Source organism: Bidens hawaiensis, unplaced genomic scaffold (assembly GCF_021521415.1).
Source record: "Bidens hawaiensis isolate Kalapana, Puna unplaced genomic scaffold, B.hawaiensis_p1.1 tig00001576_1, whole genome shotgun sequence".
Lineage (NCBI taxonomy): Eukaryota > Viridiplantae > Streptophyta > Magnoliopsida > Asterales > Asteraceae > Bidens > Bidens hawaiensis.
In genome coordinates this window covers 234,921-307,009 of record NW_027491089.1, presented here as the reverse complement: position 1 = coordinate 307,009, position 72,089 = coordinate 234,921, and the positions used below count along the sequence as shown (strand labels likewise).

The following is a 72,089-nucleotide window of genomic DNA, read 5'->3' as shown; positions in this document are numbered from 1 at the left end:
AGTCTGAAGGGTTTTCCCGAGTGTTACTTTGCTACAGAAGAATGCAAGTGTATGCTTCTTAACCCCAGAAGTCTGTTATATGATCACTGCAGAAAGCTTAAACTGAAATTAGACGACACAGAGCCTTCGAAATACTAAATGTGTGAGATGTGGCAGCTTGATTACTTCTGAATCTGTGTACTTGGGTTTCAATGGTCTTCCGTTTCAAGAAAATGTTTGTGGTAGTGATGGTTTGTTTGTTTCTGATATTGCAACTTATATTGTCACTGACGATCTTTGCGTGACGCCTTATTCTTCTGCAATCTGCATTCGGTTGCTGACAGATCATGGAATTACTGACAAGAGCTGTTTGGGGACATAAAGTTAGATTTGGGTTGTGAACAGGTAAATGTTGGCTGCTCATATGTCATATATCTGTATTCATATTATATGTTTTTTGCTTCAAGTGATACAAATTAATAAATGTTTAAAGAAAGTAAAAAGATTGTTGTATGTAGAGGGGATGTTAGAGCATCTCAAATGCTACACTCCACAAACCTGCATCCGACATATTACATTAGATTTCAAACTTATATAAAAAATATCCGTTTTTATATAACACCAAAACTCCACAAACGAAATAAAAAATTATTAAAATTATATACATGTAAATATTCTTGTGAACGGGAGGGAGCCGCCTCCAAGTCTAAAACAAGCTAGGTATGCAGAAGTGAACTTAGGTTTGGCAGACTTGCTCCACAATGTTGGAGTCTGGATTGGGTTTTTTTTTGCTTGGCACACTTCCGGACGTGGCTCACAAACCTCCCATTGGCGCACTATTTTGTGTCATAACTATGCATACGTAAGAAGTAGTAGATTTGAATATTTTTTTTGAACTAATTTGTGTCATCCATGTCTTATGTGAGACGGTAACCTACAACCATTTGGCTGTAAGTTGTAAGTCATGCACATTTGCCTAATGATACCAAGCTAATGATTGTAGTAGATTTGGATCAAGCTACATGACACTTTTTTTATTTAGCTTGCACAATTTTAACATTTTTTTAAATGAAGTATTACTATAAATACTAATTATTCTTAGGGTTTTCTTAAAAAAAGTTACTAAATGGCAGGGGAAGGTTCATGTGCATTTTAATCTTAACATGAAAACGTAAGAAATAATAATAATTTATAAAAAAATGAGAACGTAAGATTCAATACCAACTACAATACCAATCTACATAAACAATAATTTATAATAACAAATAAAAAAACCTAAAAAATACAACAAAATAATCAAAATCAAAAACAAAATAATAACAGCAACTACCAACAAATACTTATAACAGCAACAGAAAAAATCTAATAACAACAACGAATAATAAATCAGCAAATACTTATAACGTCTCATAATCGAAAACTAGCAAATACAAACAAAAAATAACAACAAACACCTATAAAAATAAACCTAACAACAACAAATTGGTTCTCACTGTTTTCATGTTAAGAATAAAATATATTTGATCATGTTTCCTAAATGACATTAACTTTCTATTGAACATAGTCTATTTGCTTCTTTCAGATGCTTTATTTTTTAAAGGTGGCGTTATCACTCGATTCTGTGTTCACTTATTTGGTTTTCCATAGGACCGGTTCGGTCCAAAGTTTAGTTGTTCCCGACCAAAACAGTACTCTTGATCAAACTGATACAATAAGGATAAAGGATGAATCTCCAGGTTCAAAGATTCTTCTGGAAGTATCTTTGCAGAAGTCAACTGGAAAGGTCCTATTTGCAGAAGCTATTTAGGAACAATGTTAGGAATGATGAAAGGGATTTCTTCTGTGACTTGTATGGATAATGTTTTTAAAAGCATTTCAAACATGAGTGTAGGAAGGTACCTTAAGTCACAAGATATCAAGGATATGTTACTTAAACCTCATATTGGTCAGTGGTGTTCTTCAAGACACCAACTATTTTTATTGGAATGCACCCCGTTAATATGTTATTCTTTTATGAAAGATCCAAGGATAGATGGGGGTCTACTAAAACAATCCGGGTTGTTTCTTGTGACAGATGACTTGCGCATAACCCCTTCATCATCAAGTTCGACTATAATTGCTCTTGATAGTTCGAAAGTTCCGTTTGATGATGTTCAGAAACATGAGATTAGCATTGGCTTCAATGAGGTATTCAAGTGCCATACCTCTGATTTTATTCTTTATTTTCTTTTATTGGTGTTAATTTTTGTTAACATTTTTCTTATAGGGCTTAAGAATACTGAAAGCCTCGCTAAAATCTTGCTCGACTTTGAAGGATAGCCTAACTTGACCATCAACTAAAAATGTGATGTTGGAAATTTTATGTGTTTTTAGTTAAAATGTGATCTTCGTTTTCAAGTAATGTTATTGGTTATCGAAAACTGGCTGTTAAATGTATCTTATGCATGTTATATTTTTTTGTATCGAAAATGTTTGGATACTCTTGTTGTAAATATTTAAAAAATTTGTCAATATTAGAAGCATTTCAATGTTATCTTGGCGAGGTTTTGATACTCTCTTCATCCAATTGCCAAATAAAACTTGTTAGAATATAACATTAAAATATTTTGGTACTTTTATTAGTACTTACACATAAATAATACTAGAAACAATATAAAATATAAGTAAAATAAATTAACAATAAAAAATAACAACACAATTTTAGTCATGCCCATAATGAAATTTTGGCCTTAAAGCTATAGATGATAAGTTTCTTTTGTTTTTTTTTTATTTTTGGCCTTTAGTCAACCTATAATGAAATTTTGGCCTTTAAAGCTATAGATGATAAGTATCTGAATTTGAAGACGTTTAAGGGTATATTATTTCCTGGATGTATGAACCGGAAATTAAAGTTTGCATTGTGAAGTGGAAGAAAGGTATTCAATACTTTCAGAAATTTATTGATATTTTGACGATGTCAAGATGGGATGTGATAACTTTGACGTATCGGCCTTTCATGAACCGAAACAACGTTGAGTTGCTAAGATCGTTCATAGCCATTTGGTTTATGAGGTTGAACACGAGTTTATATTTTTTCAGCCCCAGGTTCCTACCACACATACCAATTTGAGAGAAACTAATCCGCAAACTGGATTTTTGATAATCTTTTTAAAAGTTAAACCGCCACGACCGATGATGAAAGTTCCCATGAAGCCAATGCCTCAAGATTTTTATTTAAAAAGGTTTACAAACCATTTATTGCTATGGCTAATTATTTTAAGAAAAATTCTTTTCGGATTAGATTCCATCGGAGTGTGGACCCTAGAAGGAGATGAAATGATTCAGCAACTGATTATTATCAATCATTCTGCTCGTATAACGGCTTGTTTGCCTGCAAAAGATAAATCACTCCTCAATTAAAGATGGAATTATGTGTATATATATCTATGATTGTATATATACGGGTAAATATGAAAGAATAAGAGGCTTAGAGTCGAATTATTCTACAATGGGAAACAAAAATGAAAAGTGTGAGAAGTCATAAATAATTGAAATTTGTCAAGTGGGGATCAAAAGAAAAAGGGTATAGAGGTAATTGTACGCAGTGGCGGATCTAGGAATCTTTTCTAGTGGGTTCACTGTTCGGGTTAGCTCGATGGTTCGGATCGGTTCGACAGTTCAGGTTGGGTCGGTTAAGAGTTACCACATAAAAAAAATACACAATAACAAAAAACAAGCATCCTTATTATAAATTTAAAAAAACACAAAATATCTCTTAGTATTCATAACTACTTGGCTTTGCGGGGCATTTCATCGGATACTTTTAGAGGTTAAAATGTTGATATGGTACTGATTATTAATTAAAAAATGTAAAGGGTCATAATTTACTTTAGCATGGTATATATTGCCTATGATGAAAACATTCAACTATACTATGAAATTCAATGATTTAAGTTGCATTAATATATAAAGGGCTGCATCTAATTAAGTAACCAGTGGCTGGAAAAAAGAACCAAAAAACAAAAAATGCCTGCTGCAGTAGGGAATCGAACTCAAGTAGTCACCCTAGGAATGTAAGGGGTTTACCACTACACCATAGTAACACTTTGTTTATGGGTTCACTCACAATTAACATATAGGTTCACTCTCATATTTTATACAGGCATTCTATATAAAATCCGAAACTCAATGGGTTCCTGTGAACCCGCAATCGAATACGTAGATTCGCCCCTGATTGTACGCATATTCTCTCTCCACATGCAAGGCACATGTTAATACCTCCAACATTTTAGAACGTTTATAACTTTTTCGTATGATATTTAAAAAAAATTATCATAATAACAAACGTTTTTTATCTTTAATATGAGTATGATTTTTGTTATATAAAATTTAAAACAAAAATCACGTCATTGTGTCTTTTCGCACACCATTGTGTCTTTTATCGTCATTGTGTCTTTTCGCACACCATTGTATCTTTTCGCTTATCATTGTGTCTTTTTTCGTCATTGTGTTTATTCGTTATTGTGTCTTTCAACTCATCATTATGTTTTTTTAAATACTAATAACACCGTTGTGTAATAATAATATGCAAAAATAATGAAAAAATAACAACAAATTATCTAATACATAAAACACAATGATTAATACATGTTACACAATAACTTGAAACGTAAAACACAATGGTGAATACGTATAACACAATGACCTAAAACGTAAGAAACAATGGTGAATATGTATAACATAATGACCTAAAACGTAAGACGCAATGGTGAATACGTATAACACAATGACTTTAAACGTAAAACACAATGGAAACAACATATTACACAATTACTTGAATGTAATATACAATGAACGCAATACTATTTTTCTCAAATTAAATGAATTTATCATATGTCAATCCGAATAAAAGACAATGAACGTATTACACAATGACTAAAAGTTAATGACGAACAAAACGACACAATGACGTAATCTTTGTTTTAATTTTTGTCTTTAATATGAGTACCAATTGAAAAATATAATGATCAAAATCTATAATACAATTCATATGAAAACTCAACTAAAAGACACAATGAACAACATAAAAATACAATTAAAAAAACCTATTAATTTTTTTTATTTTTATATAACAATATGATTCTGATATTAAAGATAAAAAACGCTTATTATTATGGTGAATTTTTTTTAAAAATAATGTCGTATGAAAAAGTTATGGAAATTTTAAAATGATGGGGAATTGACATATGCCTTGTATGTGGAGATAGAAAATCAACAAAGGTGGGTTATTGCGTTCATGCCCTTTCCATCAATTTTTATTTATTAAATTAATCTCAGACATTCAAATGTAAGATCAATGGACTGGATTCCTTCTCACCCTTCTCATTTTTGTTGGTTCTTTGTATTTTAACTTTACCCTATTAAACTAATAGTGAGTCATGAAAAACAACTAAAACCCAAATTAAACCTATAGTTTTATCATTTATGATGTTGATACAAAGACTTCCTTTTTTTTAATGATCAACTAAGTAACGTCGGGTACTCCGTATGCGGCCTCCATTGGCTAAAGGTAGCCCGAGCCGGCCACGAGTCCAGACGGACGGAGCCCCTAGCGGTCCACCTATTGAGGGATTCCCCGGATAAAATCCGACTCTCACGCCCGCCAAACGGCACAACAGCGAGAGGCGGGTAAAACCGGGTGAGATCAGACTCGAACCCTCATCCCTCATATCTCCCATATAAATTGATGATAGTGAGGTTTGAACCTCCTGCCTCTCACTAGTAAAATGAATGCTCTACCATTGAGCCACGTCCAATTTATATATAACTGGACTTCCTAATTGTGTGTCTCAATGTGATACTCAACTTTATCCATATTTATAAATAAAAAAAATTGCAAGTGTAATGGGAGTATAAGACCTAACGCTATGGGGCACCCTTAGATGGATTTTTTGGGCGCCGTGGGCGCCGAACACCACCATGGGGCGCGGTCCAACCAAGGGCGCGGAAGATTTGACAGTTGCTATGGCCGGCGCGGTTAAGGAAATTTGGTGGGTCCCCCCACCCCCTCCAACGTTCATATAACGATTACATTTAAAAAAAAACTAATTATTTTATTTATAAATACCAACCCATTTTATCAAATTTTAATCAAACTAATACCAAATTTCACTCAAATAAACTCTCAAATTTCACTACAAAAATCTCTCAACTCTCTACCATGGATCCTTTCTCAAATTTCACAAGCTCGAGCTCATACCCGAACGCAAACCCGAACACGAGCTCGAGCTCAAACCGTAACCAAAACCTGAACACCAACACAAACCCATGGGATCAGACTCAAAAGTGGTAGGCTAGTATGCTCGCAAACAACAATGACCCTACCAACCCTTTCTATGCCAACCAGCATCTACCCGCCATGCCTCCAAACGTACAATCGTTTCCCAATGATATGTTTTATCGAATGTAAATGTCGTTTATGCCTTCGCCATCCCAAACCCAAACACCCCAAACCCCAATACCTGAAACTCAAGTTCTCGAAACCCAAGTTCCCGAAACCCAAGTTCGTCGCAAACGAAGCCATAAAAAGAAAGTTGTTGCCGATCAAACACCAACCGAAATGCACAACAGGAAAAAGTGGGGAGACGGTGAGGAAGCGGCGTTGGCGCAAGCGTGGATCGACTCATCCGAAGACTCAGTCTTCGGTGACGGTAAATGCACCGCGATATTTTGGGCAGAAATACGTGATAAGTTCTTTGAGATAATGGGTCGAGGTCGCTACCGCGGGGATGATTCTGTCTCCAACAAATGGAAGGCAATGGTTTTAAAAATGAACCACTTCTCCACAATTCACACTTGCCTTATAAACAACAAACCAAGCGACACGAACGACGCCGACCTTCTTAAGGCTATGCTGAAACAATACAAGGGCCTTCATGGTTACCACGTCGACATGGAGATGTTTGAAATTTGGAAGAAATGCACGAGCTTGCCAAAGTGGCATCCGATCCCGATATCTTCACCGCGACCGTCCAAACGGTCAAAAACAACGCCTACTTCGGCCAATCAATTGCCGTCTCAAGCGAGGTCGGATGCTCGTTCTCAATTTGACTTAAACGAGATTGATCCCGATTTTGTTTTTGATGAACCGGATGAGTTGCCACGTCCGGTAGGAAGAGAAAGGGCCAAGGCGGCGGCCAGAGGTGAGGGATCTTCGTCTAGAACGACATCCACTATGAGTTCCGACGTGAGCGCACGGTTTGACAATATGGAGCTTGCACTTAAAGAGTTTCGTGAGGACAAAAAACAATCGAAAGAGGAACTCAAGATAATACACGAAGAAAGAAAAGCGATGCATGCGGAATACAAAGCCATGCATTCGGAATACAAAGCTATGCATGAAGAAAGAAAGAAGGCTACCTCGGAGTGGCAACGAGACAATGACTTCAAGCTCCTCGCAAAGGATCTCTCGCATCTAGATTCAGCCACGCAGGCGTTTTTGGAGAAAAAAAAGCAAAGATAATGGCAAAATACGCAAACGAGGACGAGGACGTCGAATATTAGTTCTATTTTTTTATTTGTACGTTTTTTTATGTTTTTAGTTTAATTTAGTTTGTATTTTATTATTTAGTTTAATTTAGTTTGTATTTTATTATTATTAAGTTTGTTGGTTTATTAAATTTATAAAAATTAAGGGGCTTCGAAGCCCCCTCACCATAGAGGATTAGAGGAGCATCTTTGGGGTGGGGCTTTGAAGCCCCCAGTGCCCACGTGGCGCTGACGTTGCACTGCCGCACTGGAGAGGGACTTTGAAGCCCCTTACCATAGAGGATGATCTAAGAAGACGTAGAAATGATCCTTGTTTTTATCGTTTACAACTATAGATATTGTAAAAAGTTATATGGAATGTGGGTAATACAAAATATATTTGATGTAGATATCATACCAAAAAATAATAGCAAGATAAAACATTAGCATGAAGGCTAAACTTATTGATAAGTAAATAAGTGAATTAGAGATTTACTTTTTATGAACAATCTTATTTTCCGAGGTCACCAATTCCAACAAATGATTCTTATCTAAATAAAACTTGAGGAGGAAAGATCTGTACACAATAATAAAACAAAGTTTCAAGTTCCTAACTAAAATAATTCACTTTGAACAACAATAACAAGCTCCAAATAAAAAAAAATAAAGCTCTACAACAATTTACATATTTTATTAATTTATTTTATGAGCTATAGAAAATAAACACAAAGTAGTAAAAAAGATATATATATATATATATATATATATATATAAAGATTAAAATAAAAAGACATAGTTTTGTAGGAAAAGTAAGAATGACATAAAATTTAGAGTTAGAAAACAATGTAGCCTAAATCCTAGATTCTAGGAAACTATTTGATAGTTTAAAAACTACCAATCTCAACAACTAGATCATGGATCCAAGGGCTTAGATTTATTCTTACTCTTTCTAGAAAACTATCTCTTTTCATTATAACCCACCCATATATATATATATATGTGTATGTGTGTGTGTGTGTGTTTAAGTTCAAGATAGAAATCAAATTATTGCAAGAAATGAAAGAAATGAATATGAGCCACTAGTTTTCTTTTAGGTTTTAAATATTTAAAAATAAATAAAAAAGATGTAAATGCAACAATAAATGTACTCTCTCTCCAATTAATACAACTAATATAACCATAATAAATCTCTCTCTAATTAATATATCTAACTAATTTAATTATAATAATTAAAAAGATAAAAACAATACTTTAGTTTTATTTTTTATTTACACATTCTTCATTTTATTCAACATAAATACAATTTATTCATATAATACTATTCTTTATATTAAAAAATAATAATTTCCACTCAATTTATTAGCATATATCAACGTATTTTTTTAACACTAAATATCAAAACATAATATATATTTTCTTCAATTTGTATGCCTATAAAAAATATTGTCATAAATAATAATAAAAAATATCATACAAATGTGTCCATTAAATGTAAACAGTAAATATACAACCTACACAAAGTTATATACCACACTTGTTTTGAGCAATAAAAACGTACAACATACAAAAAACATATAACTTGCATATGTAGTTCGACAACAACAATTATACAAACTACACAAAGATACACATACCCTACATATGCATAGGTCATATGTTTTTCGTATGTAAGCTATGTGTTTTCTTATTCTTAGAACAAGTGTAGGTTATATGTTTTTGTGTAGGTTGTATATTTTTTTTTGATATTTAATGCAAACATGAGTAAGGTAATTTTTTGTATTATTCGTCACAATTTAACTACGTGTTGATGGATATTGATATGTTGAGTTTGAAGAAATTGGTTTTGAAAAGAAATTAATGTATGAATAAATTGTATTTGTGTAAGATAAAATTTTCGTGTGTAGGTTATATGTTTTTTGTGTGTAGGTTATATGTTTTCATGTGCATGTGTATTTTATTGATGATGAATTTTGTGTGTAGGTTAAATGTATTTTTGTATGTAGGTTATATGCTGTCTTATTCTTAGAACAAGTGTAGATTATACGTTTTTGTGTAGGTTGTATGTTTTTTGTTGATATCTAATGCAAACACATGTAAAATAGTTTTTTGGTATTATTTATCATAATGTAAGTATGTGTTGATGGATATTAATATATTGAGTTGGATGAAATTAGTTTTTGATAGAAAGAAATTTTAATGTATGAATAAATTATATACTTGTGTAGGATAAAAATTCAAGAAACAAAAAGTAAGTTATAAAAATAAATGAGTTCTTAATATTTTCTAATTATAATAATTTAATTAGTTATATTAATTGAAGAAAGAGAATAATTAATATTTTCTTTATTTAGATTTAAGCATTTAAAACTTAAAACAAAACTAGTGGTCTATAGTCATTTCTTACATTTCTTGCAATAATATCATTTTTCTCTTGAACCATCCCCTATATATATATATATATATATATATATATATAAAAGTTAAATGTGTACCTGTTTTTACAAAATAAATGATGCATCCAACGATAATAACAGTGAGGTGTTTTTATTGCTTTTATCATAAAATAAGAAATAGATATTCAACAAGACACAAAATAGAATCAAGAGTTAATGTATTTAAACTCAACAATTTTCTATGTATTGTAATCCTAGTTTTGCCCTTAATTATCAATTAACTTCTACACTAACAAGAAAACTCTAAAAACTTAAATTAAATAAAAACATATAAGAAACAGAAAAATTGTGCTAAACAATCAAATCTACAAATATATTAATTTTCAAAATTAGTAAATTTTTCATCATGTAAAAGACTAAATTTCGAACGTGAGCCACATCAATCAATTACAAATTAAATACATAGAGATTTATATTTATATAAGCAATCAAATACCTTGTTTAGCAGCATTGGGGATATATGTGCAAAGAATGATATAACAAACACATGCATGACTAGCAAACTCTGCAATAACAATATAAGATGTTGAGTTAGTGGACCGAGTTAGAAATGAAGGAATGCTTCGAGCTTGTACTTATAGGGAGCAAGGTTAATGGGTGAGGGAAGGAGATGGTAAAGTGGCAAGTTGTGGGCTTGACAACTGTCACAGTTGCATCCACGGGTCAGTTGCTCCGGTAATCATGTTGACTTTAATATTATAATTTTATTTCACTATGAAAACGAATATACAAATTCCATATAGAATATTCTTCATAAGAGTTATATTTATTTGTTTTAGATTTAAATTTTCATATAGGTACTAATGGAAAGATTGGGTTATAATGGGTTATTTTATGTCCGGTGAGTTTTAATGGTGTACTAAGTTATTAACCCGTGTACGACACGGGTGGAAATATAGAAATCGTTAACTAAATACAAATTTAAGATGATAAAAGTTTGTTTCATATGTTTATTGGAAGAATTATTTGATATAATTGCAATATATATTCCTATGTAAACAAAGTATTTCAAAACATAAACTCACTAAAAAAGAAAATTCATAGTAAATAATTTAAAACTTTAAAAATCACAAATTCATAAACTGCTAAATATTTCCTTATAAACCATATTTGTTGTCTTGTTTGTAACTTTACCTTGCTTATCCAATAAATGCATTTTAATACAATCTCTACTCTTCACTCTTGTAAAAGCAACACATAGTTGACCATAAGTAAAAACGGGTCCCTCACATATATTCCAACTCTTGCTAGAGATCTGATTTGAGTTGTTACAATTACATACACTTATCTATTGTGTCACCAATATCACCAACGATTAACGCTGCAACTTTAGATGTTTTTGGCAGGTTGTAAGTCCTTGCATCCTTTTGTCTTGTTCCGATAATGCACATCTTTAAATCCATATCAAGATCGTTTTTAAAAGAATCACTTACCATCCGGTATCCTTGAACCAAAAGATTTTGAGAATCCAACATTGTCTTCAAGTAATTCATTATTTCTTTATCTAACTTTTTTGAACTTGATTCTGAATCGTTGCGTAAGAAAATTGTTATGTGATAAAAATAATTTAATTAAATTACTCATCATTTAGAGTGTTCATAAAAATATTAAAAATAATAAATGACGTTTTAAAGACCACCTTGAGTCTGACAATTATAATATAATATGTAAATTCAGTTATTTCATATAATAATCTTTATTGATGATTTTTTTAATAAGTTTTTGATATATTTATGCACTATTAATTTAAAGTGGCAAACCAAAATTTGGTGTGATTTATTTTAAAAATAAAAACATTCATAACGATATTATTATATTACATTTTGTGTGTATAAAAATGATGTTTAAAAAAATGTTGTCATAGATTTAAAATATAAATTTACAAAGACTAAGTTTTGCTTGTAAAAAAAATTATTTTAAAATAACAAGAGAAATGTTCAACACGAGTTAGTAAATCAAATAACTGTTTACCACAAATATGTCAAATATATAATATGTCATATATATGTATATGTTATACTTTGCATAATGAATTGTAAAATGCTGTATTTCTAAAAGAAAAATATTTTTATATGAATTATAAGGTATTTATAAGAGTAAAATTACAAGTTCATTCATCTTTATAACTTAAAACATGAACCAAAAAATACATTAAGAAAAACATGAAAAATTTATTTAATTCATATGTTATATGCCCAAAAACTTTGTCACATTAAGAAAAATGTTCGAAAATATATGCTTTAATAGGTAATAGGTTAGTGACCTGTGTACCAGACTGGAGAAAATTATATAAAAATATGTCAGTTATGTTTGATCCTTTGTTTACACTCGTTCTAATCAATATCTTAGATCTGATCCAGATCTATATGTTAATATTAATTATATGGATCTAACTCGTTAATACCTTAGCTCGATTGTTATTAGTTTGTAGTATGTATATATATTATCGTGAAGCTTGAGAGAGAGAGAGAATACTTTAAATCTTTCTAAATAACATTAATTCTCTCAAAACTTCAACTTCTTACAAGTGAACAGTGGTTCACTATTTATAGAAGACGATCTGGTTCGCTAACATCCCCTAGCGAACCAGCATCCCCTTCGTTAACTGAATTAACTTAACGAATCACCCCCTGATTCGTTAACATCCCCTAACGAATCAGGAGGGAATACATTATAAAGTCCTAGTTCGCTAACATTCCTAGCGAACTAGACTTAACCTTAACGAACTAGTCTTAGTTCGCTAACATTCCTAGAGAACTAGACTCAAACATAACGAATTAGTCTAAATAACATTAAATATTACATTAAAATAATCAAATAAACATTAATGTTAATTACAAAGACTCTAGACGCAAAACCGTGCACTAACAGACACCCCCTCGTCTTGAGCTCTTTGTCTTTAACTTATTTGAAACGCTTTGTCTGCCAATCTCTGCAACTATGAATCCCATGTTCATGGCATACACGAACAACACGTTGGAATTGCATAGCCAGGTCGTAATCTTCTTGGCGTTCAAACAAAATTTGCTTCCTGTGTAGCACGTCATTGTCTGTCTCTGATAAATTAACCAACCACATCGGATCGATTATCTTGATGAGCTCAGTCTGTAGTCCTCGACCACGAACAATAACGGCCTCGCCAGTACGATTGTCATAGTACCAACGGTTGAAAGACAGATAAATATCTTGCGGCATTGTCTTCACAGGAACTCTTTTCATTGTCTTTGGTGGCTTCACTTTCAAAACAAGTTTCTTCCAGCCGGTCCTTGGATCAATCTCATCAGTACGTTTACGTCTTGGGACTTGGGGCTTAAAGAATTTGAAGCCATGATTGATCTCGAACAGTAAGTGTTGATGAAACCACTCAGCAGTTCGGTTGCCCCCACGATTGATAAATGGACGTCTCGCGAGGGTGCGTACATCCCAACGCGGTAGTTTTAGAACATCCATTATCCTCTCGTAATATTGCTCACCTTTTTCCCATTTAACAATACATACCTTAAGGTCTGAATCATAGAGCCAGGAGACAATATCACCATGTACCTTAGAAACAGTCTTGAAGGTAGTCATCTGATTTGTCTCAATCCAAGCAGCAGCAGTATCCTTTCTTTCTTTATCTACATACCGAAAAGCACTGATGATCTTTCCCACTTTCTGGCGTTTGAACCATCTTTCAATGTCATCATCAGTCACTTCTTTGAGTGAAGGAACCGTTCGCTGCACAATCTTCTCCAAATCATCCTCAGTTTCTTTAATTACGTCTTCATGAAATACCGGAGCACCTTGATCAACATTTGCGTGTTGATACAAGTCCGGGTACTCATCAGCGATCACATCCTCCATTTCAATCTCCTCGTTCTCATAAATAAAATCTGTATTCATAAATAACGGATCATCTTCCATTTCATTCTCATTGATCATTTCGACATCGGGCTCAGTCTCTAATGCAGTCAGCTGATCGTCATTTAGCCCAAGTAGAATCGAGATCTGCTCCCTTATCAAAGATCTAACCACAAACTCACCGATCTGTATCTCATCTCTGTTCACCACACTTCTAACCATCCCCAATTCATCAATAATATCACCGTGTTAGCCTCAATCATTTCTATTGGCTTGGCCGATGTTGGATCTTGAAATGAAATTATTTGTTTGTTTGAATCATCAGCGCCACTCACGCCAGCACCAGAGGATGAACCATGTGATTGTTTAGGCTCACCTCCTGCATCAGACTCGTCAGGATCATCATCATCATTTTTGAGTTTCTTGAGGGCATCTTCTTTACAAGTTAATTGTAAAATTAACTCATCTTGTTCTTTTAATTTCACCCCCTGAGACTCAACAATCGCACGCAACGACTTGGTCTCCTTCTGACAGAACGAAATGTAACTCATCATTTTTCGTTGATTCTCCATGAGTCGTTCTTGATTGAGTCGGTCAGCTGCCATTTGATTTTCATATAAGTGTAACAGATTAAGCAGCATTTCCGTTTGACGTCCAGGTGACAAATTGTATACAGATGGATGAACTGGTTGAATAGGTCCCTGAGGTCGAGTGATTCTCATGAAAGAGACATCACTAGGCAGAGGCGGAGGAAAAGTAGTTGTTGGCAGAGGAGGAGGTCCCATTGTAGTGGTGGAAGAAACAGTTGACAGCACAGCAGGAGGCCTCGGCATCTCGGTCAACGCCATTTAAGGAATCAAGCCGAGCCTCTCATGTGACACCATCGTCGTTGTCAAGGTGAGCATCGGAGTGCTAGTAGTTAGTGGCACCGCCGAGCTTTGAGTAGTTGATTGACGAGGTGGTGGTGCACCAATAATTACACCAGCCCCAGAGGACACACGGGGCTTCTTTGGTGGCTCATCAGTAGCTACAGCCTTACCCTTTCGTTTTCTTTCTTGCTGAGCTTTCATGGTGGCAGCTAGAGCAGCATCGACTGTATCTTGTTGTTCTTTCAGAGCTCGCTCACCAGCTCCATCATCACCATCACCATTGTTATCATCATCATCCCCACCATCATTGTTCCCACCTACCCCCCTTTCACGCTCGGAATCCGAGTCATCATGGATCCAACGCTCATTAGGAGGACATACATAATCTGAATTGATTATATGACCAATCATCCTTTTGTCTTGTGGCTTATCCTTTCGATAAATCAACATCCGATGCACCGTTTCAGCTTTCATATGTTCCATATCAAGAACATCGTTCACCAACGATCGATCAATCACCAAATCCGGTATCAAATCTTGAATAATTAATTGTAGAAAGCGTGGATACATCAAGAACTTCTTTGACGGTAGAGTTTGCTGAACTTGCTCTTTCAAATGATCAAAGATGAGTTCTGAATAGTTAAATGGCTTGTTCAGGAGTAAAGCAACAAATGTCGATTGTAAGCTCAGTCTACATTCATCGAAACCACCGCGACGTCCACTCAAGCAATGAAGCAAGACATGCAGCAAATACTTGTAAGGTGGACACAACCCATTCTTGTTCAACATTGATCGACGAATATCACCCCCATAATTTAATCTTGTGGATAACCCCCTAACCAGCGTCCTGTCAAATTCACTCGGGTAATCGTCACTATCGTCAAATCGAAGTATCCGACGAATGACCTCAACATCGATCGTGATCGGAAGCTAATTAATTGTAGCTTGAACCCAATTACTTTCCTCAACATACATTTCCGTGTTCCAGAACTGCCTGATTATACTAAGATACACCTTAGGTTTAGCAGTGATTGCATAATGTATCTTCGAACGGCGTAAGAAATTCAACATAGCTCCGAACGTCCTTAAATCAGCCACGTCGTGATCAACATAAGCACATATATTGTGCTTCTTATCAAATGGTAATAAAACCATTTCAGCCTGTTGAGCTTGTTGTGGTGGTTGTCCTTGTGGTTGTTCTTGACGAGGTTGTTCCTGTGGTTGTTCTTGTTCAGCCATGATTTACTGTATAAATAAAATGTATATGAGAATAGATATCACCATATATATTCAAAAGATATATGTATTTAATCTAGTTACGCGTATTAGACAATTTAAATCCTTTAATTAAATTAATTGAATATTCAATTTAGTCAATTAATTAAACATTTTTTTTAATGTCATTCGTTAAGAATCACACTGATTCGTTATACAAAGATAACGAATCAGGCGATTCGCTATCAAGTAAATAACTTAACGAACTGGACCTAGCGAATCACTAATTAAGTTAACGAACTAAACTCTAGTTCGTTATATTTTAAGCGAATCAAACTCTGATTCGTGTGACGTCTTATTCGCTAAGCTAGTTCGTGTGAAATCTTAACGAATTGGACACGAAACGGTTCCAATTCGCTAAGACTAACGAATGGTCAAAATTAAGACTTTTTCTTTGACTTCACAAAGTCAAGGTCAAAATTATCAAGAACAATAATAGTCAACATTTTAAACCCATATTCAATTAGACCATAACTGTCGTCGAATCAACAAGATAATCAGCTCGTTGAGCTCGGAAACAAACTAGTGAATGTAGGTGAATGAGATTGAGACTCATTACCTATATGTACTAAGGATCAACGAACCAACAGTAACCATCAAGAACACACAACATTAATTAACCCGGCAAACAATAATCAAAAGATGATTAGAGTCCACCAAGGGTATCGGAAAGTTATTCCGATCAAAATTATATCAAAATCAGACAATTAATAACATAAATTATACACAAAACGGTTTCAAAGGTTCAAAACCCTTAAACCTCTAAAATTACATAATTCAACAGTTAAATCAATGTCATTTTTGACGAAAATGATATCGCCAAACACATGTATACCTTAGACACTCAAATTGATCTTTGAAATGTTCAAACTTAAAAATCGAAAATATCAGAGAGAATTTGAACAGTTTGTTAAAAATGAAGAGAGAAGACGAACAGTGGAATCCTATTCGTTATCTTGTCTTATATAGCGATACACGAAGCCCTAGGCACAACTTGCACGAATCAGACGATTCGTTTAACTTAAAGTTAGCGAATTAGCCCATTTGCTAACTCAATTCGTTACCTTATGTTAGCGAATCACAATGTGATTCGTTAAATTAAAGATAGCGAATCAAGACATGATTCGTGTCATGATTCGTTAAATATGTATAACTAAGGGATGATTCGTTACAGAGTGCGGAAGCGAATTAGGTTAGCGAACCAGAAGCTAGTTCGCTAGAGAATCATCTAGTTTGTTAACCATACATAACGAATTGGATTTTAGCGAATTAAACCCTTTTATTTAATTTTAAATTAAATAAATAAATGAATAAATTAATGAAATAAATCAATAAGTTAAATTATCGAGAAACCTTTATATCCCGACAACCTAATACGTTAAAATTGTTTCAGATTTCCGAAACTTAACTTAAAAATTATTTAAGAATTTTTGTATAAAGAAGACGAAAATATTTTTGGTATTTTGTAAAAATTAAAGAATTAAAGATTGTATTTACAGAAAAATATCCGAACTATTAAAAAAAATAGACAATCTTTTTGTATTTTTCAAAGAATTTATCAAAACCAGTACACATTTTTGTAATTTTGTCGAGTTTGAGCAGAGAATCATATTGACCAAAATGCCCTTCCATCACAGTTTTATATTTCAGCGATATTATGACTGGCGATAAGTCGGTCATTGGTATTGTTGTCCACATAAATCTAATAACACGCATTCAAGTATTTTTGTGATATGATTAAATAGTTCAATTAGAGCACAGAATATCAGAGATTATCAGCCTCTAGTCTCGGTTCAAGCTTAATTTGATTTTTGCCAAATCGCCCCAACTTGACTTAAACCATTATATTGTTGATCAAAATTTTTGATACCAATTGTAGAAATTTTGAGCAATGCATCAAGTCCTTTACCGTGAGTGAGTATGCACGAGTCCATCTGTAGGCTTACATACATTGTATCCCCTGGGGTCCGTTTCTTAATGGTATTAAGACGCACGCAAGGGAGGAACAATTGTATGACTAACAGCGGATTTTGATCAAGTCAGTAATGTAAATTGTACGAGGTACAGCTGTGATCAAGTTTAATGACTTTGGGTTTTCTCTAGAAAGCGAGTGAAATATTCATGCATATGAATACCCAGATGGTTAAGCCGCATAAAGACTCACAATGTCCAGAATCTTAACGCATGTTATTTGCTTTATTTGATTTTTGGGTGATCAACAAATATAAGGCTTGAGTATGACTGGTTATTATATTTCTGCCATCCTCACCAAGACTTTTGCTAGAGATTAACACCCGTTTCAATTTGGCGTTTCTTTATGTTTATATCACATACTTTACTCTACTGGGTTGTTTTAAGACCTACCAATGCACCAATGCAATTAAGCACACAGTCTTTTAAGCTTACTTTTTGCTGAACTTGGGGTCAAGATAATCAATGTACTATCATGTTCCCTTTTTGCTTCAACAACTCAAAATTTTGAGGAGCATAAAAACAAAATAAAGATAAATTTAATCGCCCCAGTTAACTTAAGAGAATAAATTAATGGCTAACCTTCAATTCACAAGTGAATCATAGGACCAAGACATGCAAGCATGCTTCACAAACTTAAATAACCGACATAATTTTCAGCGAGAAAATAATCTAAAAATCTTTTTGGTTTTTCTCTGTACAAACTTTAAAAGCACAATATTTTTGTCTTTTTCAAATTTCTTACAAACGAAATAAACTTCACAATATTTTTAGATTTTCGGATTTTTCTGTACAAACCATAAATCACATTCTTTTTGGATTTTCAAAATTTTTAAAATGTTTTTGATTTTTAAGGAAAAGACAATTTAAGAACAGAAATCACAATATTTTTTGAATTTTGAAAATTGTTTTTAATGTTTTTGGATTTTATCTATACAAACAAAAACACATTCTTTTTGTATTTTCTATACTTTTCACCCCCTAAAATCTAAAACATAAAAAAAATTAAATCTGTAAAGCAAGTAAAAGATAATTATCCTAATTGTAGGATCTCAGCAAGGGTCTTCAATCCATTTAAACCAAGCAAAAAAGTAAAACGTGTTTTATCAAACGCTTTGGTAAATAGATCGGCTTTTTGAAAATCTGTGTGCACTTTCTCAAGATCAATTAATTTCTTTTCATAGCAATCCCGTATAAAATGATATCGAATCTCGATATGTTTCGTTTTAGAATGTTGTACAGGATTCTTGGTGATACTTATAGCAGCAGAATTATCAATCAAGATGGGAGTAGTAAGAAACTTCAAACCGTAGTCGCGAAGATGTTGTTGTATCCACAGAACCTGGGAATAGCAACTCGAGGCTGCAACATATTCAGCTTCGGCGGTTGAAGTAGAGACCGTTGTCTGCTTCTTACACTGCCAGGAAACAAGCCGGTTTCCTAAGAATTGACATCCTGCAGTCGTTGATTTGAAGTTGATCTTGCATCCTCCATAATCTGAGTCTGAGTAGGCGGTAAAATCGAAAGTATTATCTTTGGGGTACCATAACCCGATGTCAGGATTTCCCTGTAGATATTGCAAAATACGCTTGACCGCTGCCAGGTGAGTCACTCGGGGACTAGCTTGGTACCTAGCACACACACAAACAGCAAACATTATGTCGGGTCGAGAAGCAGTTAAATACATTAGAGAACCAATCATAGCACGATAAAGGGTCGGATCAACGGTATCCTCCAATTCATCCGGTGATAAATTGTGACCCACTGAAAGAGGAGTTGAAGGGATTTTTCCGGCAGATATCTTGAATCGGCTCAAGACGTCGTTCACATATTTAGTCTGATGAATGAAGATTCCCTTATCAGACTGATGAACCTGCAGCCCTAAAAAGAAATTCATCTCTCCCATCGAGCTCATTTCGAATTTTGTTTGCATGGACTTCTCGAACTCCTTACATAAAGTGTCGTTTGTAGACCCAAATATAATATCATCAACATAAATCTGGACTAGAAGAAGATCATCACCAACAGTTTTATGAAATAAAGTGCAGTCAACAGTTCCTCGTTTGAAGCCATTATCAGTCAGATGGTCGGCGAGTGTGCCATACCAAGCTCTCGGGGCTTGATGTAGACCATACAGGGCCTTGTTTAAACGGTAAACACGGTCTGGATAATCAGGATCTTCAAAACCAGGTGGTTGTTGAACAAACACTTCCTCATGTAGTTCACCATTGAGAAAAGCACTTTTAACATCCATTTGATAGACCTTGATATTCTTGTAAGTAGCATAAGCCAGGAAGATCCGAATCGACTCTAATCTTGCAACTGGAGCATATACCTCAGTATAATCAATACCCTCTTGCTGATGAAAACCTTGCACCACTAAACGTGCTTTGTTTCTGACAATCACCCTCAATCGTCCTTTTTACATTTAAATACCCACTTAGTCGGAATAGCTTTCTTGACTCTAGCAGGTTTGTCTATTAAATCCCAAACACCCAATCGTGCAAACTGCTGTAATTCCTCTTGCATAGCTTCTACCCAAGAAGGATCTTCAAGTGCCTTACGAGCTGTCGTTGGCTCAACTTGAGATAGAAAGCAATTGAATTTAGCAATATTCACAATTCCCGAAGAGTGTAAATTAGTGTAAGCACACAATACGTTATTGTCGCTTGTCGAAGCAACTTGATGACGTGTATGAACGCCCACATCAAGTTCTCCAATGATATTGTCCTGTGAATGATATCCATGAATCCGAAGAGTAGGATTTTCAGGAACAGCAACATTATCAAATAAATTAGTGTAATGTTCACCCAACTCGGGAGATGAAGCATTATCACTATCAAGATCAATAACTTGAATCTCAGCTTGATCATCATCGGAAGAAGTAGAAGCACTATCAATAACAACTGGAGGAACAACTTGAGATTCTTCAGTCGTAGCATCGGGTTGAACTTCATCTGCATTAGAATTTGAAGAGCTTGGAATGTTCAAGTGTTCTTCAAAGTAAGCTCTAACCAGATCTTCATCGATGTGATCAGTCGAAGGAGTAAAAGAATTAAATAAACTATCGTAATCAAACATCCAGTCTGGACCTTTCCCTTGAGGAAGAGTTGTGTACATTTGACAGTCCACATGGTACCATTCTTCAACACAGCCAGATGTAAAATTAAATACTCTTTTCTTTGGAGACGCATATCCCAAGAAATATCCTTCGATAGCCTTTTCATCAAATTTACCCGAATCCTTCTTCAACATTGTACACGGACACCCAAATGGTTCCAGGTACTTTAAATTAGGTTTTCTGTTATTCAATATTTCATAGCTTGTCTTCTTGAGTCGCTTTACTGTTAGAACCCGATTAAGTGTATAACAAGCTGTGTTCACTGCTTCATTCCAAAATTGAATAGGAAGCTTTGAATCAGCAAGCATTGTACGTGCAGCTTCAATCAGAGTTCTATTTTTCCTTTCAGCAACACCGTTTTGTTGTGGTACATAAGGTGCACTATATTCTCGGTGAATTCCCTTTTGAATACAAAAGAAATCCAAAATAGTGTTTTTGAATTCAGTACCATTATCACTTAGGATTCTCCTCACCTTTTGTTTGTACAGTGATTCGATCTTAGTAATAAGGTTTTGTACCAACACAGGTGTTTGATCTTTTGAACTCATAAATAACACCCATGAATATCTTGAATAATCATCAGTCACGACAAGACAATACCAGTCTCCAGAAATACTCGCACGGTTCACTGGACCAAACAAATCCATATGAAGTCGTTCAAGAGGAGTATTAATGGAATTCAATAACTTAGAAGGATGTGTCTTCTTCTTCTGTTTACCCTTCTTGCATGCAACACAGTGATCAGATAACTTAAAGTTCTTTAACGAGACACCCACAACTAAATTATTTGCCATTAAATAATTCATCTTTCTAACATGAATGTGACCCATTCTTCGATGCCATAGAATTGAGTCTTTCTCGGTTGCTTTCGAGACAAAACATGTTTCGATCAATGTTGATATCTTAGAACTCATGTTTAAGACATAAATATCATTTGATCGTGGTGATCGCATGACAACCATGTCCTCGGGAATAATAAAACCCGGTTTCAAGATAAGACACTCTTTGTCAGTAAATATTGTAGTGTACTTTTTATCACAAATCTGCGATACATTCAATAAGTTATGATCAACCTTGTCACAATAATTTACTTTTTCAAATGTAATATGACCATTTGAAACGTCACATTCTTGTGTGATCATGCCCCCAAAATTCCCTGCAAACGCTACATAACCCCCTTGAAATTTCTTACATTGGTCAATAGGTCGAGATTTCCGGTGATATGACGAGAACATCCGCTATCCATGATCCAGTTTTCACCAGAAATGGTCTTGGATGAACCCTACACATAAACAAAAGTGATTAGTTCAAAAAGGCAGCCCAGGCCTCAGTCTTGGGCACCTTTTGGTTTTCTCTTTGATCATTAGCTTTAACAGTTTTCAATTGTTGTTCAGCCACTTGTGAATAAGTTACTGGCTTCCTAGACTTTCGTCTTAAATAAGCTGCCTGAACAATGTTTGAATTCCTGTTTTGACAAATAGGTTCAGTTGGAATGAATTTAGGTTTCACTTGACCATGTGTCTCATTGATATGAAACACCTTCCGAGGATTCACATCAGAGAATAAAATATGAGTATCATCAACAAACGACATTGGTCGTTTCAGAATCTCCTTAACCACTGGAATTGGCTTAGTTTTGTCCTTGATAAAAGGATGAAGATTCTGATAGTTCCGTTGATTACAATTTCTCACAACATGACCTTGTTGACAGCATAAAAAACAAGTTCGCATGTCTACATGATGATGTTTAGAAGAAATTGGAATAAATGATGCATATGATTGATGATGACTCACATTTTTAGTCATGCTCTTAGCAAACTCATCAGATAATTCAGATTTCTTCTTTAAATAAAAATCTAAATTAGAACTGTTTGAAAAACTTTTTAGTGTATCTGTTCCAGTTGACTTAACAAAGTTAATCTTCTTAGCTTGTTTTAAAAATTGTTTTGCCTTAGTCAATGGATCAGACTGTACTGATGTTTTCATTTGAGCATACACACGTTCAAGTTCTTGAATTTTTGAAGTTTCATTGACAAAAACACTCTCAATAAGTTCAGGTTTAATAATACTTATTGGAATGTCTTTTTCAGTGAACATCGTGTCCATTCCTTTTAACTTAAAAACTCTAGTAGCAGATGGCTTAGAACTAGAAGGATTAATGAAATGCATTAATTCCTCATCAGAATTTTCGGTTTAACTGACTTCTTTGCCTTCAGAGAGTTCACTTTCTTTGAATTTTCCTTTTTCTCTTGAGGTTTGTGTGAACCATACACTGCTTCCTCAAATTCGTGAGGTTCGCACAGAATATGATTAGAACTGGGAATGTTCTTATTCTTGTGTATAATCTCTGGTTCAAACACATCCTCAATAATGACCTCGTCATTGTGTTCAACAAACACCTTTTTGCTTTGGATATGAGATTTTTGAGGAGCAACTTGGGGTTTAACAATTTCAGGTTTAATCATTTTAGGTTTCTCAGAAATTACAGATTCCTTTTGAATCAAATCTTCTTCTTTTCTTGCAAAAGGATTAATTTTATAATCATTATGAAAAGGTGGTGGGATTTCAACAAAACCAATACCTTTCTTAGAATCTTTTTGTTTTCCAGAGACTTCAATAATTTCATTCAATAAAAATGAAGAATTTCGAAATTTACCCAACTTGTTCTTCAACTCAAGAACCTCATTCTCAAGCTCAGTTATCTTAGAACGATGTTTCAAGATTTCCTGAAACTTTTGGTCATTAATGGTCATTTTCACAGATAACTCGGCTTTGAGATCGTGATTACTTGTCGACAATGCTTCAATCTTTTCTCGAGATATCATTTGAGACTCAAGAGATTGTCGATAAGTGTCCTTAAGAGAAGCAATTTCTCTTATAAGATTATCATTTTGATTTTTCAAAGCTTCTAACTTAGAGTTGTTAGATTCACAGTCAACACATGATGCTTTAACAAATGAAGTAGAAGAAATAGAATTACTAACCTCATTGATCTTAGCCATGCAAGCAAACATTGATTCAGAAGACTTGTCGCAAGAATCGTCAGAATCAGATCCAGAATCATTATCTGAAGACATAACACTAGCAGTAGCATCTTGACAATCTTCATGTAACCCAAACATAGCTAAATTTGCTTGAACATCATTGCATAGTAGCCGTTGTGACCAATCAGTTCGGTCTGCTAACATTGCTTGTGTTGTTGAAGAGGATGGTTTCTTTTCAGCATCACTTCCTCGTGGTGAAGAAGCATTTTGACTTTGACCACGAGGTCCAGTGTATTCTTTTCTTGGTTTGTCACATTCCTTCGCAAAATGCCCGAATTCTTGACAATTATAACACTTCACCTTTAATTTGTCAAAACCCAACTTCTTGTTTAACGCTGGAAGATCTTTTCCAGTTCTTTGCATGAATCTTTTAACTTTACGAACGATCATGGCCATATTCCATTTCAAATCCATAATCTCTAGATCATCCGGATCTATCTGATCATAATCCTCATCAGTTAACTCACTCGTGGCAATTTTACTACTCACCAAGTTTTCATATGAAGACATAAATGCCGTCAGAAAAGCAAAGTTTTGCTCAGCTTCCTTCATACTCACACTATGTGGTGTAGCAAATGGATTGGTACTAGTAGAACTTCCAGAACCACCTGAATTACCAGCAGAGTAGAAACAAACTTTTGGATCATTAAATATAGCAGATTCTTTTTCACTTGCGGCATGAGTAAGAAAAGCAGTGATAGGTGAAATTGTTGAACTCAGAGGCATACTTCCACCATAGAAAGCCGGATCTTGATTTTCTTTGGAAGATTTTTGACACTTAAGATCATATTCTCTAGTTTTGATCTTTTGTAGAAATTCAAGTGCTGTCAAATCTTCATTCCGAAAATAATCATTCTCTTTCAAAACCATGAGAAATGTTGAATAGGAACTAGGAAGCACGCTCTTGATAGTATCAATTTTATCTCTTTCAGAAATTTCCATTTTCATCTTGTCCATTCAGCAATTAAATGACTAAATCTTGTAGTCATCTCTTCAACTGTTTCTCCTTTCAATAAATTAAAGTTTTGAAATTGAAACTTGAGCAACACTTTCTTACTCTCTGCTGTGTTTCCCATGCTTCTCATCCGCAGATGTTGAAACAAAGATGCACATCTCTTGATACTTCCAACTTGATGAAAAATATTCTCTGGTAAAGCCATAGTCAATGTAGAATATGCTTTTATCTCGATTTCTAAAGCTTTCTTCTCTTCTTGTGAGTATTGAGAAACAGCTTTAGGAGTATACCCAATAGTATCATCACCAATCATTGGTGCAACATAAACCTCATCAAGACAATATGAACAGTCAGGATGAACAGATCCCAAATGTGCACGAAACCGAGGTTCCCATTTGGCAAAGTCACTGAACTTCATCAATCTTGGACATTTAGAATGTGAACCTATCTCGGTATCAAGTTGCAAGATCTGTTGCATCAACATATTTTGAGACGCCAATGTATACATACCAGCCATATTTGAAAATAAACAAGTAATAAAATATCTTAACGAATCAGTGAACAGTAGTAGCGAATTGTGAACAGTTGTAACGAACTGTGAACAGTTGTAGCGAATTGAGTCTTAACGAATTAAATCTTGACGAATGAGGTGAGTGTGTTAGCGAATCAAAAGTCAACCTAGCGAGTCAACTTAACGAATCACAAATAAAGTTAACGAATCACCCAAATGGCGAAAGAGATAACGAATGTGATGAAGGTTTAACGAATCACAAGTCAACTTAACGAATTGACCAAACAAATTGACCAAGTCAACTTAACGAATTGATCACACGAATTAGATAAACTTAGCGAATTAAGCTTAGCGAATTAAGCTTAACGAATCAGCTACAGTTGATAACGAATCAATCACTATAGCGAATCAGGTTGTTACAACCGTTTGTAACAAACTTGATTCCTTTCTGCCACGTGGCAAAAAGTTGTTAGAGCACAAATTCCAAGACAAACACGTGTCAAACGAATCAGTTATCTAGTTAACGAACTAGATAACACGAATTGATTAACTCACACGAATCAGTTAGCGAACTGATTAGCGAATGGCAAGAACTGATAGCGAATCAAATTAAAGACATAGCGAATCGCTTGAAACTTTATAGCGAATTGCATTCATCTTCAAATCTTCAAACATTCAAGAACAATTTTCCAGAAATATGAAGATCAAACCCAGAAACTTATCAATTCCAGATCCGTAATACTCACTCAATTCTTAACCAATCTTAACAAATAATATACCAAACTCTTCGTAATCACAACACGATTTCAACTCAACACATTTCGTAACCGATTATCACCATACACGAACCAATTTCAACCAAAATGAAACCCCTGTTTACGGACTTAAACCGAAAACCCAATACACATCACAAATCCAATTCACAATCCAATTCCACACAATTGAACATCAATAATACTTTAACTAAACCAGATTCACTCTAATCCATCCAGAATCAATCCAAATCAACTCGAATTGATTCAAACTCAACCTAAACAGAAAATAAACACAAACACTATAACAATAACAATCAAACCAAGTGAATTGAGCCCCGAAAGCTCTGATACCACTTGTTTGATCCCTTGTTTACACTCGTTCTAATCAATATCTTAGATCCGATCCAGATCTATATGTTAATATTAATTATATGGATCTAACTCGTTAATACCTTAGCTCGATTGTTATTAGTTTGTAGTATGTATATATATTATCGTGAAGCTTGAGAGAGAGAGAGAATACTTTAAATCTTTCTAAACAACATTAATTCTCTCAAAACTTCAACTTCTTACAAGTGAACAGTGGTTCACTATTTATAAAAGACGATCTGGTTCGCTAACATCCCCTAGCGAACCAGCATCCCCTTCGTTAACTGAATTAACTTAACGAACCACCCCCTGATTCGTTAACATCCCCTAACGAATCAGGAGGGAATACATTATAAAGTCCTAGTTCGCTAACATTCCTAGCGAACTAGACTTAACCTTAACGAACTACTCTTAGTTCGCTAACATTCCTAGCGAACTAGACTCAAACATAACGAATTAGTCTAAATAACATTAAATATTACATTAAAATAATCAAATAAACATTAATGTTAATTACAAAGACTCTAGACGCAAAACCGTGCACTAACAAGTTACAAATATATATTTTAATATATTGTGAATTTTGTATTAATATGAACGAATAATTTTATATAAATGTTATGTTTTTTGAAATGTATCCAAAATAGAATGCGTGGAAAGTCATGCCTAATAACTATAATATTATAAAACTATTTCATTTACTGAACTACTCACTAATTTGTTATTTTTGAAATGTATCCAAAATGAAATGCGTAGAAAGTCACTAATTAGCCTTTTTCCAGCAAATACTCCTTCCAGATAATTAGTTATTTTACAAGTTGGGCTGTTATAAGCGGAAATGATTAAAATTAAATTAATGTTACATAATATATTATTCCGGCTAAATTAAAAATAGAATCATATATTTTGGTTTAGTAAGAATTACCAATGGCGGATAGATGCATTAGAGAAATTTTAATCACAACCTAAATAAACCATTCATTGTATGGAAGATAAAACAGTTAGAGAAACTTCAGTATGTCCATTGAATCTTGGAGTTTGATGTAAAACCTAAATAGATTATAGGAAATTCATATTTCAATTAAAAACAATACATATAACAAAGTGCAAAGAAACTGAAATGACAATGACAATAACGAATAATACATGAGAATCGACCATTAGCGTAGAATAAATACTTTATCAGAAATAGGGAAAAGAAAGTCAGCAGAAACTGCTAAACCGCAAGAGAGAGAGATAAAAATAAATTTTAGGGTATGTAATGTTAAGCTTTATATAGTATGAATGAGGTGATTTGACATTAATAAGAAAGGAAATGTGTGACATGACATGTAGGTGGACACCCTAAAATGATGCCATGTATTATTATATTGCTTTAATATGGTAGTAAATAAGAAAAACAATGAGTGACAACATAAATATAAAAAAAATATCAATATATACAACCATATAAATGAGCGGCAACATAAATCTAAAAATTATCAATATACACAACCATATTTAATAATAGTAGAAAAGCAATGCACTCTTGTAATTTTGGTTTTGTTAATTGAATGAATGATAATAATCCACAATATATAGAATGTATCAAACATCTTCTGTTGAGAGTAATAACTTTAGTTATAGGTCTATGGTATATTGTTTTAGGGTTCCATAAATATTTAAAATAGATGAACATTACAAATATTAAAAGGAAAACATAAACAACATATCCTGGAGTATCAAATAAGAAAAATATCAATCAACTTGAGAGGTCATAAATAATAGAAAATTAGCATTGGAAGAATATATACAAAAACTTCAATATTGTGTATGAGTGAATAATAATCCTTCATTTTATAAGAAATACAATTCCATAATGATTAATTTAATAAATCATAGTTTTTTTAATCGGTATATGTAAGGAAGTGCAATAAATAATGATATTATGATATATCATAATTTATTTTCGTACATGGTAAGAATGATAATGTGTTTAAAACAGTATCATTAATTTAGCTGGACAAGAAAATTAATTGATTGACTTCTCATGTTTGGAATATATTATTTTGTAATTAAAAATAGAGAAATCTGCAATTTGCCTCCCTGGCTTATATCGTCGCTGGATGGGTTAACCCCTGAAAAAGATTTTGCGAACTTTGGGCCCCTATGTTTCTCCGGCGGGTTCTTCTGACTCCTACCGTCAGTTGACCCGTCGTTGACTGTTAATGTAGAATGGTAATTTCGTCATTGAACTATTTATCCCCCCCGATTCAATAAAACCCCCGAATTAGGGCTATTTTCTCCATACACCCAACTATCGGCCAACCGTTCGAACATTGAACCCCTACTTTTTCCAATCACCGTTAAAATCGTACTTCACCTGCACATATCGCAATGCCGACCTCGTATTCTATTAGGCCGGACAGTGAGTATTGTGACCCGTACGACCTATATGGTAAGGTGTTACTGTTTGCTCAAACTTTTTTATTTATTTTCTTGTATGTTGTTAACGGGTTGAATGAACGGTTGATATAGGTGAAAATTATTCACATTCGTTCACCATAAAACTTTTCAATGGAGGGTATTTCGCTACCGAGGGGCAGGGGCAGCGAAGATACAAAGGGGGAAGATCACTTACGTCGATGAAGTTCAAGTTTCTGAATTTTGTAAAAGTTTGTTGGTTGGAATACTCTGTAAGTTACAATATGGTTGTGGTACAGCTTGTTGTTTTTATTACAAACATCCGCGTGTCAGTTTGGATTTGGGTTTAAAGCCATTGATTGAAGATTATCATTTTCAAGATGTTTGTGATATGGTTAGAGGTAGTGATGGTATAGGTAGTCACATTGTTGAGATTTTTGTGGAACATGGTAGGACAAGTGGTGCTAAAATTGTGGTATATAATTCTGGATTTGTACCTAGTTTTGAAAGTGTCCCTGAAGTGGATTGTGAAAGTGTCCATGAAGTGGGTGGTGAAAGTGTTGATGAAGAGAGTGCTGAAAATAGTTCTAGTGAGGAAGATGATGATAGTTATGATAGTGATCGATCAGATGAAAGTGATCCTGAGTATACGGCTGCCTTTCAAACACCCTTGGAGGATATAGAAGTTGACATGAGGTTGTATAAAGCTATTGTAGATTTTGATGTGGTAGAAGCAGTAGGTGATCATATTAGTGATGATAATGGTTTAAATCCTTGCATGGATACCTATGAGAGCTCTGATGATGTGGGCTTGAGTGTCTTGAATAGTCAGCTAAGAAAGTTCAAGGGGAAGGAAAGGAATAATGATGATGAGTGTCCATTTTTTGTTGGTCAGTTAATACCATTAAAGGAAACATTGAATGAGATGGTTAAGAGTTATGCTCTTCATGGCAGAAGAGATTTGTATATCAAGAAGAATGATCCTTAAAGGTTTAGGGTGATTTGTTTGGGGACCAATCCTAATTTGGTTGCTGGTGAGGGGCCAAATCTGTCAAGTCAGGAAAAGTTGAAGGTAAGAAAAAGGGATATGAAACCCACTTGCCCTTGGACGATGCATATCTCAAGACAATATGTTGAGGATAATTGGTGTGTGAAGGCCATTCCTAAAAAACACCAGTGTCTCAGAAGTAGAACAATTGGTTTGTACACAATGTCTACCATTGCCAAAGAGATAGAGGTTGAGCTACAAACCACCCCCAACTTATATGCCAAGGAATTGAAGGCCAAATTCCAGCAGATGCATCAAGTACAACTAATGGAATCCAAGATGCGAAGAGTTAAGACAATAGCCTTTCAAAGGAAGGATGGTGACCACACCAAACAATACACCCACCTCAGATCCTATATTGATGAGCTTCTTAAAGCAAACCCAGGTAGTACCATTAAATTAGATGTTGAACCATGTGCTAACACTAACCTTAAAACAAGGCAATTTAGAAGGATATATGTGTGTTATGCTGCTTTGGTTAAAGGATTTAAATTGCTTGGTAGAGAACTTCTTGGGTTTGGATGGTTGTTTTATGAAAGGGAAATACCCCGGACAGATTTTGACTGCTGTCGGGACGGATGGTAACAATTGCTTGTGTCTTGTTGCCTTTGCAATAGTGGAAGCCGAATGCACAGACTCATGGAAATGGTTCTTAGATCTCCTTGGAGATGATCTTGACTTGCCTCATGATGCCAATTTTACTTTCATAAGTGACCGACAAAAGGTATGTACACCTAGCATACATTTGAAATAGGCTAACTCATGTACACTAATTATGGTGATTTGACTGTTATAGGGACTTATTCAAGTAGTTGAGAGTGTTTTCCCTAGGGCTGAGCATCGGTTTTGTTGTAGACACATCCATGAGAACTTGAGGCAAACCTGGAGGGGAGATTTGTATAAAGGCTTGTTTTATATGGCAGCATCGGCCACTTCTGTCCCCTACTTCAACATGGCAATGGAGGAGATTAAGAAAACAAATCTTGATATGTTTCTCTGGCTTAGTGAGATCCCGGCAGCAGGATGGTCAAGATCACATTTTTCAGGAAGGGCAAAAAGTGATATGTTGCTGAACAACCTTTGTGAATCTTTCAACAAGCAACTTGTTGGAGCAAGAGACAAGCCGATCATTACATGCTTGGAGTATATTAGAGAGTATATGACCATGAGGATTGCGACTGTGAAGAAGATGCAAGCCACTGTAAGGGGCCCATTAACACCGCAAGCAACAAAAGCATGGGATGAAATCCAAACAGAAGCAAGCAAATTGACGGTTATGATGGTTGATGAAGTGACTTACCAGGTATGAATATTTGCCTGACTATGATATTACAACCAATCTTTTATTAATATGCAAATATGTTCATAGGTTAAAAGTCTGAGAAGCCAATGTGTGGTGAATGTGGAGGATAGAACTTGCACATGCAGGAGATGAGACTTGACAGGTATGCCATGCAAACATGCTGTGGCAGCCCTATATGACATGATAGAAAACAACATGCTTGTCGGTCCATTGGAGAAGTGGGTTGATGAAGCTTACTGGTTAGACACTTGGAAGAAGGTGTATAATCACCAAATCAGGCCCATACCAGGCCTTGATATGTGGGCACCCTCAAAATCCCCAACAATAATAACTCCACCTAAACATCATACTCAGATTGGCAGACCGAAGACGAGCAGGAAGAAGGCACTAGGTGAGAAGAAGAAATTGGTAGCTAGCAAGAAGAGGAAAATGAAGATTGAAGAGGTTCAGGAAGTGTTTTCTGCAGGAGGAAGACTTACCAGGTTGGGGAATGAAAAAAGTTGTGGAAGATGTGGAGGTTACGGACACAACATAAGAACTTGCAGGTCAACAAGTCAACCATAATGATGTCATGATGTCAACAAGGTGTGTTTGAGTAAGATTGATGGTGTGTGTTTGAGACAATTTAAGACTTTTGTTTGAACTTCCTGGTACCATGTGTGTGTTATCATGGTTTGTGTTTGAAACAATTTAAGACTTGTAGAATGTGTGTTTGATTTGGGATATGATGGTTTGTATGCTATTATGACAGTATTTGTTTAATGCTTTTAAAACTAGTAGCATGTAGGCAAATCATGCAAACATTACATTAGATTTAATCATGTCAAATTAAAGTACAATTCAAATGCAAACAATACTAGAACCAACTACAATGTTACTTCCAATAACAATCATCATTTGACCAGTCAGAGTCCCACACTGGATCGTCTTCATATGGATCATGATAGTAATCTTCTTCCGGCTCACTGGTGTACTTGAAAGCTGTTTTCATAACCTCAGGGTCATAATCATCACCAGGATCCATTTCATGTTCTTCACTTGGTCTAAATAAGTCATCTTCTTGCACTAAATAAGCCATCAACTCATCTTCACCCAATTGATATTCCTTGTCTTCCATTTGAATTTTGTCTTGGTCAAACTGCACATTCTCAATTTCATCCTTCCCTAACTCAACATTCTCAGTTTCATCATGGCTGCAACATGAGTGATAATGTGGAACATAAATTTAAAGTAAATAGATGAAACAAGAAGCTCTAAAATTTAACATAAACTAAAATAACAACAAAGATTACATTATCCCATACTACAAATACGATGTTAACAGCTAATCAATAAACACACACATAAACGAAGAACAAAAACCAACTAACTCCTAGCAACATCTTCAAGCTTGTTACTTCTTTGGTTTTCATTCTTGCAAAATCATCTTTCTTGTTCATCATCTTCACAATTGCTTGAATTACCTTTTCACAACTAGGGCATGTGGGATCATCAGCCCATTTTAGCCATCCACAACTCCCCTTCTGTAACGGACTAAATATATCAACAAACAAACAACCCTAATTCGATTCACAAAAAAGAACAATTACCCCTAAAATTGACCTAAGCCACACGACAGACCAAATCATCATCGATTAACATACTAGAACCCTAATTCGTGAGTAATTAAACACTTACACAACACAAGAATCGACGACTAGGGTTTGCATCGGTCCTGGATATCCGGTAACATGTTGCGGCACCACATGAGCATCTCACACAAAGGTCATCTGCACGGGAAGGCTTGGAAGGTGAACCTGAGGAGATTTGACTTGACTTGGATTGGGACATCCGTCAATCGGTCGCTGGAAAATGGAAAATTACGTGGTAGAGGGAATCGCCGGAGATGCAATCATAAAGGGAAAGAAGGTAGACGGTTTTGTTATAAAAGGAATCAGGGGTAACATAGTAATTTCCCTTTTTTTAGCGAGTCAACGACGGGTCAACTGACGGTTGGAGTCAGAAGAACCCGCCGGAGAAACATAGGGGCCCAAAGTTTGCAAAATCTTTTTCAGGGGTTAACCCATCCAGCGACGATATAACCCAGGGAGGCAAATTGCAGATTTCTCTTTAAAATATTGTATGAGTTAAAAAAAAGAATTCATAAATTAGTTAAGCATGCTATAAAAAAAGTCATAACAAACATATTAAAATTGATGCCCTAATTTAAATGTATTTAAAAATATTTAATGCATTGACTATGATTTAAAGATAGTTAATGTATTGACTATGATTTAAAACTAATGGTCATCTAATATAAGTTTGCATTTAAATGTGAAAAAATTTATGAAGACTTGATATTTTATCTTCTTTTTGAATTATTTAATTGTGAAGAAAATCAAATAAGTGTTTGTTATATATGAAAACAATATGGTTGGACCAATGAGAAAATGCCTATGTGTTCAAGAACTCAATTGTTTTATTAGTATATAGTTAGATAGTTAGATACGATACAGTACTATAATTTTTCCATATGATTAAAGTGAGAATCTTTACTTTATTGTTTTTCTAATTTAAAGTGAATCGAATTTTTACATCAAATTGCTCCAATGTAAACGTACTGATATTGACCGGTTTAGTAGATTATTTCTTATGTTTTTCACTTCTTCAGCAGTTTCAATCATAATTTTGTTGTTTTTAAGTTTCATTTTCAAAAGCATACATAAAAGAGAAGATGTAACAGGTAACCGCAGTGAGTTTTGTTCCAAAATAAGTATAGATACAAAAAGTATTGGCATTTTTTGTGTACTTTGAAAAAGTATTTACATATGTGTACTTTTCTCTTTCCTTTTTATTCTCACATTATTTTAACGCCTAATTTGGATAATTAAGTAGCCACTTGTCCACTCGCTCATTTGCATTCCTCGAGTACTGGATACTAACTTTGGAAGGAAACCCATTATAGGAGAGAATACCCATGTGTGAAATGTTTTATTTTTTGTGACATCAGATACTTAAACCCAAGACTTCCCTCTTTTAAAAAGAAGTCTATAGATGTCTCACCTCAACCACTTGAGCCACGTATTATTGGCTCCTTATTCTTACCTATTCAATACCTTTTTTTATTATCTTTTCAGTCAAAAATAAAATTAGAGAGCATAATGTACAACAAAAATATGGTTTAATCGATTTTTATTGTTTATGAAATCGAAATTTTACAAAATTCAACAAAAATTCTACAAAATATAGAAAAACAAATCTGTAAAAATTCATAAAAGATTCTACAAAAATTGAAAGAATATTTTTCCTTGTCAAAAATTAAAGCTTCAATACTATAAAATATAAAGCTAAAACTATGCAAAGTGTAGCAAAAAAAACTACAAAGGTTCAGTAAAAATAGAAAAAAAATATGCACAAAAGTCTGCAAAGCATTCAGCAAAATGGTTTATTGTAACGACTCGGGTTTTTCACTTAATATGATATATCCGTTACCCGACGCGGTTTATGTTCTGGAAATTTTATCAATAAAAACTTGTTTATCGAGTAATTATTATTATGTTTTTAATTGTTTATTATATTTATGTATTATATATAAATTAACTTTGAAAATATACAATTTTAACCCTAATCAAACCTTTAACCAATTTATGTTTCCAACATCATAGTAGAGGGATCAATTTGCAAAATATGAATATTATTATCCTTCAACCCATTAACTCATAACCTTCACCCGTATCCGTGACCCGAATACCAAACCCGTGACCCGTTTATCATTCTTAAACCACAATTCTCGTCCAAATTATGGAATTGATCTAGAGAAATCATTCACCATTCCTATTTCGGCCTACCGACTCAATTAATTAGGAAACAAGATCGATATTGATACAAGATTTATTATTATATGCACCGCTCTAACCCGTTCATCAAGATACATTATATCGAACACCATAATACAATTAAATTTGCAGAAACAATCCTTATATCATCGCTACCCCTATAATCAATTATACCATCATTGTTGTTTAATTCGTATTCTGGATCGTTTTTTGGCTGGCTGCTTATCGTTGTGGTTAACCATCAATTGATTTCAGTTAAAGGTAATTAAGTATACATTTGTGTTCGTCTTGTGCCTCATTATTAACACTATGTTTAATTGATCAATTAACAACCAATAAGACAAATTGTTGATTATAGGGTTTTTTTAAGAATTGGTGATTGTTTTATGTTTGTTAAAAAATTTTCGTTTCTGATTATACCCTGAGTTAGACACCTGCCTGGTTGGCTGGTGCATATGAGTTAAGTCACGGGGACGGCTAGGGGCGCGGGTTCGAGCCACCCCCAACCCATTTTTGTGTGTTTTATTTTTGGAAATAATTAGATTATTATATTAGTTATTTTAATTACTAAAAATACAGTATAATACATATAAATATCATAATTTACTAATGTTTTATCTAAAACCGACATATTAACCGATCACTTATCCAAACCTTGGTTAAAAACTATATAGATATGCATATATTTATATATAGATGTTTATATATAATAAATATTTAAAAATTGATAAAGGTTTTAATATTTAAAAAGGGTTTTAGTTTAATATATATATATATATATAATATCACATATTAAATATAGTTTAAGTTTAAGTATTTTATAAAAGATTATATTTTATATAAATATTATTAGTTATTATCTATTATTGAGTTACAATACTAATTTAAAAGAAATCGTTATTAATAGAAAATACACACAAACATACACACACACACACACATATATATACACAAACATTAAATGTATTTTTAGTTTAAAATAATTATTTAAAACAAATGTCTTTATATAAATTATAAAGTTTTTATATATATTTAATTTGTATATTTATGTATTTTATATAATTAAATCATATTATTTACGATAAAACTTTGATAATATAATTAATAATAAATTAAAGAAGTATATAATTTTCGCCAGAACATTTCCGATCATTAAAGTCCTGAATCTCTATTTAGTTTTAGATTCGTTATTCATTTCATATTTATTTTCTGCAATTCTTGTAATTAGGACTTCTCGTCGATAATTCCCGAAGGGTGTGATTTATCGCTTTCTTATCGAACCATTCTCGCTTCGCGTATTTGATCATGTGAGTAATTTCACTCCCCTTTTTACTTATTTTTAAATCTTTTTTGGGGACATATGCATATATTATTTATTTACATATTATATAGTATTCAAAATTTGCAGCTGTTTAATCCTTGTATGTATATCAGTTGATGCCTAACTTGCTATATGTTTATTTGCTTTATTTTACTGCATTTGAAGAGGTCCATCATAATAGTATGATCGTTCGACCGTCGTAGTAGCCGTAGTCCAATCGCATGACAAAGGTTTCACAGACAACTCATTTTTGGTAACCAATGCCCGATTCGCATGGCAACGGTTTAGCCATTTCTTTATTATATGTTTGAATTGTGTACATGCTATGGCTTAACTGTTATTTCAGAGGAACAGTTTGCCTTTTCTTTTATATATTATTGTATTCAAATTAACTGGTGTTTTACTCACTCAACATGTGTTGTTGACAAAATTATTTGTATTTTATACGCATATGCAGGTTATCGTATGAATTGAATGCAAGTTGGTAAAGACTTAGTGATGAACTTACGTTAGAAGAATTTTTAATCAAGATCGTTAGAAATATAAATTTGATTTGTTGTATTTTATGGATTATGTACTTGTTTGTATTTGATTTATTAAAATATTCAATTAAATTTAATATATATTGTCACCTTTAATATTGCATGACCTTGAGAGCTGTGAACAATCAGCTCACGCCCCCAACATTTCCACCTAAGATTGGGGTGTGACATTTATAAAAACTAAAAAAGAAAAAAAAATCAAAGAAACACACAAAAAAAATTGCAAAAATTAAAGATTGATTGAATCAATCTACATTCGCGAAAGTTTTATTTACTTATACATATAAGTAGTTTTATGACTTGTGCGTTTTGGGAGACCATTAATCATGGAGTTATGACCGGTAACATTTATTATTTTTTTTAATATGAAAACATGGGCATTTTTTAAATATTTATTGTTTTGAATCTTCGTTACTAATAAAAACGACAAATTTTAGTTAATTTATGTTTGTACATGTCGCTCATGATTATGTCGTTCGTAACGAAATATAAAAAAAGTATTGACTATGTACAATTTTAACCCTTACCATAGTTTTTGTATATTTTTAGCACCAAACCAAAACCCAGGGTCCATAGCACAAACTTTTTAAAATTTGTTTCCCATCTTTCTCTCTCTCTCTCTTCAAATTTGTCATCTCCGTCAACCCCCCTCCCCCTTCCACTTTGCACGTATCGGATTTTGAAACAAACCAAATTCGTTAAAATTGATTGATCCTTATTCAATGCATCATCATACTTTATGGTAAACTCATGTATATTGACAATTATCACTAGCGAATATCATTATATCTATCAGCAATTACGTGCTTTTGGGTTGGGTATACATGTTCACGTCACTTTTGACTTGAAAAATGAACTATTTCATAAAGGTTTGTTTTTAAACAAACACACAAACCGAACACAAAAACAAAAGCATTAAACGACCACGAGGATTTAAGGTGGTTTGGTCTAAACTGATCTATGTCCACGGGTGACAGCTAGATATTCTTTATTGAGTGACAATGATTACAAATACCTAACAGTCATATATATGGAGATACAACTAGGGTTAGTATCTTATTAAACAAGAAATTTAAATCGGTCCGGGCTTCGGTCTGGCCACCCTATACCCGTATACCATTTGGACTTCAAATAATAAATTGAGCCAACAATGCCTACAAACCCAACAGTCTCCCACTCGAAGGCCTTGAGTACTCTCGTCCGCACTCCTTATTGTACTTCTGTAATCCGAACATTAAACATCATCTAGTTGCCACCGCCTTCTCATCAATTAACCTGAAGGCCCGTTGAAGCTCCCCGGAGCTTCAACACGTCAGTATCGCGTAAAACTGCCCCTGACTCGTTCTCTGTCCCTACCGGCTCCTACTGTAATGAATTACCGAATCCTGAGATATCCTGAGAACAAGCACTCTCCATATTCAAAAATTAATCCACCGGAGAGGCTTTTACAGCTGGAATACTAGTTTTCTTAATCCACTGTTGACTTGGAACTTTAACTGAAACACGACCTGTGCTCCCACTATCACGATGTCTTATGACTGGTTTAACCTTCCTAGCTCGTTCATCCTAAATCTTCACTTTGGATCTGGGTTTATTACTTGCAAAACGAACCTTCTTCTACCCACGAGATTCCATGAACCGGATTTTATCTTTCACCAAAACCGGATCCACTCCTTTCAGTGACATATCGACCATATGCAACAAACCCATTTTCTTGCCACGAGCAACCACGAGATTCCATTTGACTACCTTCCACTGCCCATTCCGAACTTCACATCGTGCCCCTGGTCATCCAACTGCCCAACTGAAATCAAAGGTTTCTTCAAACTTGGAATAACCCTCGCGTCTTACAAAGTCCAAGAAGTATCGTCTGAAGTGATCAAATCAACATCTCCCATACCCGTAACCTCTAGAATATCATCGTTTGCTGGTCGAACCTTTCCAAAATCCCCAAACTTTAGATTCTTCATCATTTCACTACAGTGAGTGGCATGAAACAATGCACCAAAATCCATCACCCAATCAATAACGTTACTCCCAACACTACAAACCAAATCCTCATCACTAGTGACCCCGTAATCTGTGTCGTCTTCTGTAATGTTCACTTCTTTCTTACCATTCAGATACTGATTCCTGAAGTGCCCATTTTCTTTACAACCCTAGCATTAAGTATCTATACGAGTCCTAGACTGACTCCTCTTCTTGCTCCCACTGCGTCGTTGTTTTCCCCTACCTCTGCCTTATGTGACTAACATATTGCTTGATGATTCACCTGAACTTCTACGTCTTGAATCTTCTCCAAGAATCAAATATCGAATCCCATCAAAAGTAATTTTTGTAGACGAACTACAAACCGCAGTCACTGTTTGCAACCAACTGTCGGGTAAAGAGGATAATAACAAAATACCTTGAACTTTATCATCAAACTTAATGTTGACTGACACTAAGTTGGATAGGATCGAATTAATATTATTAATATGCGTCGTAACTGACACCCCCCCCCCCCCCATTTTCAATTTAGTTGTCACTAACTCTCTGATAAGATAGACCTTATTCTTTGCCGAAGGCTTCTCATACATGTTGGATAGTGCCTCTATCATATCACGGGTTGTGGTTTCTTTCATGATGTTAAACGCCACATCTTCCGACAACGACAAAGTTATACAAGCTCTAACTTTCTTGTCTAACTTCTTCCAATCTTCATCTGACAACTATTCTGGTTTTTCATCCTCAAACACTACATCCAAGTCTTTCTGACAAAGTAGCGCCTCAATCTGCATTTCCACCAACACTACAACAAAAAGGGCTTTTTAGGACATTTTGTGTAGGACGCTTGTAAAATAGGGTCCTAAAATCTATTTAATAGGACAAATGAATATTTGGTGTCCTTTTACAATATACGCTACAGAACCGGAGTCCTAAAAAGTTATTTAATAGGATGGATGATTCTTTGGGGTCGTATTATCATATAAGTTAATAAGACACTTAAATTGTAAATCCTAATAAAGTAATTTATAAGACATGTAGTTGTTGGTGTCCCATTATGTGGTAATGTAATATGACACTTGATCACTTGGGGTCATATAATAACATAAGTTAATAAGACACTTTGTAAGTTAAGTCATAAATGTTCGTTGTTATATGACCCTTTATAGTCGAAGTCATATAAGAACATAACTTAATAGGACATTTTACACTATGGTCTTATAACTTTAACCTTTATAAGACGCTTAATCACGTGGTGTTATTATCGCTTCTATGTAACATCCCAAAATTCGCGTAAACCGAGTGTCGAGTGTTGTGGAGTATGTTATTATTTTCCGGATTCGTTTGACTTGTCCAAGGGCCTATCGTTACTACTTATAAGTCATTTTAATTAACTTTGGGAGCAAGGAGTTCAGTTGGAAACTAGGAGGGCTAGTTATGCAACATTTACAAAATTAAAAACCTAATATTCCCTCTCTCCCTTCTATTGCGATCGGACCAAAGAGCTCAACCCCCCCCCCCCTTCGTTTTTTTGGCTGAGTAATATTGATTCCAGGTTCCTAGAGGTCGACTAAGGTGTGTACTAATCTCCCATAATATCCTTTTGCTTAATCTAGGTCGTTACATTGATCAATTGCTTCGGTTTTTGCATCTAGGGTCATATTCAGATATCTTTCCATTGACCAACTTCCCGAGGTCAAAAGTAAGGGTTTTTGGTGCCAAAAGTTTCCCAGGTATGTCTAGTATATCATACTAAAATTTTATGGCCATTGGATTTGTTTTGGTGGGTCAATTGTTAAAAAACGAAAATTAGGGTTCTTGTCGAGTTTAAAATCGTAAGTCTTGCAATTGGGCCGTTGTTTGAAGGAATTGCCAACCCAATCAGTTGGTGGTGTCTTATGTTGGTATAAGGGCGTTAGGAAAAGTATTTTTTGGTTATAGGGGCTGATTTGGTTGGTGATCATTTAATTGGTTTGTAAGAGCGCGTAAACTCGGTTAATTGTTAGATAATGTAGAAAATAATGAGATTGCAGACCCTACCAATTTGGGTGGTTAAATATTGATGGGTATACTGTAATATACCAATTATATTATCAAAATGGGGCTGGTTTGGTTGGTAGTTGGTTAAGCGGCCCGTTAACGCGCGAATTCGTAAATTGTAAGGGTTACCGGGTGTAGTTGTGAACCGTTAGCCCCAATTCAGTTGTGAGAAGGTAATATTATGACATTTAAGGTTTAGGGGCTGATGTGGATGTTTTTGGTAGTGTATAGGGTTTCGGGTCGGTTTAATCAAGTCGGAAAAGCTTGTAGAGTTAGCTAGTCGTTAGCGGTCTAGTTAGTGATGCCACGTGTTATAACTTGACAGGTTTTTGACTTGGCTGAGTTTAGAGGTTCTCTAGCTAGGTATTTGAGTTTACAATCGTTAGGTGAGTTTCATGATGCCCGTTTTTAAATGCTTTTGAAGTTTTGGGCCTAGCATGCACCCTTACTGTTTATTTCCCTGTACAACTTTTGCTTGTTATATCCTAGATTTGATGATGTATGTATGTTATTTGTATATATTTTTATATACGTATGTTTTGGTCTATGATTGTGGACGATTCGTTATTATATGAGTTAATTGATGTTTACTGTGACCACCGATTTGTATGTTATTTTGTCAAGTCGTGACTGGGTCGAAGAGAAGTATAAAAATTCCTGAATTCCCCTGTTGGAGGTTAAGGTGAGGAGTCACAGGTTAAAAATTCTTTGATTTGGTGAGATTATGAGTCCTAGGTCACTTGAAAGTTGAAATACAACCTAACACAACCATGAATCTGAGTCGTTACAGTTGCTTTAGTTATACATTATAATAATTTGGTATTGTAGATTATGAAGTACAAATTTTTGTAACTTTTGGTATTTTGTTTAGGCTTACTTTGTGTAGGAAACTTTTTAAATATCTGCATTACTTTCTAGCTACTATCAACTTATTGTGTTTGGGGAGATATGCAAACAAATTAGGTTTGGTTATTGAGTTGTTATTGCCTTTTTTTCCGTAATACGAATCTGAAAGCGGATAGGGATACCTTTTAGTTCGTTTACATATTATTAATCTACTTTTATGTTGTTTTATGCAGAGTTGATTGACAGTTGGACTCATGGATTCTTCAGTTTCAGTGCTTTTTCTCACTATTCACGTTCTGTGATAATGATTCTATCTTCTCTATTTTGTTTTTAAGAGTCTATTGTCCAATTACTTTAGGGTTATACTTTGACTAAGACAAGCTGCCAAACAAGATGTTGAAAGGTAAATACATTTTGTTTAATTGTTAGACGTTTGAATCATTTTCTTTTACATGTTTTTTCTTTGAATCAAGAACAATGACTTTTATAAATAGAACTTTTAGATTTTTTTTTAATTAATACTAATGTTTTTTTTATGGTTGATGATTGCAGGGTAGATGTCATGAAAAACATTGGAGCTAAGTTTTATAAAAGTGTAATTTTCACTCAAAGAAACATATAAACTCATTATGTAAAATTTGAAGTTTGGAATATGTTATTTATTACACAATTTTTATCTTGTATTTGAAATATGTTTCGTATTGAACTTCTTATTGAAGTTATAATATTCTGAGTTCTACAATTACAATTTATTTATTCAATTTTGTTTCATATATTATATTATATATCATGTATTTATTGGGACGTTTTTTGGGTTATTAATGGATATATTATGCCACCATAAAATTGGTTTCTTCATCTTATTTGGTATATCAGGACTTTTTGTTGATACTAAAGTACCTATAATGTTACATCATAAGGGTCCTATAAATTAATTTTTAAGGACGCTTGTATGTGTATCAAAAGATTAAGACTTATTAGGATGCTTTTTGAGTTCCAAGACTTATTACGACCCCTTTACATGAAATGCTTTTCTCGTTGGTCCTATTAAATGAAAGGTCCTATAAAATAGCATTTTAGGACGCTTTTGTGCGTACTAAAAAGCCCTTTTTGTTGTAGTGCAACCAAATTTTTGTCCATCAATCTGTATCGAAACCTTTCCATCTTCTACCATGATAATGACTAAAACAAAAACCTGGATAAAAAACAGAGATAAACACAACAATGTCACGGGCCTGAACTTAACGGTTGTTCTACTAAACTCTGTTAAAGAACCAACCTATTTAAACGCAATGAAATAACGAACTGAAACTTAAATGATAAAACCTGACAAACGCGGGTGGCACTGGTTCTATGTTTCTTTAAGCTTCTTCTGAATAACATCGGTTCTTCAAAAGAAAATATAGGATCTTGATTTAACTGTTCTTGGCTCGTACTTTGCAAAATAGGATCTCGACTCAAATTTATTTCTCTGCTGAATTGTCCAAAACTTTGGGCCACACAAAAAATTAAATAGACCAGGCCTACTGCCCTTATATATAAAAGCCCAAAGAAAATAAATATCTAGCCCACAAAAAAAAGACTTGAACCTGGTCCAAAGCAAAGGGATGAAAACTTGGTTAGACACTCAGACCCTTGTTCACATTGATAATGGTAAAAAATTGAATTCTTCTCAAAAAAGAACTTCCACTTCAACCTAATCTACAACTTCTTCATGCTTACTGTTGTCGGGTTCGATATCGCAACCCTAGGTGGCATTGGTTTGGTGGTGGTAGTGATGTTATCGGTTATGCTTTGTCTATATGTTTGTATAGAGAAGAAGAAATACTGAACACCGGTGTTTCAATCGCTTTCTGGCCATCCGTTATTCATAATATTTGTGTATGCAGGTTTATCTGATCCTTTTGGACTTTTATTCTACTATATGAAAGCATTGAGGACTTCACATCATATTCTGTGTTTGGGTTGAAGTTGTTTAAGTGTTTTGACTTCTGCTGGCTGTGGTGACTTCTACTTTTGAGTGTAATTTGTGGCTTTTTCTTTATGTTTCAATCACAATAATTTATCTTTGATTTATCCTAATGTGTTTAATGTTGATTCTTCTATGCCTTATCCTTTGCAGAAATTCGTTTTAATAAGATCACTGAAGGGCAGGAAACGACCGAATAGCAGGCGTTATATCGGCCCCAACACATTTGCACAACAACCAAAAACACTTGCAACAATGTCAACATGAAAACGAGTACTGTTAACCACCAGATATATATTCATACTATTTTTCACACATATACATGTATCACAAATCTATTATTTGAATTGACTTATAGGCAGACTATGCATAAAATTTTAAGGATTATGTAAAGCCAAAAATTGTGACTTATGATATCAAAGTGGCAAAACCCATTAAATATATATTTGGTAAATCAATCGGTTAAAGTTAGCGAGCAATCCGGATCGGAGATGAGAGCTTCGATGCACACATTTAGCTTCAACGAGGAGAAAGCTTCTAGAATGTTAGGTTATTGCGCTTAGCTATAAATTGGAGTTATTGTTTCTATTTTAGTGTGTTTTTCAGTGTAATCAACCACCCAAGGGGAGCTCACCTTGGGTGGGATCGGTGTTCGTTTATTATATGAATATTTTATCGATTATGAAGTCATTTATCCTTTACATTATATTTATATTATTTGTTCGACACTGACGGGTCGGTCGTTCTCCTTAAAGCACGGCTTGTTGCTAAAGGATTTCACCAACGACCCGGTTTAGACTATTCCGAAACTTTCAGTCCGTAGTCGAACCGGCCTCCCTATGTCTCATTCTCGCTTTATTCGCCTCCCACAATTGGTGTCTTCGCCAACTCGACATCAATAATGCCTTTCTTCAAGGCGTTCTCACCAAAACAGTCTACATGTCTCAACCGGTTTTATCGATTCTTCTTTCCCCAATCATGTTTGCAAACTTAACAAAGCCATTTAGGTACTTCGTCAAGCATCCCAAGCTTGGTACAACGAACTAAATTCATATCTTCTCTCGGTTCACTTTAAATCAACAGTATCCGACCCATCTCTTTTTGTCAATCATCTCACCAAATCTCCCATATATATATATTCTAGTTTATGTTGATGACATCATCATCATCATCGGTCCAAAACCTTCCAATATTAATTCTTTCATACAAAATCTTGCAAATCGTTTCTCTTAAAGATCTCGGTGATTTATCATACTTTCTCGGTGTCGAGGTCTTACCTCATTCTAAAGGTCTTTTCCTTTCTCAAGCTAAATATATCCTTGATATCCTTACAAGAGCCAACATGAATGACTGTCAACCATCAACCACTCCAATGTCCTAATCGATACCACTCACCAAGTTTGATGGTACACTTTTACAATCCGCGGCTGAATATCGAACCTTCGTAGGGGCTCTACAATACCTATCCTTAACCCGACCGGATGTCGCTTTTTCAGTTAACAAACTTTCTCAATTTATGCACTCACCAACCGAACATCATTGGGCTGCCCTAAAACGTTTGCTACGATACCTACACGGTACTACACATCATGGCTTTCTTATTATGCGAGACTCACCGTTACTGCTCCATGCATTTACTGATGCGGATTGGGCAAGTGATAAACAAACATATCGCAACACTACCGGATCCATTGTTTATCTGGGATTCAATCCGATATCTTGGAGCTCCAAACGCCAACCCACTTTGGCCTGCTCCTCTACCGAAGAAGAATTCCAGGCTGTTGCCTAAACCACCACCAAAATACAATGCTTAACTTCATTTATGTCTGATGTATATAAAAATATACATCTTTTTAGCATCAAATAATCTCTAAAAAATGCAACTTCTATCAAATAACATAGCTCAGAAGGCTACTTATCATAATAAAATGCAATTTCAGGTAAACCTAATCCTCAAACGAAGAAACAAGCGAAAAGACGAAGAAAAACGGAAGAAAACAAAAGAAAACCAAGAAACACACCCCCATGCTTCTGAATACAAGAAAAGACAAAAATGTACAAGAATAGACAAACACTGAAGACAAAAGCACGGGGCCGTGCCTTCTCAACCACAGGGCCGTGGTCACCTTTCAGATAAGACAAAAAGAATTATCACATGTCACAATAAAGCACGGGGTCGTGCCTCAAGGAACACGGGGCCATGGCTGAGTCATCATGTACGATCTAACAGCATTTAATGCAACTAGACACCTAGACATGGGACCGTGCCTCATGAGCACGGGGCCGTGCCCCTCACCTCAGTCTGCCTATAAATAGAGGCTCTTGTTGCATTTGATGAGTGTGATTGAAGAAGATCTCTAAACGGTTTTCTCTTATAAAAACACCCACATTACACTCATATTGAAGATCTTGTGGAGAGTTTGAAGGCTTGGAGGTTACCATCATCATCCATCATCATAATCATCATCCACCATCATCATTAAGAAGGAAGATTCATCCACATTTGGTTAGATTGTTCTAGTTTAATCAAGTGTTTGTTATCATCATCCATTTTAATGCTCATAACCATGCTCATTATGAGCTAAACACCATTTACCATCTAAAATCTATGAAAAAGCTTTGATTTACTTGATGATTATGTGTAGCATGTGATTTAGTTTAGTAAAGTACATGGTTATCTTGCAATTATCATTTGATGAGAAATGTTTCACTATCTTAATTCAACAATTCAAAGTTGGTGATTAAAAATCATTCATGATCGATTCATGTTCTTGAAATAAAGAATACTTTGATAATTTATCGAAACAAGGATCCTTATATTGTACTTAGAAATGATGAGATATAAGCTATAATCTATTTCTCTAGTGTTGGTAATTTTGAATAACATTGTTACACGATTGCTTAGGTTATCATGCTAGTTAAAGAAATCATATGTGTAAGTATAACCTACGTAAATCAACCAAGGAGAGGTTTTGTGACTAAACTATAACCACCCAAAGTTGTTAGAATTGGTATTTGAGAAATCGAAGTCAATCCTAATCTTTCTATTTTACTAAACTAATTGCCAACTCAAATTGACATTCTCGTGGTAGCATAGCATTAGGAAAGGGTTGACTTTAAAATGCGCATGCTACTTTATTTTATGTCATAGGATATGCTCACTTAGAAATGAGGGGCTATTCTATCATATATTATTACGGCAAGTTTATCACATGTTTACTATATAATCATCAAGGAATAATGGAGTGGATTCTTGATCTTAGATTGTAACCTTCATATAATTGAATCAGTTGTTTAGAATTTATCTTCTTGTCACCTATATATAATATATAAGTATTTATATATTATAAAAAGTTAAAAATCAACCCCAAAATGATTAAAACTCTCCGATTGAATTAAAACAAAGGTTCATTATTAGATACATTTGTGTCCACGGATCGATACTTGGTTCTTACCAATACTATTCTACTTATACGATGGGTACACTTGCCTATTGTGTGTGTTTAGTCTTAGTAGAAATCACTTTTATAAAGTTAAAACACAATCTTGTGCGAAAGCTAACATCTCCCATACGGTTATCATTTTTACAAGCACTGCACACAGCACACAGCATGTCTGAACTTGGCTTTCAGTCTAACGTCACACCTACCATTTATTATGACAACTTAAGTGCCACTCACTATTCAGTCAATCCAGTTTTCCACTCAAGAATGAAGCATCTTGCATTGGATTTTCACTTCGTACGTGAAAAAGTTCAAGTGGGTTCCTTACGGGTCACCCATATTTCCGGTGATGACCAACTAGCTGATACTCTCACCAAACCATTGCTCAAACACCGCCATCAACTTCTTCTATCCAAGATTGGACTTATTTCTCGGTCGTCCATCTTACGGGGGGTATATTAGAGATAATACCGTGACCCACCAAAATATTCAAACACATTCAAGTTAATCATTGCAAATATGTATAGAATCAATTATATATTGTTTTCCTAGTTTGTTACGGTTAGTTCGTAAGTTGTAGGCTTTTCTATTTGTATATATTTTGATCTAGTAAATGAGAACAATGTATCAGTTGATTATTTCATACCCCCACCCTTTGCAACCCTTGAAAATAGAGAGAAACAACCTGTAGCCACTGCCGTCTGGATATAAGTTGACTTATATTAGGTCAACAAGAGAAGGTGATTTACCCTTATCTGTGACTTCAACCTTTTATGAAAGAATAGAAATAGTCTTGAGTGAAAAAGAAAAGAAAAGTGAGGATGAGAACATAGGAGCAGTGGTATAAAACTGAGATTTAGAGACATGTGGAAAGCTACATGACACATGTCAGCTAAAAACTAAAGAACCTAAGGAATACAATAGGCAAATCAAATGATACAACACCAACACACATAAGACCAAAATACAACTTGAGCAACACGCATTACAACAGACAATGCAGCCACCCTCCAGAAATTGAATATATATAAAAATCATTATTCACATCGTGCTTAGTCTGAAAATTCAAAGCAACTATAATGTTACAAAAGTAATAAATCACACATTTTTTGTATGAACAACTATATATTATTGTACACCATAAGGATTGAATCCTGACCACTAAATTCACATCCAAACCACGTTACCACCTCTACAAAAGCGGGAATGGCAATAAATCACACATTAAAAGTAAATTTACCCATGTATACAAAAAGCAAGCCTAAAAGAAAACCTAAAACTAAAACAGAAGACCCACATGCCAGTCAGTGAAAGCACCAAACCTCATAAGCTAGGTTATAAGTTAGACAACATAAGCATCAATTTAATGCTAAAAGGTTTGGTAAGTGGGCTGCATAAGTTTCTTGCATACATGGCTTCAAAGGTTGTATAGTTTACCATCCATGTTTCAGTTTAGAATTTTACCACGTAAAAGTTGTTAGAGCAAAGTTTTGGTTCGTTTGTGAGAAAGAGAGGAATAATTTAATAATTGTATGAGAGTTTTGAGGCTTTTTTACCATTACACCACTTTTTACAACTCTCCTTTACTGACCGGGACGCAATGTATCACAAAACATCATTATATAAAGAGTTTTGACTACATATGGTTTAAAAGATAAAGGAGTATCACATGCAACGTTGGTGAGACTGTACCGGCCGGTCGAAACAATCCTACCGGAATTTGCTCCACTTGTCGGCGCTTCTATACAGTTTGTTCGGCTCCCAGAACCGGCCGGTCCGACCGGAAAACTAGGCTGGTTGAACCGGTTTACTATGAAAAAAATAATTTTTTTAAACAACTTTTTTACAGCCTTAACTAGTTGCTCGTATGGTTCGCTGTCCGATCCGGTTAGGGCCGGCCCAATAGTGTTATTGGGTCAAGCTAGATCTTAGGGCCTTCATTTCATATTTCTAATGTTTATGTAACACCGAAACAAGTATTAACAATGCATATACGTTGTTTTTAAACTGATGTTCCTCTGTCCCGATGGCTTAACGGATTTTTTTTCTTTTTTCCAACACAAGTTCGATTCTTTGTTTTCATTTTATTTTCCAACGCAAGTTAAATAAACATGTAAAAGAGGAGCACAAAAAAACAAAAATGTAACGTATGAATTATGATGGCCAAGAATATGTAAAAAATCGAAAGTGTATAAATATTCTTAGCCATCCCGAACTTAATACATTTTTTCACCTTAATTGTTTATGACACTCCTGAACTTAACATACCCTAACCCGTGCTAGTTTTTTTTCCTGACGTGAAAGTTTTTGATGACTTGGCATGCGTATGTGGCATTTTATTATTCTTTTCTTAATCCATTTTACCTAATCCACTTTTTCCCAACCTCATCAACCTTAAACTCCATACCTCATCATCCATTTATCCCCTTCTACCACCCACCACCATCATAATGTCATAACCAGCACAACCATAGCTGCCTCACAACAACCATATCTGCTCAAGATGAAATTAGAATTATGATCTTATTCCTCCCAAATCTGGACACCAAAAAAAAATTGAATCATTCTCGACTTTTCGATTAGGGCTTCGATCAACAGGCAGAAATAGATAAGTTGACTTCATCCACTGTATCTCTCTCGATATGTTGCAGGCCATCGTATATGTTGTTTTTCCGGTGTTGGAAACATAGATCTTGTGGAGACACTTGTGGTATTAAACGATAGAAATAGGAGATGCGCTGAGGTGGGGCTGCTGGAGGTGATGTCGAGGTTCAGATTGGGGCGCATAGTGATCGTCGGAGCTACATATTAGTGGTGGTTCATGGACTGGAGGCGGTGATTCAATAGTGGTGGTGGTGGTCAGTGGTAGGGGGCTGGTGGATTTAAGTTGGGTACATGTTTAAACAAACTGGCCGAAAAGACCAACAAGACGCTCATCTCCACAAGCCGGAGAAAGGCCACACCAAAAGAAACTTACACCAAGTTAAAATTGCGCCATTTAGATCATTCAATTGTCTTACGATTAGATCAATATTTGTACCACAAAAAGTCTAGAGATCTTATATTCCCTACAATATCTTCAACTTTGACCACCCTGCCTTCAAAAATTCGGTCATTCCTTGCTTTCCAAATACTCCAACATGCTATGATCACAATTCCTTGAAAAACCACTTTTTTGTCAACTCCCAAACCCGAGCTAGAATAAAGATCCAACAAATCTTTGACCGAGAAGGCGAAAATCGGAGGGAATTTGCACCACGAGCTCACGAAGTCCCAAACTTTCAAAGCCACCGAGCAGCCCACTAACACGTGCTCGACCGCTTCAATTTCCGAGTCACAGAGACCACAAAGCCGAAAAGGAACCTGGATGTTCCTTCTACTCAAAGCCACTTGGGTGGGAAGTTTATCCAACTCCGCCCTCCATATGTTTATATTGCATGTATTCGGAACCCATTTACACCACTTCACAACCGAGTTAGTAGAATTATCTCTGCTATAGACTAGCAGATTTTTGACCGATCTAACCGAGAACAACCTGGTCGAGTCACCCAACCAAACCCACGAATCGGTTCCACCTTTCCATGTCGCCAAAAGCATAACTTTAATACAATTTTCCCATTCTAGTCTTTCAATCGTTGAGGACGGATCGTGTATCCAGTCCCATCCCCAAACAATAAAGTTCCCTTGCCACTTAAAACGGTTGCGAACTTTGCAATTTTTATACTTCTCGAGTTTGTATAAATTTGGAAAGATCGATCTCAAGCATTCGTTCCCGGTCCAGATGTCCGACCAAAAACAATCTCGCTACCGTCTCCTAGTTCCCCTTTAACAAAATCATTTATTTTCTTTCCGGCTATAGACAATTTGTTCACAACATTTGCGATGTTTTTTCAAACCCCTGTAAATTTTTTGTTAACCGGAACCGCTCCCCACCCCGACTGTTGGCGGTGGATAGCCGTAATCACCCTTTTCCATAGACCTCCCCTTTCAGATCTAAACCTCCATGCCCACTTGGCAAGAAGGTACTGGTTCACGTCCTTTAATCTGGAAAGACCTATACCACCCCTGTCATACGGTAAAGTCACTCTATCCCACGCCAGCCAATGGATTTTTCTTCTCAAATCAAATGAATCTTTTCATAACACCTTCAAGAATGTCCATAACCTTTGCTGGAACTTTAAATAAAGAAAGAAAGTAAACAGGGAGGCTTTCTAAAACTGATTTAATCAAGGTATGCCGACCCCCGATTGAGAGTGAGTTAGCTTTCCACATCGAAAGCCTTTTTTCGAGCACCTCCACTACACCGTTCCAGTTGTTAATATTAGCACCAACCGAGATGAAAGAAAGGAAAGGAACCGGGATTACATCCTAATTCCTTAGCCATATCAGAGACCACTAATCCTTGAACCCCACAACCGAAGAGTTTAGATTTATTTTAAGCCCAGAACAAAGATGGAAGCATCTAAGGATTCTTGCTAAGTTTTTAAGACTCAAGTGCAAAAATATTTAAACAAAAATGAATGTTCAAGTGCAAAAAGGAAGGCCAAAAAATATATTTTTATTAAGAATGTAATAGTTATAATTTTTTACTTTTAATTTTAATCTTATTTAGTTGTTTTAAGGTGTAGGGTACCAATAATTGTGCCCCTCAATGAGAGACCAACTCATTCCTCTTCTTCTCACACAGAGTTCCATAATAATAAAAATGAAACCCAATTTCTTAAACCAACCAAATGAAACCCTAACCGTAACATAATTCATACATACACACTCTCACAAACCTCACCGATTCATTCACATTAATCAATCAATGGGTAATGAAGAGGAGTTACTGAAGCGGTTCACTGATTGCGTCTATTTCCTAGCCTCTCCACTCACTTGCAAGAAGGTATCTTCGTTTCTGGTTTATATTTCGTATTCGATTTCACTTAATTGTTGATTTTGAGCTTTTAATTGTGTTACTGAATGTAGCGGTTATAATGTGTATGCTAGGGTTTTACACTAATACGAATCTGATGCTTATATTATTCGTATTTACTAGTTCTTTGTTATAATGTGTAGGTGTTTGGGGATAATGTAATGTAATTTGTGTGTATGGGGACTTATTTGATTGATTTATAGGGTTTGCTACCGATTCCGTTAGGTTAATGTCAATTGAGACTATACTTTGGTTGTTCGTATTCAGTTTCAGTTAATTGTTGTTATGTTAGTTGAGTTTAAGGTTTTAATTGCGTTGATGACTGTAGCGAATATGTGTTTTGTGAGGATGTGTATGCTAGGGTTTTACGATTGTTCGGATTTCGTAGTTTTTTTATATAATGTGTGTGTTTAGGGTTATTTGTTTTCGTAACCGGTTTCGTATTCGATTACAGTTAATTGTTGTTATGTTTGTTGATTTTGAGGTTCCAATTGCGTTAATTAATGTAACGGTTATGTGTTATAATGTGTGTGCTAGGGTTTTACGGTTGTTCGTATTTTATAGTTTCCGTTATAGCGTGTGCGTGTTTGGGGATGATGTAATGCGTTAGGGTTGTCAATTTGTTTGTTTTTACTGAATATTAGGGCTGTAATGAACCAAACGTTCACGAACCTTTTGGCGGGAACTTCGTGCGCGTTCGTTCGTTTAATAAATGAACGAACACGAACAAGAAATTCTTTACGTTCAGTTAAATGAACGAACATGAATAGAGGCTGCGTTTGCTCATTTGTGTCCGTGAACTTTCTGTAATGTGTACATTTGTGTTTTTAAGGTTTTAATTGCGTTCAGTAATGTGTTCATATTCGATTTTAGTTAATTGTTATGTTCGTTGATTTTAAGGTTTTAATTGCGTTAATCAATATAGCGATTGTTATTTTTATCGGTAATTCGTATTACTTTTTGCGAGGGTGTGTATGCTTTTATGAATCTGGCTGTTGTGTTGTTTTTATTTCGTATCTTTCGTTCTAATGTGTGTATTTCGGGATAATGCAGTGTAATTTGTTTGTTTTTGTTAGAATATTGTGTGTATGGAAACTTATTTGATTGATTTATCGTGTTTACTACCAACTCTGTTAGATTAATTTTCATTTGAGACTTTAGTTTGGTTGTAGAATGTAGTTGATTAGCTTAATATCTCTAAATTTCATATGAATTTTTTTTGGTTTTTCATTCTCTTTTATAGTCTAATTGGCTTTCTTGTTAGGGTATTATCTCGAGTTCATCATTATTATTAATCTGTGAGTGATTGTGGTAAGATATTGTGAAAATTGTTTAATTATTAATTTTAAGCTTTCAACTGCGTTAACGAATGCAGCGGTTATTGTTATCGGAGATTCGCATTACGTTTTCTTTAATTTGTTATGTTTCAGATATGCACTTTCGAGGCCGTGTATGCTAGGGTTTTATGATTCTTGTTATTATATTGTTCTTATTTCATATTTTTCATTATAATGCGTAGATTTGGGGATATGGAATGTAGTTTGTTTGTTTTTGTCAGAATATTGTGTATGGAAACTTATTTGAATGATTTATAGGGTTTGCTATCAGTTTGTGTTATGGAAACGTATCGTTTCTCAATCATGGAAATGATATATGAGTGTTAGGTTAACTTACATTTGAGAGTTTAATTTGTTTGTAAAATGTAGTTGATTGGCTTAATGGCTCTGAATTTCATATGAATCTTTTGGTTTTTCATTCTCTTTTGTAATTGGTTTTCTTGTTAGGCTATTATGTAATCAGTTATCTTGAGTTCATAGTTATTATCTAATATGTGGCAGATATAGTGGTGATTGTGTGATGAATGTTATGCTTGTCAGCGTGGACATAAGCACACTTATATTGTTCTTTTCTTTTGTCTTTTTCTGATTTTATATCTGATGAATTCTATAGTGGAACCTTACTGTTGATAATTGTGTGTTTTAGGGAATCGAATGTGACTACAGGCACAGCGAGATTGCTAGGCTGAACCCTAGAGATTGCTGGTATTGGTTGGGAGGTTGCTGTTATAATCCCGATTGTGCTTTCAGGCATCCTGTAAGTTCATGCTATGTTTTAGCCAATATTGTAGCTTTTTCTGTCATGTTGTGTATCTAGAAGATGAATCATAACACGTATAACAAAATACCTGAATAATGCATAAATGCACTAACAAGCATGCACATTCGAGAGATATATGGAGTACATGAATAGAAAAACCTTTTTGGAAATAATTTGATCATGGTGTAAATGCTTTGATTTTTTGAATAATTCCTTTTCTCAAGTATTGCTTGTCTACTTCAACCATGTATCATTCCACTATCAAGGTGTTTTCATTATAATGATTTAATTGCTTTTCACATTCAATTTTAGACACGTAAGAGTAGAGTGTGTCTCCTAACTAATTGGCTCAGCCTCACGTAGTGCAGTAACAAGTACAAACATGTAATACTTGATTATGCACGACTGCTATGGCCAAAAGGGCATAATTTAGTGGCTTAGCCTCACGTAGTGCAGTAACAAGTACAAACATGTAATACTTGATTATGCACGACTGCTATGGCCAAAAGGGCATAATTTAGTAGATCCTTTGATTCACTACTTTATTAAGAGTATTGACAATGATTTTGAACTCTACACAATAATAATACATATAAGGTAAGAAATCATGGATAAGGTTTGTACAGAGAATTAAATAGGATTTGATTCTTCATTGTAGTGGTGATTCACCAATATGATGTTGACAAATTTTATACAAAGCATTTATCTATAACAATAAATATAAATCTGCGAATATACTATATAGGAGGTCGTATGCATTAAAAATAGATTCAGGCAATTTGCTAACCGTCTCTTTTGTTTCCCTTTTATCTAATTCTTTTACATTGACCTGTTTGAGATAAAGCATGACATGAAGAAAATGGCTTTTAATTTCCACCTGTAGTTCGGATATTCTAGCATGCATTTTACATTTTCCACAATCATTAACACTTCATTTGGACCATTTATCACCTATCTTTGGTCTCACAGCTTATGACAATGATCAGATTTTATTTACTTTTATGTTGATTAATTATTCACCTGTCTGCCTTAATTACTGATTTTATTCTGTTACTTTTGTAGCCACTCGAGGGATTCAAGGAAGCGCATCATGAACCGTTAAACTCAAACAATGGCCCCACTTTACCTGTAGAAAAAACAAACATCCCATGTTACTTCTACTCGAAAGGCTTTTGCAATAAAGCCGACAGATGCCCGTTTCTTCATGAACCAACTGCCAGTAACAAACCCATGATTAAAAATGAAATTCCTTATGAAAAACCGTTACATTCTGTAAACTACAATCTACCGACACCTGTCCAAACCGTTTACACTCATCCTGACCCAGCCGACCCTGCATATACAGTGGTCAAGCACACACCAGATTCCCACCAATCAGCTTCTAGAAGTATGTCCGTTGAAAGTGAAGAAAATGTAGAACAAGAAGAATTTGTTGACAGTGACGAAAATGTAGAACGAGAAGAATTTGTTCAAAGTGAATCTGATGTTTATGATGATCAGAGTTCAGATGGTTATCTAGAAAACGATAAGTGGTTGGATATATCACCCGGTTTTGATGTTTATGTTGAAGGTGGAAAAGAGAGACTAGAGTATGAAGAAAATGAGGTTAACTTTTACTCAGCCAACGGTGAAGAAGAGCACAAGGAGGTTGACTTTCGTTATTTCGAAGATAACCGTTTTGATAAAGTTCCCGAGCAATCAAGGGTTAGCATCTTTAACCGTCTTTCATTCAAGAAAAGGAATGTTCATAAAAGACTGATTTTAAATGTTCAAAGAGGTCTCGATCTTCGTGACCATTTGAAGAAAGTCAAGGTTGTTGACTTAGACCGTCGTATCCGGAGAAACATTCGACCACGTGGGTCCCGTGGTGGTGTTGACTTTGACCGTAGAGGCTGGCAAAAAAAGACTGTCCCTGAGAACAGATTCAGGCCGCGCTTAAAGAAACCTCGGTTTCTTTCTTCAGATGTGTCAAGGTTAAGAAAGCCAAGTCAGCAACATAAACGAGAATCTCGGGAGGAATCTGGTGCATTTACTGGACCGAAAACGCTTGAGCAAATTAAAGAAGAGAAGAAAAAAGCCAGGGAAAATCGAGATTTTGAGTCGAATGATCGAAGCAGGTCGGATGGGTTGTTTCAGGGTCCTAGACCGCTTAGTGAGATTTTGAAGAATAAGCGAAAGATGGGTCAGGTGTAATCGAAATCAAGCGTGTTTGGTGTACAGTGCTGAGCTGGATATTCATGGACTATAGGGTTTGGTTTGTTTGAGAAGAGACTATGGTTCTGTTAGTGTTTTTATTTTTGTTCAGCTTTGTGGTGTTGAAGGATTTAAATGGTTTGCAGGAAATCTGTTGAAACCTGCTTTTATATGAGATAGCTTTCATGGTTATATACTTTTATGGCATGCTTTTGTTGTCTTTGTTATCATGATCTACAACTTTGAGGTACAAAGTCATAAGAATATAAGATGCTGATCTGTTGCTGAAAATCTGAAACTATTTACTTTCATGCTTATCTAAATACTAGGTAAATGTGTAGAGGTGAAAAAAAAAACTGGTTCCGGACCCGACCTCGCAGTTCCTACCTGGAATCAGACTCAACCCGCGAGTACGGACTGGACCGGGCTTTGGTTTCTCCTTGAATCATTTCTGTCTTGGCTTTAATCTTATAGGTGCTTGTAATATGTTCTTCATTGACTTGTAACGTTGAGTGTTGTGAAAGAGGGTTAGTTAATGAAAAGTTTAGTCAGGTCGCTACCACCCATGTGAAGGGGGGTAAGTTTTCAAATGGGTCTAATGGTTTAACCCAAAAAAAAACAATTATTATTATTATTTTAATAAAAATGTGAGGGATATTTGTATTGGTTAGATTTGTAGTTGGTCTCACCATCAAATGCCTTACATCTCGTTACTTCACTTGTCTAGGTTGCATCTTATTACATGTGTGATGATGATCTTTGGCCCCAAAAACTGATGACGCGACCCCCCCCCCCTTTTCTTTTCTCTCATTTGTCCATTACACATAGTCTAATATGATTCTTCACCCACTTTAACTCTTTAAGGCTCAGATTCTATTATTATTGGATTATGATCTTCGACTTAAACTAAAGTGTTTAAACTTTGTACTTGTCAACGTAAAGATAGTATTTTGGACCAAAGGACATGGTTGGTGTAATATAGATTTTCATATTGCTAATGCGATGTTATGGCTTACACTTAGAATCCATAGAACTTATTATTTAGAATCCATAGAACTTAAACTTATTATTAAGGCCAGTGATATAATTTGAAAGAGAGAGGCACGAAATAAAAAGGAATGTAATAAAACAATTAATGGTAATCAAGGTGGGTTAGAAGGTTCACAAGTTGTAAAAAGTGGTTCATTATTTTAGACAAGAAAATAGAAGTTCAGAAGGTCTGATTGATTGACAAATGTCCGAACTTATTTTAATTTATTAGATAATGTGTGATGGTCGTTAACCCACCATCACATCCAGGGCGGGCTCTGAGAAAGAAAAAAAATTTTGGGCCGAAAGCGAAAATTTTTTTGGGTCTTACGTAAAATAAGTATTTTGTTGGGTTTAAACAATTTAATTTTTATATGAGTTTACTTGGTTATAATATTGATTGTGTAAAAAGTTTTTGTATAAAAATAGGATTAAACATGTGTCAAATGAGATAGAACCCATAACATTTTGGTTGGGAGTAATACTCTTTACCACTAGACCAAACTATTGGTTATGCAATTAAGTTTAATAATTAAATATAGATATTGTATTTAATAAAAATACATATAATTTTTTCATTAAAAACAAATCCGGGCCTAGCGAGTGTCGGGCCTGTGGCTGTCAACTACCTTGTCACACCCCAGGGGCGGCCCTGACCACATCATCTTAGCCCCACTGGACAACTTGTTCTACCAAGACTGACAACAAAACCCACAACAAAACCTCTATAATGCAAGCTATTTGCCAAAACCTTCTACAAGGCCATCCAGACACCCAATATGGTTGCCAAAATACAATGAACACAACAAATGTTCCCGCCAACCCGTCTAGTCCAAGGAACAAGACCGAGCAAGACGAAAAGAAAACTTAAGAAAAACAACCCAGTTCGAGGCCAATAGAAAATGTTCGAGAGGGGGTCGAGTGATGAGGTGTACACATTGGCCCGTGTGTTTCTCGACATTTTCTGAGGATTCGGGTGCGCATTCTCATATAAATTTTAATGACATGAAGGACGAATTTAATACCCTGGACGAACTGATTCGTTTGGTTGGGAGAGACAAAAGCAAAGCAAAAGCCAAATCCTCGTCTTCGTCTACACTAAATTCGAAGGTCGAGGAGAAAATTGAAAGTGTGAACTCCAAAATCGACCGATTGCTCGCTTTTAGGGAGAAGAAAACAAAATGATACCAGACTTTCACCTTGCACACCCTATGAAAAAAGGCAAGTCGAAATATTAGCAAAATATATCGAATATTAAATTTAATATTATCGTGTTGTATTTCTATCTGTATTCATGATTTTAAGTATTTAGTTGTAAATTCTTTTAGTAGTTAATAATTTATGAAGTTTGAGTTACTTTAACTAATGTAGCGTTAAACCCAAAAAAATTTAACAAAAAAGCAATGATTAACAACTCGGTTAGTTAAAGCCCCTCCATTATACATATTTTATAGTTAAAGTCACAATAGTTTTTATTAGTTAAAATCTCACCTGTCACCACTACCTGCATTCTTAACTGTATTCTTAAGATAGAGGTACACAAATGAGTGAATGACAAAACCATACATGTTAGCGACAAATAATTTCATTTTCAAGTTTGTACCTTTTTTAAGGTTGTTTAATGCCAGATTGGAATACTATTTTCAAATTTGATGGTAAAACACCATTTTAAACACTTTAGATAGCAAATATGCTATTTCAATCATTTTAGTTAGTTATTTATCTATTAGTCAGCCAACGAAAACACACAAACCAATTTCGCCTTCTCCGCATTTAGAACTATCCCTAATACATGAGTGAGCTTTCCTAATACATGATGTCAATACTTTATACTGATTTGACGTTATAGGTCTGACTCACCTAAGAACACTATGAAGGAGGGAATCCACAACTTTAAAAAAATCCCGTATGTCAGATTTTGAACCTAAAACCATAAGATCCCAAGTCTTAATCAACACCCACATCGATTCACCTAACTAACTATTTTAATCTATTAAAATATGTGCTAATGATTAATAAACCACTAATTAAATTGGCGGTGACTTTTAAATTTGGAATCCTTTCTTCTTTAAGTTTACTTCTATTTGTTATATTCGGTTGACTTTTCTTTCTTCGCGCCTTTGCACGTTTTATCTCCCAACTCCCAAGGCCCAAGGGTGCAAGTCTAAAGTCTAAACTCCACAGAGAATTCATGGTTATTTGGAGTTAAAAGGTGTGTTTTCTCTTGCTTTTTCTTTTACTCTTTCAAATCAAACATGCATGGATTTGTATGGAATTCTTTTGACTGTTTTTTAGTCAATTATAGTTTTGTCTTTGTTTTGCTTCATACATTATATGAAGAATTTGTTAGGGTTTTATTTCTAAATACATCAGGTCACAAATATCCAACTTACCATGTAGAAGTTGCAAATTGCAATTGCTTAGATACCAAGATTTCAGTAAACAGATCAGCAATTTGCATATTTGTCACCAGACTTGTTCAGATTTGTAATGAAATCTTATTGTTTTCTTTTATGCAAAAGCATGAGTTCGACTGGCCTTTAGGTTTTAGTTGGTAGAAAACACTACTAGAAAAAGAGATGTTTTTCTACAACTGATTTCGTAGAAGATATGTTTGAAAATCCAGTTTCTAACAGTTTTCCAACAAAAAAATATGTTGGAAAAACACATGATTGAAAATCGTTTTCAACTGTTTTCCAATAACTTTTCTTACAAAATTACTACAAACACACGTGGTTGTAAACTTCCTACAACTTTCCTACAAAAATTATTTTGACTTAAAGCTTATTTTTTTTTTTGTTGGAAATCTGTTAAAACTACTTGTCGTATGAAATTTGTAGGAATTTTTTGTGGAACATGACTTGTTTTCTAGTAGTGAAAATAGAGAATAGAACGGTAGATCGATTTAAAACATATGATAAGCACAATGAAGATATGCGTATCGATCTATGATATTTCATTTACTATAAATTGACTAAATACAAGCTTAATAACAGGTTTTTTAGAAGGGTTCTTGATAGGAAAAAGGAAAAAAAAACTTTGTAGCCATTGAAAAGCAACGATTTATGTAAAATAGTAGGCTATTTGGAGTTTAAACATTTAGTACCATGATGATATTGTTACGTTTTGCTTGTGAAACATAATATAGCTTCAATACATGTATTTTTGGTGATGTTAGATTCAACAATATCATTTTAGTTTTAAGTGTATTTCTTTGATACCAAATAAGAAATCAATATAAACATTAACATGAGTTACAAGGTGTGAAATAAACATTCGCTCCATTAGTATTATGATTTATGATGTTAAAATTAAACATCTATGGTTTTAAGGGTCGAAACCCCTAGACCATTGGGGTTTCAAGAGGCCGGGCAGCGCCTTTAGTGGGATTATGAACTGAAAGTTGACTTGGTTTTCATTATATTATACGTGAAAATTGTTGGCTGTTTAATTTTAGTGTAATTGGATTAACTTGTTGTAGTTATTCGATTTTCATAAATCTCCATTTTGAAGAAAACTGAGCTTTGTAATACTGATGACTTTGTTGTTCCTTTACTATTGTCATATGTGTATAGATACTAAGGTACGTATCCATATTTCTCTTAAGTCACTAATTCGAGGGTTGAAAAATGGTGTTCTGTTGCCAATGTTTGATCGTAAGACATAATGAAACGAGTCCTGAACAAGAAAACACTCTTCAAGTTTTCACATATGCTCATCTTCAGAAAGCCACGAAACTATGTAACCAGTCTTTAGAGACTGGGGAGAGTGTTTATATGGCGGTGATCAAGAGCTTACAATATCCTTACAATAATATTAATGTAGCCGTGAAGCCGGTTAAACGAGCACAAATGGCAAGTCTTCCTTAAACTTCCTTAAAACATAAGCATTTGAAGATGCTAATTAATTTGCCATCCTCTTACGTTTTTTGTGTCAGGGAAAGAGACTGTGGGAAATAAAAGTGAGACTTCTCGGGAATATTAAGCATCTGAACCTTGTGAGGTTAATTGGATACTGTATTGAGAACGAACGCAACTGGTTTCTGGTGTATGAATATTCTCCTAAAAGAAGCTTAGATCGTCATTTATCTTCTCTATCTTGGAGCATGAGACTAAGAATAGCCAAAGATGCAGCTACCGGTTTGGCATACCTACATGAGGGAATCAACCATGAGGTGTTGTTAATTAACATAAATCATTTATCAAATTAATGCTTTGTTTTAGATTATACTAGTTGTCTAACTTCTTGTTAAAATTTGATTTAACATTTGCGGTTATGTTTGTTAGTTATTATGGGATCTGGTAAATGAAATTAACCTACTAAACATGCAAATAACAAGAATAAATTATTACTTTTTCAACTAGAGTAATTACACACACACACAAAATGAACCTAAGTAATAATAATTACTCTATTAAAAAACTATAAAGCAATAATAATTACTCTAGTGTGAGTATAATTATTCAGTTATTTGTACACTTCTTACATTAAGAGTTGTTTGTATTTGATCTTAAGACTAATTATTAATTACTTTATATATGGTTTAAATATTAGGATAACTATTGATGTTTTGTCATTATTGTTCATTGGTTAGTTTAATCATTAGTTGATTACCCTTATATTATCATTGTTCTTTGCATCGTAATTTTTTTTATAAAAAACCTGATTTTTTAGTTATTATAGAAAGTGTTTCTCAAAAATATTGATTCGTTCCTTTGGATCATTTTACAGATCATCTTTAACGATTTCAAACTCTCCAATATTATTCTAGACAACCAAATGAATGCCAAGCTTTCATACTTCGGATTTGTTAGAGAAGCTCCTCCTCAAGATGGAGTGACAGCGTCGGTATGATCATCTAAAATAAAGCCATCTTTTGTTATTTGCTATTAAGCTATCTTGAAACATGAAATCACATGGATGAAACAAATGTAGGTGCCAGGAACAAAGGGATATATAGCTCCAGAATATGTCGAAAAGGGGGCGTCTAACAACCAAAATGGATGTATGGAGTTATGGTAGCTTTCTACAGGAGTTGATTACTGGTGGACTTCCAGTTTCTGAAGAAAACCTTGAAAATAATCCAGAATGCATGAGGTGGGGTTGCTGTTATGTGTGTACGGGAATGTCAATGCTAACAGTTGACCCAAGGCTTGAAGGGAGGTATTCTGTGAAATCGATTCAAAAGGTAACTTCTATAGCCAATAAGTGCTTGGTCCTGGATCCAAAACGGAGGCCAAAGATGAGTGAGGTCCTGAAGTTGGTGAAAGAGGCGGTAGAACTAGAATTGGAGATGTCAGGTTAGCGACATCCAAATGTTGCTTAGACTTGACGACACATGTATGCTGAAGAATCTATATCAATTTTTTTGGTTCGTGTCCGACTATTTGGACTTGTGAATGGAAGAATAAAACTTAACTTGTTAACTTGTCAATTTCGAGCTGTAAGATTGAACTCAAACTAAGCTCAAACTTACATCAATAAGTATTGCACCAAAGTTAATTAATTGAATATTGTTACAATAAAAAGAACTAGAAACCTTAGCAATACCTATCTTGTGTCAATGGGTTAAAGAAAACAAAATCCTAGCAATAGAATATTAATTATTTAAACCCGTCCTCAAGTTGGATCATAAATATTATGGTATCCAATTTGTTACAGATAAAAGTTAGATACATGACAACGAACCCTCCCCGAATAGAACATCATTGATGCATCTTGAATAAGAATTTGGGTATAGCCTGACAAGGGCTATAGCGACGACATGCGTCGACGATATAGGTTGTCGTACGACGTGTCATCGCCATAGATTCTCTCATATATTTTGGTTAGGTCACCCTATGACGATGACATGTCATTTGGACATCATCATTGTTGTAGTGGACATGTTAACTAATACTGCCATTTGGCTACTCTAGGTCACCTCTACACTACTAAGGATGTTGCACACATATTCCTAGATAATGTGTACAACTTATATAGTAGTCCAGTTTCAAATTTCAATTGTATCTGATAGAGACCACATTTTTATAAGTGGTTCCTGGAAATATTGTATTATTGTGTTATCCATAGTCCACAACTTTTCAACCGCAAACTGATGGGCAAACTTAAATAGTTAACAAAAGCATTTAGGGGTACTTAAGGTGTATGTCTATGGAGAGACCTAATACTTGGATGAAATGGTTACCCTTGGCGAAGTGGTGGTATTAAACCTCCTTCCACTCTTCCTTAGTAATGTCGCCATTTTAAGCACTCTATGGTTATCAATCTCCTTTGCACGGTAGCTGTTTTGTACATGAGATTACGATAAGTAAAGAAGAAACCATTAAACTATTGAAATGTTCCTTGGTGAAGGTGTTGGATTTAATGGTCGGTTCGGGTCAAGTCAACGCGGACCGACCCGAATGTGACCCGGTATGAGTTACACCGGGGGTAACGAAAAACATAAACCCATTTAAATGTTAATTGGGCCCGACACAATCAATTAGGTGGACTGGATGTTGGTTAAAGGCTTTATTTGGTTAATTGGGTCAATTGGTTTAACTTGATTAAACCCTAATAATATTACTATATATAGTATATGATAATATTATTATAAAAGAACCTTACAAAAAGCAAAAACCCTAACTGCCACCAGCCTTCCTGCGCCGTTTTCCGGTGAAATCGGTTTTCCGACGACCACTTCCGGCCACCGGTTTTCCGGCCGCCGCCTCCCTGTCACACCTACTGCCATCTGGTCACCGCAATAACCACCATCGGCTAACTTTGGTCGCCGGTGTTGCTAATTGTCACTGCTACCAGACGCACCACGTTTTTTTTCGGTCACCTTTTACGTGCTCCGGCGAACACGTTTTTCCGGTGACCTGTAAATCCGGCAACCTCGTTTGAAGTCTCCTGTTCCGTGGCTACTGCTGCTGCATATTGCAACTCCTACTGTTGTTCTACTACTGTACAACGGAACCAACCCACCACCGCCGTATCCCGCCGTCGCCGGAGAAGTCTGTCGCCGCCGTGAGCCGCCGTTGCTGCTATTGGAGCTTTTTTATAGGCTGTTGATTGTGTCGTATTTTCTAGCTTGTTTCGTTAAGCCCTCGGTGTCTTCCCGGTTTCGATAACCGAGGTATATCGACAAACTAATCTATGGTTGTTTATTTTTATGTTTAATCGTACTTGTTTAACGTTGTAATCGGATCCGGGTTTTGGGTTTCGGTTTTTGGTTCAGATTAATCGTTTATATTCCGCTGCGTTTTTATAGTTCGTTTATATAGTTATATATTAATATTGATTAATATTTATCGAAACGAAATAATTACTAAAACGGGTTAAAATAGTTTGACCGTTTTCGTTCCGAACCACCGTTGAAACCCAACAGTGGTATCAGAGCCGCGGTTACAACATACGAGTCGATCACGGTTCGCTTAAACCGGATCTACATCATAAACTTTAAATCGTTTAAAGTTTTTGATCTAGATATGTTTTCGGGTAATTTTAGATTTGGTAAAAATTTTGTTTATTTTATTTGACCAAGTCAAAACGACCCGAAATTTTATTTATTTTGAATATGTAAATCCGGCCCGGACCTATGTTTGTTTGGTTGTGTTTGATTGTTGAGCTTGTTTTTGGCCATATGGATGGTTCAAAAGTTGTAAACGGTTATTATTTATTTTTCGGTTTTCTTTTGGCCATAAAGATGGTTCAAATTTGTAATAGGGCAAATTATTGTTAGTTTATAAATTTGTAATAAAGAAGACGCGAAGATAACCGAGGACGAGCTCAAGGATTTCTTGGAGTTAGTGGGAGTTCAGGCAAGATGACGGGATGCATGAAGAAGTCCATCCTTGTGGTTGTTTTGTGTTGTGAACCCCTTGACCCGATCGGTCTCCCTAATTGGCTCTAGCGAGACCGATCACCTTTTGGCCATAAGGATTTACATATTATTATTTGCTATTGTGGTTGCTTGGATTGTTTATAATAGGATTATAATATCACCAACCTAATACCAACTAAATTTGAAAATAAACATTTTATTAACCAATTATGTTTTGCAAATTGAAAACGTTTTGATTCCAAAACTAATAACTTAATAGATTTCTATTAACTTAAAATTGGTTAGTCGTATTGCGACAAACTTAGTTTTCAATAGGTTATTTAAAACTAAGTGTCTTGAGAGGTGAAAGGGTTCATCAAATCGTCCCGATAATAAATACAGTAAAATTTAACTTTTACTCTATTTGGTAATTTAAATTAATCCCAATTAAAAACCAATAGTTTATGCCAATCCTACTACAAGTCACACTTGAGGCATACTGCGAAATTCCGAGTGTTTGGAGCTACAGCACCGCACTTGTTTTCTAGCCTATCCCATGAAGGTGAAAGCGTTTCGTTGACGCATCCGGCCCTTTCACACGTCACTATACTAGGACAACTATTACTTTACTCTCCTGTTACGTGCTAAAGCTGTCTGGAGACTTAAAGTGGGCAAAGATGAGGCTAAACGTATCTCTACAGACAATCGTTGTCTCTATAGGCCTCATAACCGAGAGTTGTGCTCTATTCACAATTGGCAATCGTTGTCAGTCTGCCTAACCACTTATTAATGTTGTGTGCTACAGCTGCCTTTAATAACTGGAAGTCGGATTCTCATGCTCTTATTTCATTAATGTTATTGGGTCATTAATAATGGGACTACAACGTCGAAAATACTAATTAAACTTACTTTTGCTTAATTAATCAGATGTCGTCAAACGAAAACTCACCCTATGCCCTTAAGACTATCCTTGAGAAGGATAAACTGAACGATACCAACTTCATCGAATGGCACCGCAACTTGAGACTTGTTCTCACCATGGAAAAACGCCTGTATGTTCTCATTAAACCTGTTCCAACCGAGCCTGAAAACAACACAGCCGCTGCTCGAAAAGTTCTTGACAAGCATAAGGATGACTCGGATGAGGTCTCTTGTATTATGCTAGCCACCATGACTTCTGAACTTGCTAAATGCTTAGAAGACTTTGGTGCCTATGAGATGCTTGAGCAACTTAAGGGCATGTTCCAGAAACAAGCCCGTCAAGAACGATTCGACACCATGAAACAACTCATTAGTTGCAAGATGGCAGAAGGGTCTCCCGTCAGTGCGCATGTTCTTAAGATGAAGGGACACATCGATCAGCTCAAGAAACTTGATTATCCCCTGCCTGATGAGATGGCAGCTGATTTCATCCTCAACTCTCTCCCCAACTCATACGACCAGTTCGTAATGAATTTCAACATGAATGGCTGGGTGAAGACAGTGCCGGAGCTTCACAACATGCTCAAGACGGCTGAGATGAACATTCCTTCTAGTACCAATCAAGTTCTAATGATCCGATCTGCTGGTGTCAAGAAGCCTAATCCCAAGAACCGGGGTTATAAGGGTAAAGGCAAGAAGAATGTTACCATTGCTGCCCATCGTGCCACCAATGCTAACAAAGGGGTTCCAAAGATACCACCGCCGCCCCCTGAGGAGCGCCAGTGCTACCGATGCAACCAAATGGGACACTGGATGTGAAACAGTCCCGAATACCTTGCTGAGATCAAGATGAAGAGAGCCAATGGTGAAGGCTTTTCTCGAGGTTTTTCCATATACGTTATTAAACTTTTCACTGTCTCAAGCAACACATGGGTATTTGATACCGGATGTGGTTTCCACATCGTTAATGTCTTGCAGGAGCCTGAGAAGTGGAGGAAACTGAATAAAGGCAGCATGGAACTCATCGTTGGAGATGAGAAGAGAGTACCAGTTCTGGCAACTGGAGTATTTCATTTTACTTGTCCCTCTGACCTAGTTTTTCATTTGAATAATTGTTTCTATGCTACTGGTTTGACCAGAAACATCATTTCAGTTTCGTTGTTGTTTGAAAAAGGTTTTAAGTACGTTTTCAATGGCATGGCTATTTCTACTTACTTAAATGATATCTTTTATTTTGAGGCTAAACCTCGAAATGGTATTTATGAGATATATGTTCAAATTAATAATAACGTATATAATCTTTCAAAACGTATCAGATCTGGCATCAACGATACATTTCTGGCATTGCCGACTTGGCCACATAAGCAAGGCAAGAGTTAAAGACTCCAATCCGAAGGGATTCTTGAATCCACAGGACCGGACTCTTTTGACGATTGTGAATCTTGCTTAGATGGCAAACTCGACAAAAACTCCTTCCCTCATAAAAGTGAACGAGCAAGAGATCTGTTAGGACTCATACATACTGATGTATGTGGACCTTTCAGAACCATGTCTAGAAACCATGAAAGATACTTCATTTCTTTTATCGACGATTGTAGTCGATATGCTTATGTGTATCTTATGAAACACAAGCATGAAACTTTTGAAATGTTCAAAGAGTTTCAAAACGAAGTGAAAAACCAACTTGGTAAAACCATTAAGATACTTCGATTAGATCGAGGTGGAAAGTATCTCAGCTCAGAGTTCATCAATCATCTAAAAGAGTGTGGAATTATTTCGCAGATCACTCCACCTGGCACACCCCAACATAATGGCGTGAGCAAGAGGAGGAATCGAACTTTGCTAAACATGGTTCGATCAATGATGTGTATAACTAACTTGCCTCACTCCTTTTGGGGTTTCGCACTTATGACCGCCTCCCGCATTCGTCAAATACTACAACCAAAGCGGTTATTACTTCTTTCATCCTGATACAAATTTGATTTCTATCAAGAAGAAAGACCACTTCCTCGAGAAAGAATTTATCGATCGAGGAACTGGAGATTACATTGTCGATCTTGAAGAAATTCAAGAACCACAAACAATCGCTGAGGAAGTTATAGCGTCTGATCAACAAGTTGTTGTTGATGATACGTCAGCCATGAACACAAGCGTTCGCAGAAGTAGTAGGACTCCCGCACCAAATTCTAGATACCTATGGCATCTGGATGGTCCAGAAGTCTTATTAGTAGCCAAGTCTAGCGACGAAACTACTAACTACAACTATGCAATCTTGGATCCGGAATCTGAGATACGACGTGAAGCCATGAACGCCGAGATGCAATCTATTCATGGCAATCAAGTCTGGAACTTGATTGAGCTACCCCCGAAGGTCGGGCAACAGGGAGCAAGTGGATTTTTCAAACAAGCATCTCGTAGCTAGAATCTACATTTTGATGAGAATAATCAAAGAGTTTGATTTTATCAAAAATGAAGATGAGACTTGTGTTTACAGAAAGGCTAGTGGGAGCACTATATCATTCCTCATCCTGTATGTGGATAATATACTGATAATTGGAAACAACATTCCTGTGCTTAAGGAAGTTAAGCACCGGTTGGGATCTTGTTTCGCAATGATAGATCTTGGTGAAGCTGCTTATATTCTGGGAATCAAGATCTACAGAGATATATCTAAGCGGCTTCTAGGGCTAAGTCAAAGTACATATATAAGCTAAGTCATGACACGCTTCTCAATGAACAACTCCAAGATAGGAGCTGTTCCATTCTAAAGGAACCGTTTTAGCAAATAGCAATCTTTGGCAACAGACATTGAGACAAAGCATATGCAAGCAATTCCATATGCTTAAGCGATTGGCTCTATCATGTACGCTATATTATGCACTGGACCTGAAGTCTCGTAAGCGTGTTTGGAGGAGTGGAAGAGGAACTCACTGTAAGGTTTTACACTGATGCTAACTTCCATAATGACCGAGATGTTTCTCGCTCATAATCTGCTTGGATGAAGAAATTCATAGCCGACCTCGATCTGGTTCTAAGTTTAGGAAAATGATCGACGTAATATGTGATAACACAGGTGCCATTGCTCAAGCCAAAGAGCCCAATTATCATCACATGGCCAAGCACATTTTAGTTCCACTATGTACGAGTAATACTGGAACGCGGTGACATCATAATAAGCAAAGTAGACACAGATCAAAATCTAGCTGACTCGTTAACTAAGCCAATGACTCAGGACAAGCATGATCAGCATAGAGATGCTATCAGGCTTAGACTTGCTAGTGATTTATTTTGATTTAGTATTTGGATGTATGAACGTTTAATCAGTTGTGTATTCTAAATGCAAACGTTGAATAATACAACTATGTTCATTTTAATACGTTTAATCCGTGAATATTGTGTTCTAAATTATCCTTAGTCGGTCAGACTCATGGGGACGACTCTGAATTAAGACTATTCTGACTTTGGATTCAAGCAGTTGACTTCCAAACTCACAGACCTCATTATGAATGACGTTGGATGTAACTCGCATCAAATCATCTTCATGGATCTTGATCATAAGATGTTTTGATATTAGTATGCTCATTTAGTATCCTTAGACCTGAGATACATATTAGAACTTTCGTTTACCGAGGAATATTCTTTGATCATGTTAACCGCTGTTGCGTAACTGCCAGCCATAAAGGCATTGAGTGGGAATGTTCTGGAGTTCAGTGGGAGTTGTATGTAGTCAAGATGGGATTCTGTACTCTTACATTAAAATGTAACAGTTAGACATATTGGCGCCCTCGTTGATTCAAACTGGTAAAGTGTGAGGCCTCATCCAAACTTACTGTGTGTTTGAATGGACCACTTTGACTCTATATCGAGAACTACAATAATTGAACTCTATATGAGATTGATTTGATCCATGTCTCATTATTCAATTAATGTCTTATACAGAAAGGATATATGACAACGATTACTATAAATTCATTATCTTGCAATAAGGTATTCCAAGATACTTTGGTTATGGATTTAAAAATGTCATATTTGGTTGGGGACAGCTATGTGTAGCTAGAACGCCTCTAGCTGTTAGCGTTGTGATACTTGACCCAAATCAGTCCAAGTGGGAGACTGTTGGATTTAATGGTCGGTTCGGGTCAAGTCAACGCGGACCGACCCGAATGTGACCCGGTATGAGTTACACCGGGGGTAACGAAAAACATAAACTCATTTAAATGTTAATTGGGCCCGACACAATCAATTAGGTGGACTGGATGTTGGTTAAAGGCTTTGTTTGGTTAATTGGGCTCAAGCCCAATTGGTTTAACTTGATTAAACCCTAATAATATTACTATATATAGTATATGATAATATTATTATAAAAGAACCTTACAAAAAGCAAAAACCCTAACTGCCACCAGCCTTCCGGCGCCGTTTTCCGGTGAAATCGGTTTTCCGACGACCACTTCCGGCCACCGGTTTTCCGGCCGTCGCCTCCCGGTCACACCTGCTGCCATCTGGTTACCACAATAACCACCACCGGCTCACTTTGGTCGCCGGTGTTGCTAATTTTCACTGCTACCAGCCGCACCACGTTTTTTTTCGGTCACCTTTTACGTGCTCCGGCGAACACGTTTTTCCGGTGACCTGTAAATCCGGCAGCCTCGTTTGAAGTCTCCTGTTCCGTGGCTACTGCTGCTGCATATTGCAACTCCTGCTGCTGTTCTACTACTGTACAACGGAACCAACCCAGCACCGCCGTATCCCGCCGTCGCCGGAGAAGTCCGCCGCCGCCGTGAGCCGCCGTTGCTGCTGTTGGAGCTTTTTTATAGGCTGTTGATTGTGTCGTATTTTCTAGCTTGTTTCGTTAAGCCCTCGGTGTCTTCCCGGTTTCGATAACCGAGGTATATCAACAAACTAATCTATGGTTGTTTATTTTTATGTTTAATCGTACTCGTTTAACGTTGTAATCGGATCCGGGTTTTGGGTTTCGGTTTTTGGTTCGTATTAATCGTTTATATTCCGCTGCGTTTTTATAGTTCGTTTATATAGTTATATATTAATATTGATTAATATTTATCGAAACGAAATAATTACTAAAACGGGTTAAAATAGTTTGACCGTTTTCGTTCCGAACCATCGTTGAAACCCAACAGAAGGCTCAAAACCACATGTAGCAACAAGCAGACATACACCATACTAAAAGTATATATTGCAAACTGGATCATGGGTGCACTTTGAAATTTCAACTTACAATCTTACATGCAGTCTACTGCTAGAATGTATTAGTTGACTCCTAAATACATTGGACCCTGATCATTGAATAGATTGGTAAGGCTACTTACGAATGGATCTGCTAAGTGATATTAACATGCATCCAATGTTTCATGTGTCGTTGTCGAAACCTTATATATCCGCTAAACAAAATTATCCATATTCCATGTGATTCGAGGTTCCATTTTTCAACAGAAGCAATATTGGAAAGGAAAAGGGTCTAGAGGGGTCATAAAGCTACTTAAGTGTCTTGATAAAATGGCAGGGTAACTTGAGGTGCTCGGGTACGTTATTGGTTAAGTTTGTAGTCCTGGATTGGTATCCAAATCGTAACATAAATTTTTGCTCTCTCTCTCTCTCTATTGATTGGATACTAATGAAGTATCAGTGTCAGATGCGCAATCAAACCTTTAACCAGCGAGTCGGGTCTGACCAATTTTGCCTAGAGATTATAAAATAGTGAGTTTACCAAGATCATATGCGTATTTTATAAGATCGGGCTCG

At 35.3% G+C, this 72,089-nt stretch overlaps 4 protein-coding genes across 4 annotated transcripts; 3 read left to right on the top strand and 1 right to left on the bottom strand.

The window, feature by feature from the left end:
• The first annotated feature begins 30,261 nt into the window (after positions 1–30,261).
• Positions 30,262–31,534, top strand: LOC143588659 (uncharacterized). The gene is made up of 4 exons (XM_077069613.1): positions 30,262–30,484; positions 30,603–30,823; positions 30,896–31,402; positions 31,469–31,534. Exons 1-4 carry the CDS (start codon positions 30,262–30,264, stop codon positions 31,532–31,534), a joined length of 1,017 nt encoding a protein of 338 aa, XP_076925728.1.
• Positions 31,535–50,391: 18,857 nt separating this feature from the next.
• LOC143588649 (uncharacterized) lies at positions 50,392–50,961 on the bottom strand. Its single transcript, XM_077069607.1, has one exon. The coding sequence runs from the start codon at positions 50,959–50,961 to the stop codon at positions 50,392–50,394; it is 570 nt and encodes a 189-aa protein (XP_076925722.1).
• A 1,207-nt stretch (positions 50,962–52,168) lies between these two features.
• Positions 52,169–56,973, top strand: LOC143588493 (uncharacterized). Its single transcript, XM_077069484.1, has 3 exons — positions 52,169–52,252; positions 54,266–54,376; positions 55,442–56,973. Exons 1-3 carry the CDS (start codon positions 52,175–52,177, stop codon positions 56,570–56,572), a joined length of 1,320 nt encoding a protein of 439 aa, XP_076925599.1. The 5' UTR covers positions 52,169–52,174; the 3' UTR covers positions 56,573–56,973.
• Positions 56,974–61,230: 4,257 nt separating this feature from the next.
• Positions 61,231–62,455, top strand: LOC143588640 (serine/threonine-protein kinase PCRK2-like). The gene is made up of 4 exons (XM_077069596.1): positions 61,231–61,455; positions 61,539–61,775; positions 61,888–61,902; positions 62,333–62,455. Exons 1-4 carry the CDS (start codon positions 61,231–61,233, stop codon positions 62,453–62,455), a joined length of 600 nt encoding a protein of 199 aa, XP_076925711.1.
• Positions 62,456–72,089: the final 9,634 nt, after the last annotated feature.

Excerpts from the sequence above, each read along its gene's own strand:
- LOC143588659 (XM_077069613.1), top strand. The coding sequence starts at position 30,262 with ATGTCTACCATTGCCAAAGAGATAGAGGTTGAGCTACAAACCACCCCC. Across the intron at positions 30,824-30,895 it reads TCATAAGTGACCGACAAAAG|GGACTTATTCAAGTAGTTGA; the intron begins GTATGTACACCT and ends TGACTGTTATAG. Across the intron at positions 31,403-31,468 it reads TTGATGAAGTGACTTACCAG|GTTAAAAGTCTGAGAAGCCA; the intron begins GTATGAATATTT and ends ATATGTTCATAG.
- LOC143588649 (XM_077069607.1), bottom strand. The coding sequence starts at position 50,961 with ATGCTTTTGGCGACATGGAAAGGTGGAACCGATTCGTGGGTTTGGTTG.
- LOC143588493 (XM_077069484.1), top strand. The coding sequence starts at position 52,175 with ATGGGTAATGAAGAGGAGTTACTGAAGCGGTTCACTGATTGCGTCTAT. Across the intron at positions 52,253-54,265 it reads CTCCACTCACTTGCAAGAAG|GGAATCGAATGTGACTACAG; the intron begins GTATCTTCGTTT and ends TGTGTGTTTTAG. Across the intron at positions 54,377-55,441 it reads ATTGTGCTTTCAGGCATCCT|CCACTCGAGGGATTCAAGGA; the intron begins GTAAGTTCATGC and ends TTACTTTTGTAG.
- LOC143588640 (XM_077069596.1), top strand. The coding sequence starts at position 61,231 with ATGGTGTTCTGTTGCCAATGTTTGATCGTAAGACATAATGAAACGAGT. Across the intron at positions 61,456-61,538 it reads CGGTTAAACGAGCACAAATG|GGAAAGAGACTGTGGGAAAT; the intron begins GCAAGTCTTCCT and ends TTTTTGTGTCAG.